Source organism: Elaeis guineensis, chromosome 1 (genome assembly GCF_000442705.2).
Source record: "Elaeis guineensis isolate ETL-2024a chromosome 1, EG11, whole genome shotgun sequence".
Taxonomy (NCBI): Eukaryota; Viridiplantae; Streptophyta; class Magnoliopsida; order Arecales; family Arecaceae; genus Elaeis; species Elaeis guineensis.
In genome coordinates, this window is record NC_025993.2 from 117,344,995 (window position 1) to 117,417,083 (window position 72,089).

A 72,089-nucleotide genomic window follows, 5' to 3' on the forward strand; every position below is an offset into this window, starting at 1 on the left:
CTCCCCCTATCCGATCTTAAAATAATCAGACTTTCATTTTGCTCATGTTAGGACGAGGTTCTCCTCCTATTCCTAACATGACCTTGTTTTAATTGTTTGAATGGGTTATCCCCAATCGTAACAAATCCATGCCGAAAGGGAAAGATATGCAAAGTCGAAAGGAATTTTGATTCAAAGCAAAGTCGTGAGTAGTACATTTACAGGTTTCTCGAGTTCCATGGTCGTGGAAGGTCTGCTCATCCTTGAGGCCCTCCGGTGATGGAGTCGATGGTCCCGATTGGAGGTCGATCTCCGGGCTACTCCTCCCTCCTTGACGGTTCAGGTTGCGGCAGGGCCCTTGGCCGATCTTCTCTACCCTCAGGCCGGCGTCGAATGAACCTATCGAGTCGACCTCGCCGGATGAGCTCCTCGATCTCATCTCGGAGCTGGATGCATTCCTCCGTGTCGTGACCGTGGTCACGATGGTAGAGACAGAACTTGTTGGGGTTGCGCTTTCCGGGGTGTGTGCGCATCCTCTCTGGCCTAGGGAGCTGCTCTCTGACCTCCATCAGTACCTGGGTCTTCGAGGCATTGAGGGGGGTGTAGTTGCAGAATCTTTCCGGTGGAGAACCCCACCGAACTTCGCGGTTCGGACTTCTCTGCCTATGTACTCGGGGAGGAGTATGGACACGCTTGTGCCCGGGAGGAGTTCGAAAATGTGGCCGAGTTTCTCTCGCCCCTTTCTCGACTGCAAGCTTACTCGAGTCTTCCGCCTGCCGTTCTCTCGCAGTCTCCTCATCCTTCATTTTGAAGGCTTCTTCCGTTCGGACGTACCCTTCGGCCCAAGCCAACAGATCAGCAAAGTCCCTGGGGTACTTCTTCTCCAGGGAGAACAAAAGGTCATTCTTCTGAAGGCCGCCCTTCAGGGCGGCCATTGCTATCGATTGGTCCAAATTCTGGACCTCCAGCACTGCGACATTGAAATGGTTGATGTAGGCCCGAATGGACTCCCCCTCACTCTGCTTGATATTGATGAGGGACTCCGAACCTTCCGGGGGCGCCGGCTGCTGACAAAATGGGCCACAAATTGGTGGCTCATCTGATCGAAAAAAAAGATGGTACCCGACTTCAGCGCCGAGTACCAATTTCTCGCCGCTCCCTTCAAGGTGGATGAGAAGGCTCAGCATAGAATGGCGTCGGTGCGCCATGAAGCAGCATCATCGTTCGGAAGGCTTCCAGATGATCAACCGGGTCCGAAGTCCCGTCGTAGCTTTCAAACTGGAGGAGTTTGAAGTTTGGCGGGATCGGTTCCTGCATGATCATTTGAGAAAAGGGAGGGTCAGTACAAATATCCTCACCATAAGCTGGAGGAGCGTGGCGGAGTTCCTCGATCCGTCGGTTCATCTTCTGGAGCCTCCGGTCTAGAAAATCCTCGCGACTACGGGTCTCGAGGGTCCTCTGGCAGAATGGGGGTAGAGATCTTCTAGGGGTGGAGTCGTGGTTGGATTGGGGGCTTTCCACCCTTGGATTCGTCTTTCCGGGAAAGACTGGGCGGCTGGCCCAAGTGGCCCGTCCCGCCGCCGAATTTTGGAATTCTGGCGACGCTCTTTCCGGCCGCACCGATGCCTGCGGCTGCTGCTGCTGTTGCATGGCCTGCACAGCTTCAGTGAGGCCTCTGACCTACTGCACCAGTAGGTCAAATTGCTCCGTGCCAACCGCCATTGTCGGAGGAGGAGGTAGAGGCTGGGAGACTGGAGGTGAGGTCGGAGCCTGAGATCTGGCCGCGGAGGCCGTGGATCGCCGTGTGGATGCCTTGCGGGGAGGTATCAGGCGAATATCAAGTGGGGGAAGGAGTGGACGTCGGAGAAGATGACCAGCGGCGGTCCCGTTGAGCGCTCCTTCAAGAACAAGGGTACTGCGAAGGTTCGCGGCCCTCCTTCTAGCGCAAATCCTGTTGGTGCAAAAATCCGCTTGCGTCGGAGAAGCTGGAGTCGAGGGAGTCGCGGTCGCCGTCGGGACCTGCAAAAGAAGTCTAAATCGGAGGTGGGGTTGCTCCGGCAAGATCCTCCGACGCTCAAATCAGTTCTCTGCCTCAACAAGAATGGCGTGCTCGAACAAAAATTTTAGCAGAGTTTTGGGATAGAAAATAGAGCTTGGAGAATAACGTATCTGGGGTCCCCCTTTTATAGACGGAGGGGGCAACAAACTAATAGCGATGTCTGTAACTGTCTGGCAGTGGGCCACCCTGAGTCAGGAGGAGTTTGTTGCAGAGAGTAGTGGAGTGGACCCGTGGCTATCACCGGGGCGTGCCACGTGGAGTCTGCTACGGGGAGCGGAGCGGCGTCCGTTGTCGCGACTTGCCAGAGAATGGAAGAATCATGCGGTATCCGTCGAAGGAAGTGGAGCAGGATCGTGGCCATTATTATGGCCTTCCAGGGAGTGATAGAGCCGCATGAAATTCGTCGCAGGAGGTGGAGCAGAGTCGTGGCTGTTGCTGCGGCCTGCCAGGGAGTGATGGAGCCGCGTGGAATCCGTCGCAGGAGGTGGAGCAGAGTCGTGGCTGTTACTGCGGCCTGCCAGGAGGTCCAGGTCTATCGACCGGAGTTCGGCTGGAGTGTTTGGTGGAGAGAGGTGGCTAGCCACCCGCCTGAGAGGAGCTTGGAGTCCGGCTCTCGCGGGAGTCCGGATGGAGTCTTCCTTCAGTTGAAGTCGGGGACGTGGTCCGGCTCCCGAAGGAGTCCGGACTGAGTCTACCTGTAATCAAAGTCAGGGATGAAGTCCGGCTCCCTTAGGAGTCCGGACAAAGTTTACCTGTAAGCGAAGTCGTGGGTGGAGCCCGGCTCCCGTAGGAGTCCGGGCGAAGCCTTTCCGCAGTCGAGGTCGGAGACGAGATCCGGCTCCCGTAGGAGTCCGGGCCGAGTCAACCTGCAATCAAAGTCAGGAATGAAGTCCGGCTCCCTTAGGAGTCCGGATGAAGTTTACCAGCAATCGGGGTCGAGGGCGGAGCCCGGCTCTCATAGGGGTCCGGGTGAATCCTTCCCGCAGTCGAGGTCGGGGATGAGATCCGGCTCCGTAGGAGTCCGGACTGAGTCAACCTGCAATCAAAGTCAGGGATGAAGTCTGGCTCCCGTAGGAGTCCGGACGAAGTTTACCAGCAATCGAGGTCGAGGACGGAGCCTGGCTCCCATAGGAGTCCAGGCGAAGCCTTTCCGCAGTCGAGGTCGGGGATGAGATCCGGCTCCCGTAGGAGTCCGGGCTAAGTCAACCTGCAATCAAAGTCAGGGATGAAGTCTGGCTCCCTTAGGAGTCTGGACGAAGTTTACCAGCAATCGGGGTCGAGGGCGGAGTCCGGCTCCCATAGGAGTCTGGGGGAAACCTTTCCGTAGTCGAGGTCGGGGATGAGATCCGGCTCCCGTAGGGGTCCGGGCTGAGATCTGGTAGTTGTAGGAATCTACCGTTGGAGAAGTTCAGCCGTTGGCGGAGTCCGGAGTAGTTCGGATTGGAGTTGAACCTGACTGGAAGAAGTCTGGAAGGGATTCGGGGAGCAGCTAATAGTCGTAGAAAGTTGGCTGTCGGTGGAGCTTAGTGAGCGCTCGGGGCGGTTTAATAGATAACTGGGGGAACTCATATTGAAGGAGCTCGGGTGGTGTAGTGGGAGTTCGTCCGTCAGGGGAATTCGGTCAGCACTGCGGGAATCCGGCTGTTGGAGAAGTCCGGGGAGATACCATCTGCGGTCGAAAGCCGGAGGAGTCTCGGGAGGGTCAATCCTTTTAAGAACTTCGACTGAGGGTATTTTATACCCAACATGTAACAATTCAAATACTTTCTTTATTGGCATGATCATGCAAATCAAGAATCATGAAGAATCAAGCTAACTAAGAGATTCTTTCATTTTGTACAATAATTCAAAATATTTTCTTTCAATATGAATATATATCTTTTTTTTAAGTATTTTCTTCAATAATGATTGCTCCATGTATTATAAATTTATAAATCAATAAATGAATTATGGATGGCATTTTTTCTCAAATATCCTATCTCATTAATTTTTTTATGGTATTAAAGCCATGGTAAGGAACTAAATTCACAAGATTACTTAGCTTATCAGTGATATGAGTATTAGCGCCAGTGTCGAGGTGCCACTCATTGTCCTAAGGTGATACCAGTATTTTAATGTCACCACTTTGATAACTATTATCAAAGCCATGGTATGTCACCACTTTGATAACTATTGTCAAAGCAATACCAGCATTTTAATATATCATGTTCTTTTTTCTTACAAATCTGGCAAATAAGAGGCTCAGCATGTATGTTTGGGTTCAATGTGGAGTTGGTTGAACCGGATTGTGGGGTAGTGTAGCTATTGCCCAAAAAATGTTTGCTATTCTAATTCATCTGAGCAAAGCCATAGCCTTTTGAGTTAAAGGTGGGTGCTCCACCTCTACCCCTATAATTGTTCCTATTGCCACCATTATTTCGTTGTGAGATAAAGGTCATGGAGGTGTTTGAGGTAGTGCTCAGATTTTGCTTATTACACAACTTGTAGCTTTGAAGTTATAGGACCACTTCTGCATATGAAAATGACTCATATATGTCATTAAGGCCTTCAAGCAATCTAAAAACCTTGTTAGCATCCGACATACATTTACCAATGGCATACAGGTGATTGTAAATAGATTTAAATTTGCGAAGATAAACAGCTAAAGAATTATTTTCTTTCCTAATGTGTTGGAGTTGAGCAAAGTAGTCGAACTCTCGGGCGATCGAGCTTTGCATGAAATAATTAGTTAGGGTTTTCCATACCTCCACTATCATTCAAAGTCCGATGGCATGTCCGAGAACTTCTAAGAGTGTATCTACGATCCATGATTTTACGAGGTGATCGATATGAACCCATGATGTATAGTCTGGATTGGTGGTCTTGACTCAATTTTTTAGAGTCAGAGTTTGTGGTGGTGCTACTATCTCTCTTGTGAGAAAGCCAAATAGATCCTGACTTTCAATCAGAGATAGTACCTATGTCTTCCAGAGCAAAAAATTATTATCATTGAGTTTCAATGTGACAAAGTTTGCCATATCGATAGTTGAAGGGAATGGAAACTTTGGGTTGAGGAGGTAAATGACATGATTGTATTTTTTTGGTGAAAGGCCTTTATGCCCTAATATAGCTCTGGTACCATAAAGAAATTAATGAGATAGGATATTTGAGGGAAATGCCACCCATAATTCATTCATTGATTTGTAAATTTGTAGTACATGGAGCAATCAATATTGAAGGAAATGCTTTGCAAAAAATGGTATACATTCATATTGAAAGAAAATATTTTGAATTATTGTAATAAATGAAAAAATCTCTTAATTGACTTGATTCTCCATGATTCTTGATTTGCACGATCTTGCCAATAAGAAAAATTTTTGAATTATTGCATAATATACGAGATTCTTTTAATCAATATAATCATCCATGATTCTCTTCAATAAAGGAAGGGCTTTGAATTGTTGCACTATATAAAAAGATCTCTTAGTTGGTTTGATCTCCATGATCCTTGGTTGTATGATCTTATCGATAAAAAAAATTTTAAATTATTGTACAATATATGAGATACTCTATGATTCTTGCCACCGGTTGTTTTCATGATTTCATTTTTTGACTTCAATAAGCCGATCATTGTTTAGCGATCCATGATCCAAAAAAGACCCATTTGAGATAAGATGATCTCAAGAGGGATTTTAGGAGCGAGTAGCCATTGCAGTGCAAAGATTGATGCCAACTCTCTAATAATTATGGATTATGCTTTAATCTTCAGAGACATTCGCTATTGTCACACTATCCACTTTAAAAAAGATAGATAGAGTTGGATGAGGTATAGTCGAGGTTTCGATAAACATAAAGTAGAGTTCTACTGATAAAATAAAAGTAAAATAAGAACAATTAAAAATAAGCTGGATTCATTGATATGTCAAAAAATTCTTTTTTTTCAGAGTAGATGCACTGATTTATACTAGAGGATAAATTGAATGTAATAATAGCTCACTCTTAGCATTAATACTCCATGTCAAACCTCCACTTCTAGTAGTTTTGGTAACTAACATCAATTGTCCTCCCACTACTCATGCTAGTTCGAATAGCTAGATCTTATACCATCCATTAGACCAATAATCATTCTTGATTGGCTTCAATTAGTTATTAGCCTTTATTTGGCATGTTCAATAATAGTTTGCTTTGACCGTCTCTCTCTAATCAGTTTATAACATGATTCTTTGCATTTTGAGATATCGTTAGACCGGTTCAGTTGGCTCCTCTTGTACTGCACTTGTTCCCTTTGGTCCACCGGACATTCTTTTCACCAATCATCTGAGCGACCATACTAACTCTAGATCTTAGCTCAAGGCTTGAGGTTTGTATCTAGTCCTACTTTAAACAATATCGTAGACCCAAATTTAAGCTAAAAAAGATTGAGCCAAGGCTGGTGCGACTAGAGGCGTTTGTGATAGTTAAGAACTAATTAAGAATACGAGGAAAGCCCAACACCTCTCACTTGTGATGTGCATGTGTGGATTCACAGTCTTGGAGAACAATATTTGTCAAATATTAAGCTAAAGATTTCTTACTATATAACCGCTATCTTCTTCCTTTTTCCCCAGCAAAAGACTAGGAAAAATTGATGGATATTACACTCAGACGGTTGCAGAGATATTTCAGAGATCTTTTATTTATATTTGTTTCAATAAACAAGTTTTATTTTTTCATGTCATGTATGTCCTCTTTGCTTATATTCAGTAACCTAGTAAGTTTATGCAAGGCTGATCTCATCATCATCGTTGCCGTCGTCATGATCATCATCATCTTCTTCTCCTTCTCTTTCTACTTGGAAAAAAATCTAGTTTCTACCATTCAATAATCTAAACCTTAAAATTAATTGTCTTGGCCAACAAATGACCTTTAATTTTTGACAACTTGCAGGTTTAGTGATTTTTTTGAGTTCAGTTGATCAGTTGCCTCAATGCCTTCTTAGGCAGAAACTTGTATCAGGTATGCCATGGATTCCTATAGGTTCCAATCCGTGAGTCCAAAGTTAAAGTCTTATTTCGTTGAGTTATACGAAGAAAAGAAATGTAATACCCTGTAAAAGGAAAAAATAAAGCACCAGAAATTTTTGTACCCAAAGGAAAAAAAAAAAACACACACACACACAAGAAATCTTGGAGCCTAGAAGCTGTGCCGTAAAATTCTTGCCAGATATTTGACTGAAGAAATGACCCAATAGAGAACATTCTTCCTGGACCACTGCCCATTATTTTTGACAGCACAATAAAAAAAAAATTAAAGCAAGGATTTGGATTGATTTTTTTAGTTCAGACTAGGAAAGGAGCATTAGTGACAATATAAACTATAGTTGCATTCAATGAGCGGATAAGTATTGAGGAATATCTATTTCACAAGATAAATCTTTTCCGGGTGTTAGTTTGAAAAAGGAAGTGTAGGGACTAAATGAGTACAGTATGGTTTGGATTTTAACATTAACAAAATTACCCTTACTTATTGGAGTGCATTCCATTCGCAATCGAAATTAAAATCAGAATAAATTGGAATAAGAATTGGAATGGTCATATCCTTAGACATGTTTGGTTTGAGAATGAAATTGGAATTATCATGTTATTTGTCTTAGGAACTGGAACGAGAATGAGATTTTATCCAAATAATTGAAATGGAGTTGCTTATTTCAATGTCCCCCACCCTTATCTTTGTCTGTTTAAAAAGTTGATTGAGAGCAAAAAAAATAATTAGAGAGGTAAGGCTTTTTATTCCTTATTCGATCTTATTTTTTGCACTTATCTCAATAGATTTATTTCAACATATTTTGAGGAATTTTGGCAGGATATCTCTATTTAAAATTCGAGTTGGTCCTTGCCTCATTTTTGGGTGCATGTCAAGTTTCTCTTGCTGCCTATGATGTTTTTTATTCTAGGTGGACAAACTAACCCCGATTACCCTATATGGGGATAAATGGTTGTAACGGCCATTAACCGAGCACGTTCCATTTTGTGCCCACTTCCAGATTACCCGGTCTGCATTGCTTCTTGTCTTTGTCGCTTGGAGGAGATTGACGAGTTGAGCGAGCCTTGTTTCCCCATAGCTGTTTAAAGTGTCTATGAAGATTGATCTACTATTGTCAAGGCCGAAGAATTGTGCAACTGAGATATTTGGCTTCAGAGATAACAGATCGAAGTCTGGGAAAGCCTTATTCGGAGGCATTGATCCTTCCAGAAAGAAATTGATGTACCATTTCCCTGTTGAAAATTGCAGCTTTGGCTGAAAAATTTTTGACACTTCCAAACAACAGATGCATGTGTGATGGTGGTTGAATTCAGACTGCTTGGAGGGCAATTATTATAGTACAGCTTGGGCGCTAGATTGGAACTGCCTTACCTTTTAGGGTGCCTTGGGGTTGTGATCGCTTTAGGAATCAAAATAGATTGAACAGAAATTAGAGTGGTCATATTCTAAAAAATATTTAATTTATAATCAGAATCAGAATCAACATGCTTGTTTCTCTTTCAAATCTAAATAAAAATAAAATTCACTTCAACCAAACTACTGAGATGAGAGTTACTTAGTTCTATTTTTATTCCAGAGTCCCCCCAACAAACCTTTACGTATTTAAAAAGTTGATGAGAGAAGAATAATAATTAGAGAGGATAAGGTTTTCCTTATTCTTTTTCGATCTTACTTTTTGCACATATCCAAATAGATTTACTCAAGGATATTTGAGATTTTTGGCAAGATATTTTCATTTGAACAGATATCTTTCACTAATCACCTTTACTATACGCAATCGAAAATAAAATTATCAAGAATATCTCAACATGCACTATACTTTGATCGGCAAAGGTCACAATAGTCAAAATTTTAAAATTAAAAGAAGTTAGACACCAAGTGATATTTTTGTATGCTTTTTGTTTAACTAGTAATATTGGATGGTTGATGAATATAGTCTGCATTAATTGTTGACCTTTTGATTGATGTGGATGTACCTTAAGTTGATTGGATGACTTACCCAATAATAATAAGTCCCAAACCAAGTCTATTCCAATGCAAGGCCTATTTGGCAAATCTTTTAGGAGACGAACAGTGTCATAGATTGTATTGTATTTTTTGTTGTTGAGCATATCAGAGATGGATATGGCATCAAGATGATGATTGCCTTCGAATCTTGTAAGATATTTTGTATTTGATTTTTTGGGTTGTACTCATATTAGAATGTATGATTGTCCGTTTGCATAAAAAAAAAAAAAATTAATTTCAAAAATTCAGTTGTCCTTGTTCAGTTTTGGATGCATGTGAAGTTTCTCGTGCTGCCTATGATGTTTTTTATTCTAGGCCTACATTGAACCTGGGCTCCATGGATTCCTGCATACTCTCCAATAATTCACCAAGTAATAGTCTAGCGTTCACATCCTGGCCAAAATGTCAAGGCACAAGATGGAGTTCCCTTCAAGAGGCCACTAATTTACAAAGAGGGAACTGGACCTGGTCCTTGTTCAGAGGCTAGTGGTCCACATTAAACCTTTTTATCTACACCTTCGCAGGGTCATGAATATGAACACATACGAAGAGGTTATTAACCAAGAAATAGGTCTTGAAAGTTGGGTTTTTACCACAAAGATAGCCTCTAAAGAAGTTGCTGGTAAAGTCATGGGAGCCCATCATTGTTTAGTAGTCAGTGATCCAGGAAAGGGCCATTTGAGGTCAGATGATCTTGAGGGGGATCCTAGGAGCAAGTAGCTATTGGTACCATGCCTGATGCTAACTCTCTTGTCAGCCGCCCTATAATAATTGTGGACTCTTGACCAATTCCAAGTTAAAAAGGTGCCATTTGTGAATAATGACCTACCATCCTTCACGGTGGGAAATATCTCTGGTCATTTTACTTTGTGAGAGGTTCAATGTCTATGCTATATGGAGTCCAAATCAAGGTTTCCCAGTAGTCTAGTAGCTAAACATGGTATGTCACAATCACAAATTTTTTAAAGAATTGGTGCCATCTATTCTTAAGCAAAAGCTTTGTAAGGATAGATTGCGAGCTCATTTCTCAATAGGATTTCCTAGTGACCCAGGTTCATTTGCACTTAGATCATGTTTGGTGTTGCTTCTGCTTTTTTGAAGAAAAATCTTTTCAATAAAAAATATCAAAAGCTTAGTTTTCTAGCTCGTCCTTGAAACACTTTTTCATATTTTTCTTCCTACAAAAACACTTCTCAAATATTACTAATTTTTCTAAGGAACACTATTTGCTTTGCAAATTATAAAGGCACTTGTTTCTGTTTATTAGAGTTCGCAAGTTGGCAAATGAACAACATGCATGATTTCCATATGCTTGGCTTAAATTCTAACTACAAACATGTTCGGCTATGATGCATGCGGGTATTAGCAATATCGTTGGATTTCAAATCAAGCATGACAATCAAGTGTATGAATCAATTATTCCTTTTGGTACTAGATTATCATGCTATGATCTGTAAGTTAAAACTAACATGTGGCTAGTCTTGGCCTATTTTTAATGGTGAATACGGAGCTGGGCTGTCACGTAAGTTGACAAGAGGTGGGCCTTTCTAAATGCCCGTTAGTTAGCATGGTAGGCCTCGAGAAATTTTTTATGCACCATACGTGGTGCATAAATGCATGCACCGTACGTGATGATTGGCTCACGTATGAGGCCGAACAGTTGTGCGAGAAATTTTTTTTTTTTTTTTCTGGCCTCATGCGTGAGCCAATTACCGTGCGCGGTGCGTGCATTCTGCACCAAGCACGGTGGATAAAGAATTTCTCTTCAATTAAAAGTAGATTTGGCTGGCCGGCACTCCTAGTGGACTCTTATTGATAGCCTGCTAGGGTTTGGCATAGGCCAGCATATTAGTCTCAGAATGATCAACTTTCGGTGCCTCCATGAATGTGTTGGGTTCATGTATTTTCTTTTAACTTGACTCAAGTGTCCAGTCTACTGCTTTCTTTGCTAGTAGAGAGATAGGTAGATTAGCAAAGAGTTTAGATCCTCTATGTTGCATATTTTCCATCGTTGAAGATAGTATTTTTTTTAATCACTATCATGTCATTTGAGTGCTAGATCGATGATTGTCAAATATGGTGCATCGAGATGCATGCTAAATATGGTGCATCGCTATTGGATGCCAAGCAGCTGTCCATCTCCATGACACGATAAAGTGCAGCAATCAAAGATGTACATCCTCCACTATGCAAACATGCATCATAGAGGATTCCAACTAAATTGGCAAAAAGATAAAAGGGCTAGGAGTTTAAACAAAGAGAGCCAAGCTTAATATAACAGTTGGGCTTGGCTCTTGATAAGGTTATTCAAGCTTAAATAAGCTTGGCAAGATATATTCAAGTTTAGGTGATAGATATTTTCAAAATAAAAAGCTATCATCAAGCTAAACTAAGCTTCTATTTATTTCTACAAAACCAATATCTCATTTATGAGTCTATCTGTTTTAAGTTTGAGCATGGGTCTTTTTCTAATTGAAAAATCTGATTGTACTTATTATCAAGTCAATGTCTATGTACCATCTTATTCTCAAACAACATTTAAAATATTTTAAAATTTTTATTAATTTTTTCTAATTTAGACGAGCTCTCCACGTGTATTAAAAGAGACCTAAACCTATACAAATTATATCCTACACTATGTGCATCAATGTGGTCATGCACTATGCCAATCATCTCATTTGTATTTGGTAGGCCAATTACTAAGATGAATACGTGATAAATATGGCTCATGAGACAAGATGATTGATGTAGTCAATGGTTAGTTGGTTACATACTGCATACCATATGGGATATAATTTTTTTTAAACTTATATTGTTTTCTGATTTTCTAGGGTATACTCACACTTAAGTAGTGTGAGCATCCGTTTGTACCAAAAAAAAAATTTATATTATTATATTGAAACTTCAATGAGAAAAATAATGAGTTACAATCAATTTTTAACTTGTAGAATTTGAAAAATCATTCTCCGAAAATGGAGAGCCAATCAATAGGTTGATTGGCTTTCCTATATAAATCAGAGACTTAATATAAAGGTAAATTGCCAAAGAAGAAGCATGCATGTTCTTCGCCGTTTTACATTGCATATGCTTTATGGCTCAATAAGTCTGCCTTAAATGGGCTGAGGTTGTATTGGGCTAGCTTTGTCTCCTATGCCCAGGGCATGATATGATTGGGCGAGATAAAGTTCTTTGCTTAGCCAACCAGGTTGGAGATGGGCCAAACTTTGTGCTGAATAGCTATCTAAGCCTAAACCACTTTCCTAACCCGAGCTGGTTATTGAGCTATTAACCGAAGAACTTGGGATGATTTAAGGTTCATCCTAACCCAATTCTAACCTATTAATTTGGTGAATTGAATTAATTCAAGTTTTACAAGTTTGACCCACATATTTGAATCAAGCTTTTGTCAATTCTAATTGTATCAACAATATTCATCCCTGGTGAAGGTTGGTCCTAACATGCTACCTCACTTAACAATTGGTTCCAAGTTCAAATTTGTACTTTGCTCCAAAACTCCGAAGAGTTCTTGGTTTGTTAAGCCTAATATATTACATTAGAGGTGAAAATGGACCGGAAAAAAATTGTCTGAAATCTGGATCAGTGTCTATATTTGAATCTATCCAGATACAAACGCAAAAGTTTATATTGTTAAAATCTAATAAAAAATGACAGTGATATCATCTTTATCTTCAAATAAATCACCCCTTTTATTATTATTTGCTTTTAGGGTTTTTAAAAAACTAAAATAAACAAATGGCATTTTTGGCCAATTCCGATTTCCCAGCACCCATTTCCCTTTTTCCCTCTCCTCTCTCACAAACAAAAACGAGCAGCGCTACTTACCCCCTTCTTCCCATTCTTATCACTTATCAGCGGCGGCAGCCGAACAAAAATCCACCAACCCTCTTCTCCTTCATCGTCGCTTCTCCTGCTCAACTCCTCCTCCTCCTCCTCCATTAATGGCGTCTTCTCTAACCAGCCTCGTACGACCTCCTGAACCCCTCTCACTTTCTCCATCCCTCCCTCTCTGACGTCTTTTCGTTCTCTCTCTTTCTCTCAGGCGAGCGTGCGTCTGGCGGTGGCCGGGCCAGGGAGCCTCCGCCGCTCCCACCTCCGGACCTCCTCGTCGGGTTTCTTGGGTCTCCGAGTGAGCTCCTTGCCGGCGTCAAAGATCTCCTCCGCCGCCGCTCTCTCCGGCGGCCATGGACTTTCCTGCCTCTCTGTGTCGTCCTCCCGGAGGAGTGCCCGCTACGCCACCTCGGCTCGTGCTGAGTTGAAGGTCAGTAGACGGGCACTAGGGCTTTACGGCTGTTCTTTTTCTTGCCCATTTTCGCTTAGGATTTCCAGTAGGATTTCTAGTGATGTATTGCTTAGTGTGGAATGTGCAAATTTCTTTGTGTAGTAATAGGGATTGGATGGTTGATTTCTGTTATATTTGATTGCTTGGGTACTTGGAGAAGCTTATGAATACATCACTGCATTGGGATACTGTACCTGTAATGGATTATGAATACATCGCTGCATCATTCTTTGAGAGCTTTGTATGGCCTTTAACGGAATTCTATCTGAGTGTAGTTTGTTTAATTTGTTCTTCTTTCTCTTTAAGTGGTGGAACTTGGATTCTTATTTGGTGTTATGTTTTAACTTTGTATTCTTGTGGGATCCCTTATTCTTGAAAACTTAGTCGAAGAAAACAAGCTTTTCTTTCTCTGGTTCCATAAAAATATTTCAGTCCTTCAAGATGAGAATCCCATTAGTTTTATTGGATGGAATTTGTATTGATATCTGATATTTGTAATGGAATCTTAATATTATGTTCCAGCATATTTTGAGAAATTTATTCGGTTGCAAGAGAACAGGGTTTATTGGTGATATTGCCACTAATATGAGGTTTTGATTTGGTGAGATTTTTAAATATAACAATGTTTGGGTAGAGTTTTTTGAGTTCTGATAATGGTTCTGTTGTTTGGTGTAACTTCAGGAAGCTGAATTGCAGTCTAAGGTCACCAACAAAGTGTTCTTTGACATAAGCATTGGGAACCCAGTGGGAAATCTTGTTGGAAGGATTGTGATAGGGCTGTATGGGGATGATGTACCCCAAACAGCTGAAAACTTTCGTGCTCTTTGTACAGGTTGAGAGTTAGCTTTTATTTTTTTTTTTTGATACTCTTCTTATATGTTCATTGTTTTCTGGTCTCTTGGTTTATCATGAAGAAAATGTTGATGCATTTCTTGATTCATGGTGTTTTGTTCAGGGGAGAAAGGCTTTGGCTACAAGGGATCCGCGTTTCATCGTGTCATCAAAGATTCATGATCCAAGGGGGAGACTTTGATAAGGGAAATGTATGTTCTCTTATTCCTTGTTTTCTGATTTTAGCCCACTTGCTTCTATAGAAAGTTTAAACATGGTAACATTTTTTTATTTTTGTCAGTGCAATGCATTGAAAAGTTGGCATTTTCACTGTTTTGTTAGAGGCACAGCAGATGCTGCCAGATTATAGGCTACCATACATTTCATAATATCAACCTAATATGTCATGTCCATCTTCTAATACCCTGTTTTCAACTGAAAATAATAAACTCGACATCTACGAGTTGTTGAATTGGTCTTCAGAGAAGATTTACTTTTATTGTTTAATCATTCATGAAAAATTAATGCCTAACGCCATGACAATGCAACTCATATATTCAGTATAAATCATAAAAAGCAAAACAATTAATCATAAATGTTTCATTTCCATAATCATCTTCTTATAACTTTTAGTTCATGAAAAATGTAAACTGAATAACCAGATATGACAGCTTTAGACTTAAAGTAATAATTTGAAAGAGTCATCCTACACGATTAGAACAACATGATTTCTACTTATGAATGCTGAATTCCTTGTCTAAGATGCATTAAATGTGGGAGGATTTTCAATTTAATGATTTATTAAAATAAAAAAAAGGATTATTCATGGAATTTTGTGGGGGCTTTGTTGATGTAAACGACATGAATGATGCATGTTAGATAGGAGAGGACTGGCAAAATATGCGTTCATTGAAACAAATGGATTTATTCTTCTTCCAAGTTACAATCCATAATTTTTTCATAAAAATCGAACAAAAGGATGTATGATGTAGCTCTGTATGCCATGTCAAATAAGAAAAGTGTCACTGCTCTAAATTATATCAAGCTAAAATGAGATTATCACTAAGCCTTATAGAATGATTCCTTTCCTCCTTGTTTTCTGCTGCCTTATACCAAATGGAGTTTCTGGCTAGCTGAAATAAAGTTTTGAACTTCTAGAAGAGATGCATGTTGGAATTTAAGCTTTGGGCTTGTTTGGATTTGACTTGTATTTGAGAGCTGTGATTTATCTAATCTTGACTACATGGCATTTGGCCAGGCTGTGGAATTTTAAAAAGGATTTGAAGTTTGGCTTTCTTACTCTTATTTTTTTGGAATGGATATGTATGTTTGCATGAGGATTTGTCGAGGTAATGAGACTAGCAAGGGGTGAGCAATGTCTTGTCCCTGGGAAAAGTTGTAAAGTGACAAAATTGTAGGAGGTTGAGAGGGGTTTGACTAAAATGGAAAGTTGGTGGTGACATTTACTCCTGAATAATCAATTGTAGTCTTGCTGCTTGTGGGTGCATGTTGCTTACTAAAGGGGATGGTTATTGAGGATAAAAGGGGGAAATGTTGGAAGAATAAAGGAAAAAGGATGCTAAGGTGTAGCTTTGGGATGGTTGTTTCTCTTTTCTAGATAGGGGTTAAGGACAAGATTCCTTGAGTTGCTTTTATTAACTCGATTAATTTGTGAGATTGCCAAATAAAATGCTGTAATTTTGCTTATTTAATGATTTGAATTGCATTTGCTTGCTTAGAAACTTCAGAGTACTGATAATTAATGATTTTAAGAAATTAGGAACATCAGTACCATGTTGCAAATTCATGTTTTGAGTAAGATTAGCTGTAATATATGGAGTTTTCATTTGGTTATAAAGAGTGGGGTGAGAGAGTTATTATGTGCTTTAGAGTAATTTACAGATCTTATCATTAAGGCTTTGGAAAAGCCTGACTTTTGTAATCAGATGATCAATTATTTAGTAGAATATTGTCTGGGAAGTTATTCCATTCTATCTGTGTTTATTCTTATATTCTATCATTACGCTTTTCTTGTCTCTCTTATCTATTAAAGTGGGATACACTATTCATCTCTCTTTCCTTCTTTATATTATGTGTTAAAGTAGCACTTATGATGCTTGTGTGAACCATTGTTAGGATGGTTTACATATCCATGTAGCAAAACACTTCAGCACATGTTGGAACCAAGGTTAGAAATTGGCTAGGTTTGGCTGGGCTATGCCAAGTTTATGATCAACAAACCCATTTTAATACAAGCCTAGGTATAGTCCAAGTGCGGAAATACAACTTAAAGGCAGTCTCAAGCTTAAATTTGAATTTAGGCTGGACTATCTCAATTGCACCTTGTATGTGTCTGTGGGGAGGAAGGAGGGCTGGATGGGGTGGTTGCAATTGAGAGAGGACAAAAAGGGTGGTGGGACTCTGTGGATAAGCTAATGTTGTTGGGGTTGCTAAGCTTATTGTGCAACTAGAGTTGCTAGGAATGTGGGAGATTTTGGGGTTGTTGGATGCATGAATTGTGTGGGTCATTGGAGGTTCGAGGATTGTGGGTGATGCTTGGGTTGCTAGATGTTAGTGTGGAAGAGAAGGATATGAGAAGCTAGGAGGAGAGAGAGAGAGAGAGAGTGGAGGAAAGGAGGAAGAGGTAAGCAAAAGAGATGAGAGAGGACAAATGCGGAGTATTTGAAGGAGGGGAAAGGGACTGGTATTTCAATGGCATCAGGATAATAGAATGGGATTTTAATCAGGGGAATCCATTTGAACTATATGGATGGTTAGGCTGGTTATTCCCTATGTAATCACACACATTCATATATAGGCAATGTTTTATACGTATACTTAAAAAGTGCCTCTAAAGTTAACATCTAATGGCATAGTTTTGTGTAATTTGGTATGACTAATGTGTTAGTAGGTATAACAAAGTAATTAACAAATTGCCATGTATTTTTGTCAATTCAACAACTAAGTCATTGTGATACACTTTGTATATTTCTTCCCTCGCTCCTATCACAACCCACAACATCACTGCTGCCTCTTCCTTTCCATGGCTTCGCCTAGGCTTCTTCATTCCATGCTTCAATGTCTTGACACTTTGCCTCTAATTCCCCCATTTGCATTCCTCCTTTTAACACCTCCTGACCTACTCTGTTACCAATTTCTTCATGGCAAGCTTCTTCCATGGTCATTCATGAGGTTGTTCTCTTTTCAGACACCTGTTAACCAATCTGCAACTGAAGCTGACATTCTCATCGCTTGGCTCAATACAATAAGACATGGTGACATGGATGAGAAACATAGTGTGGAGCAGCGTAGCCAACAATTAATGAGAGAAGACTCATAAAAAAGTTATAATTGGACTAACAAGTTCATCTAAAAGTTACATGATAGTGAAAATTACTAAGCCCGATATTCTTCTTTGTGATCTAAATATTTATGCAAATATTTACATTTCTTTGACACGATAGCCATTTTAATATTTGTAGTTGTCAAAATTTATGAAACATAATTGTAAGTCAATGCTTGAATTAATTTTATGTGAACTCTAAGTAATTATAGAATATATCTAATTTTAGAAATTCAGCCACTACGATGACATTAGAAACATGACATTATTGAAAGCAACTTAGAGGTAACAAATTACTTGAGAGAGAGCAGATTGAGGTTGGTGGAAGAGATGGAATGAGATTTGGTGAACTTTTGGACAAACAAGGGTAACATAGGAATTTTTGTGATTAGTGGTAGAGTGGAATAAGGGGCATGCGATGCATGTCAAATTGGAAATTCATAGCTGAGCCATTAGAGGAAAATGAGAGAGCGGAAGGTTTTGTATTTCATCATGAGAAGAAGGGAGAAGAGAGTGGAGGAAGAAAAGAGGGATGGAGAGTCTAATCGATGGTGCTAAAATAAGATTGTAAATTTTCATAAAAAATGTTGATTTTTTTTTTCAAAATCTTGTTGAGGTACCTTCTTCAAGATGTCACCAGAATTGGCTGTTAAATATTTGCTTCAAGTAGGGATATACAATTGGGCTGAGTAGGGTTCGCCGAATCGTCCTGAATTGGCGGTTCAAGGCATTCCTAGCCGTATCGGCGGCCATCGGGATGTTTTGGTTGAGCAAATCGGAACACCAGAGGAGATAGAGCTAAAGAGAGGAAGAGAGAGAGAGGAGGGGAGGGAAAGAAGGGACGTCGCCGTCGAAGGCTGGTGGTGGCTTGCTGAGGCCGTCAGAGGGCCATGGAGGTCTTCGTGGTTCAATGTTGTCTGAAATGGCATTTAATCAAGAGAGAAAGAGAGAAAGGGGGATCGACAGTACCAGAGAGGCATAGCTGGCGGAGAGACTATCAAAGGGCGTGGGTGGCCTCTGTGGCCATTGGGCGGCGAAAAACATGCGGGCGGAGCCGTGGTCATGAAATAGTCGTATTTTTTTTAAAAATGATGATGAATAGTGAAGCTGGCAATGGGTTTGCCAGCTTCATTGTTTAAGGATTTTTTTAAAAAAAAAAATTTAGAAGCAGTGAAGCTGGTAATGGGTGTGTTGGGTTTGCCGGCTTCACTGTAGTCGGAGTTTTTTTGAAAAAAATCTCGTGAAACAGGGAAAATCGCCCTGTTTCATGTCTGCGATGCCGTAGGCCGTGTTTGCACCATCCGGTGACCTCTCTGGTGGCTTCTACTCTCTCTTTTCTTTCCCTCCCCCTCTCTATCTCTCTCTCTCTCAGTTAAGAATTGGCGGAGGGAGCGGATGCCTCAGTGGCCGTCTGTGGCCACCACTGACATTTCTTCCGACCTCCTTCTCCCTCCCTCCCCCTTTTTTGTCCCTCCCCTTTTTCTCTTTTTTCCTCCCCGATTCCCTTCTCCTTCGTATTGGTTCGCATCGGTCCTTCTGATATGATATGGATTCGTACTAACTCGTATTGTTGGCCGGTTGGCATAGGTCTTGGTTCCGGTTTCGCTTTTCTTGGGGTCGAGGATCAGGGACTTGAGCTTGTCTCAGTCTGTGCATAAGCTTCTTGAACTTGTATTGGGTTCACTGAGCTTGACTTCACTGTTGTCATTCTACATAGGGACAACCAATATGCTTTTTCTTTGCTCACAATGAAGCCTTGCCCTACATACCTTGTCAACATACATATGTGTATATAATATATACATATATATGTATGTATGCACACATGCGGCCCATTTGGTATAATTTGCTTTTCTTTGTTTATGTGTGAGCATAAGTTGCAGCCCAAAAATCTATCCTTTTCACTTCTTTAGAGTCTTATCAGTGACAATTGCAATTTACATCTCAAAAAATATGACTTGTAGTTAATGAAAGAAGTAAAATGGCATTATTGGTTTGACGGGTTTTTTCTGCAGTATAATGCTGTTTCCTTCATCTTGCAATGCCATGCGACTCATCTTACTAGATGTGTCTTGTGTCTGAAAACATTTTAAGCATCATGGGCAAGAACTCCTTCCTTTCATTCTCTTCATGTCCATTTTATTTTTCCTCTAGGAAAGACTTTTTTCACCATCCATCTGATTTAGTACAATGATTGTGATGCCTCTTTTAATTGGAAGGTTGATTAAACCATGCAGTGGGCTAGGGACTGTACTATTAAATCATCACATAAAACCCATCTCCCTAAAGCTTGTATGTAGTTCTCTAGGTCCCATCTGAAATCTAGGGAATCTTAGTTGATGACATTCCACCTCCCTAATTCACTTCGTCATCTTGGCTTGATTATATTCATTTCAACCTTATGATCTATATTCTATTATGTTCTTCATATTTGACTAAGAATGATTTCAAAATATCCTCCCATGTTCACTCTCTTCACCTCATGCTAGCATATGCCATAGCTTGTGTGCCATTTAAATTGTGTACAATTTTGTTTTTTATGTAAGTTAAAAGTAAGAAATTTCAATTCTATCCAACATAATCTTAGATTTACTGAACCTCAATTCTGGAGTACTTGGAGTGTCTTATGACTGCTTGTATTTTTGCCTTTTGTATTTTTTTCCCTTAATCTGCAAACCTTGTGAATATTCATATGTCTCATCACTTCATATTCTTATATAAGATCGAACGTTGCTCTTCAACATACTTTTTTGATTTGCATTATGTCACATGAATTTAGGAATCATTGTTATACAATCATGCATAATTTCAGTAAAGAACCTTTTGCATATTTTCTGATTTTTAAACTCTGTAACCAAATAGATAAATCCTCCAAGATTGTGAATTCATGTGAAGAGAATATGCTTTTTAACATCGTATTTTAGGAGGTTCTTGCATTTTTTAGACTTTGCTGTTTGCACATGATACACATGGAACTAATATTTTTCCTCTTTATTTGTAGATATGGTACCAAATTATGGTGTTGTATATAACACCTGGCTATTTATTTGGCTTATTTAAGAAAGTAATGATAATTTTTTCTAAGGTCTATTTCATGTAACATTCAGAATTTGGTGAACTTCAATTTTTGTTGTATTAGAAATGTCTTAAGGTTGATACTGTATTAACTTTTTCTTTGATTGAATCGACTCGTTTTTCATTTTTATTTTTATTTTTTCAAATTTTCGTTCCTATCATCACCTGTACTTATTGATACAGAAGATGACTTCCCCCTTTACTATGTTGATTTGCTTTAAGGTTGTAGAAGAATTAAAGGGCGTAGTTTTTTCATTTGCCAAGAATTGTAGTCATGTATGGCTTCACATGAAAGAAGTTATTAGCTAAATATTCTGATTTTGTGGAGTTCTAGCCAAATAAATATAGCTAAAGTTAGTCCCAAACTTATAAAATTCTCCTCAAGAATGTATTTTTCATTTCTTGTTGGCCACTTACAAAATATATACTATGCATCTGCTTCTGTTTATCTATAACATATCATGCTGTATTATTTTTTAAAATCATTTATCAACACAAATTAAGTATTTAACTTAGTAAGACAACAGACAGCAAATTTCTATAAGATTCTTACTATAATCAAAGAAGCAATGTGCCATATGCACTAAGACGATCTAGAAAAAATATTAGAGTTGTTGCTTTATGTCTGTGACAAGAACTCAAATCTGACAGTCTTATGGCAAGATATGATTGATAACAATGCAACATTTGTCACTGATCAAGAAGGAAATCCATAAAGATCTTGAAATTTTGTCAAATTGCTTGGGAATCGAGAGGGCTCGATCTTTGTAGAAGTAATTTCATTAGCTAGCTTGTTATTATAAATTTTGGTGGATGAGATCATGATATGGTAGGATGTCTAAAATATATCAAATTAGTTTTTTGTGTCTCCCATTCTCCATGATATGAGCATGGACCCTTGTTGCTGCCTTGCAGTGGGGGGTTACCCCCCGTGACAGGCACCCCATTTGTGCTCTCACGGCCACCATGTGCTGCATCCTCGCTCACACTGTGCACTGGCCAGTGCTCCCACTACCCTGCTGATGCAGTGTGCAGCCTGGCATGCGGCCCAATCAGATGGACATCAGGGAGGGTAACACCCTTCTTGCAACATATACCTCCTTGACATTGATGTTTCAATGTTACGTCGCTACAGAAGAAATGTGGGCTATGCCTCTGGATAATTTTTTACCCATTCTTCTTTTCAAACATGTGTTGTTGGAGAGAAAACAAGAACTTATCCATGGCAAAAGTTTCAAAGTAATCACATGTTTCTTTCGAGTACAAGAATGTCAAGGTGCTATCAACATTTGTACTAGGAACAGGTCTATGCTTTCTTGACATTTCCTGTTCTCCGGGCCATGGTTCGTTGAATCAGGCAGTTCGGGGTGTTTTGCGTCATACCGGATGTAAATCAGGATGGTTCGGCCTTTCAAATCGGAACACTAGAAAAGAGAGGGAGAGGGAAAGAGAGGAAGAGAGAGAGGAGAGGGAAAGAGGGGACGATGCCGTTGGTGGCCTGTTGAGGCTGTGGAGGGCTGTGGAAGCTTCCGCAGCTCCGTATTATCTGATAGGACATTTAATCCAGGGAGATAGAGAAAGAGAGAGGGGAAGTGAGGGTACCGTAGGGAGGCGTAGCTGGTAGAGAGGCCGCCATGGCCATTGGGTTGCAGAAAAGGCGCGGGTGGAGCCGCGGCTGCAGAATAGGGGTGACTGTCTCTGTTCATCGTGTTTTTTTTTCTAAAACAATGATGAATAGTGAAGCAGACAATAAGTTTGCCGACTTCATTATTTCATGAAGTTTTTTTAAAAAATAGAGGCGATTATCCCTGTTTCACCTTACACGTCTGTAGAGCGTGGGCCTGATTTCGTCGTTCGACTGCTACAGCGGCCAGCCGAAGGCTCTTTGGCGACCTCTCTGTCGGCTTCCCCTCCCCCCTCTCTCTTGGCCGCGATTTGGCCGAGGAAGCAGAGGCCTTGGTGGCCCTTCGAGTATGCCTGCGGCCCACTTGTGTCTCCTCCCTCCCTCCCCCTGCCTCCCCCTCCTCTCTCTCTCTTTTCCTCTTCGGTTCCTTTCTTCATTTATGTGTCGGTTCGCCCAATCCAGTCCGGTATGGATCCGTACCGATTCGTATCACCGGCTGGCCGCATGGGTCCCGATATCGATTCTGCGGACCTTGCTCTGGACATAAAATAACTATTTAGATCATACTTTTTTGATCATCTTAATGGAAGTCAAACCTAGAACTGATTTAACTAAAAGAAGAGCAAACAGAATGAACAGATGCATAGTTACACTTCTGGATTCTTGTCTTTGACTTCTTCCTATGACCTCCACAGTTGGGTTGGTCATACATAGGCAAACAATTGTATTGGATGAGTCATTCAAAGAATTTGTACATTAGTGTGAAAAAGTTGTCTTTCAGTCATCCAAACACTTAACTTTGAATTGCAGGGAACTGGAGGTAAAAGCATATATGGCCGTACATTTAAAGATGAGAACTTCAAGTGTAAGTAGAATTCTGCATCCTATATGTCTTTATTTGATATCAGTCACTCACATGGCTATTAATCTTTAGCTATTTAAAAAATTTGCAGTGTCTCATCTGGGACCTGGAGTAGTTAGCATGGCAAATGCAGGACCCAACACCAATGGAAGCCAGTTCTTCATTTGCACTGTCAAAGTAACAGAAAATATTATTACTCATATGAAATTATTTTCCAAAATTTCATGCTCAACTTCCTAGTCTTGGTTCTGGTTTCCTGCAACTTTTGGATGCATCATGTTGTTTATCATAATATGGAATTTATCTTGACTGAAATTTATATCATTTAATGGCTTAAGCTATATCATTTAATGGCTTGGTAAAGTGTGGACGAATATTCTTATCTTGATTTCTTCATTGTTGCTGTTTTCTTCCACAAGGTTCTCACAAAGAGATTTTGGAGGTTGGCCTATTCTTGTTGAACACTTGAGACTCCTTGATCCGATCTTCAAACATCAAAATTAGGCCTCTTGTTCCACATGGTTCTTCATTTTCTACGAGGTTCCTGCTATGAGATCTTGGGGGTTAGCCTATTATTGTCAAACACTCAAGACACTCTGATCATCAAACATCAAGAAACTCAAACCTTATTTCCCCTGTTATTAAATATCTTGAGAACATAAGCCTTGAAATTATTTAGACAGCTGGAACACTTGTGCTTTTGATTCTTGAGAAAAAAAAAAAAAAGAGAGGAGAATCTTGAAATCCGAATCACTGGTTTTGGAGAGCCCTTTGAATAAAAAATATCGGCATACATTCATTGCACAGGCACATTGATCACCTTTTTAGGGGCATGTACTAGCACCAGTGAAAGAGGAATACAGTTTTTGACTTCCCTTCAAATTTCAAATCATCTTGACTGCGGGAAAACCTTTTTTTTTTTTTTTTCTTTTTTTCCTGTCATTTGTTTAAGCCTCCGTCATGTTGGTCGTGTTGCTATGAGAAACTGTGCTTGCTCTGGTAGAATAATGTGCAAGCATGTGCTTGTGCTGAATACAAGCACATGGTGGCTACTGATGAACCTGAAAATGTGTCTTCTGTGTACTATTTTGGTGCAGACGCCATGGTTGGACCAGAGGCACGTTGTGTTTGGGCAGATACTCGAGGGGATGGATGTGGTGAAGCTGATTGAGTCCCAAGAGACTGACCGGGGGGACCGGCCAAAAAAGAAAGTGGTCATCAGTGACTGTGGCGAGCTTCCAGTGGTCTGAGCCGTGGTCTGAGAAAGAGATCCTCCCTGTTTTCTTTATTCAAGCGAGGCACCATCAGGATCCTAGAATTTTTCTAGATTTAATCTCATCGGCTAAGCATGTCATGTAATAATATTCAGTGGCCTCATGCAAATGCTGTTGATTTTAAGTTTGAATTGATGATCCATTAGCTCCCTGCTGTTGGAATGTAATGCTTTAAAATTTTAAATATTGAAAGTATGGATGGCCACTTTATATATTGGTGGAGGGCATTTTAGAGAACATCTAAGCAATAATTGGGAAACTATTTCATTAGTCTTCTGAATTTCAAGTATGAAGTTGGATTTTCTTATTGCTCTGCTGTGTACTGATGGGAGTTCCACATGAGTAAATGCGAGGACAAGCTGGTGAGCTTGGTTCATTCAGCATCAGAACCCAAAGCGACAATAGCTTTTTGCCTTCCAGATTCTTGAACTGAAGCTGATGAGGGGATTTGGATGCATGTAGAAGTGTTTCTTGCTGTCGGAGGTCTATTTTGATTTGAAGTCTGATGGAGCCTAAACATATTGTAGCAGTAAGCTAGCCAATTGTTCCTGATATATGGGACTGGTTTTTACTTCCCAGTTTGGACCATGCAGGACCATCAATATCCAAATAAAAGAAAGATTTAGAGAAAAAAAAACTATGCAGGGCTATCCTACTCAACGTCGTTTGATTGCTCAAAAATTCCACAAACTGCCTTACTGGAAGGTACACAAAACTATCAGATACACTATTCAATTAAGACAGGAGAAGAAGATGGCTGGAAGGTTTCACCTTGGAGGGTTCATTCGAATCACCAGCTTCACATATTATCAATGTCCAGAAGAGACCCATAATCATCATGATGAGCAGCACTGCTGCTACAATTAGTAGCAGAACGAGGACTATATAGGATGAGAGAAGACCAGCAGCATGTGAAGCAAAAAGTCTCTTCCCTTAGCGTTCTCGTTTTTGCCTTCTCCTGTTCTGTCTCACTCCTCCCCTCTTAAAAGGCTATAGCAGCATGTGATCCATTGGCCTTTGATGGTAATAGGATGATGTACTTATCCATTGGGCTTATCCATATGGTGGGGAAGGAGCTGTCTATTCATCCAAACTCGGTCCGAATCGAATATTTCTAATGGAGATTGGGGCTCTATAGTCACGTCCAAAAAGATAGATGCGTCGGGTTGCCCCTCCAACTCTCATTTTTTTTAGCAAAAAAAAAAAAAAAAATCATGGTTTCTGAGACTTTTTAAATTGTTGTGTGCTTGTGAGTGCTGGTGGCCCTTCAGTTTGCTGGCGCAGGTGGGGTTGAGATGGATGGTGTTGTTGCAATGCTCCGGACTGAGGAATAGCTTGGTTGGCAGCGGTCTGAGGATTAGCTTGGTGGTCGGCAGCGATTCGAAGATGATTAGATAATTTTAGGAACTACAAAAAAATTCAATCATCGGAGATTTTTTGATGGAGGATCCTGTGATACTTAAGTCAATTGGAGCTTTCGAAACAATGAGGAAAAAGCTTTAGCAAGTTAATGGATTCAAAGTGCAACCAAAACTTACTAAACCATCCTTTATAGTCCTCTTTTATAGAGAGGAGAAGAGAGATAAGCTACCTTAATAATCGATAACTGTAATGGAGAATCATGGCCCATGATGTGTTGCGGGTAATAGGCAAATTAATAGCATTAAGTTGTACACCATATTTTTTGTAATCGTTGAGAATTTGTTGAAACCATTTGACATTTAAGGGCGTGAGGTTGGCTCATGTTCTCCTTGTAATAGCTTAATGTCCGAGGTTTTTTGAAATCGTTGGCTCAATCTGATCAAGGTGTTGGAAGAAGTATGATGTGGTCATTGATGGTTGGCCGAAGATTTGTTTGGGGATTAAGTCTGATGGCATTGCTCGCTTCTTCCTGGTTATAAGAATTTGAGTCAGGGATATAGCGATGAGGCTCTCTATAGAAGGAATAGGACATACAGATGATGTGCATAGCCAAGGTCCACATTGGTGTAGAAAGAGTAGGACATGTAGATGATATTTGATACTGTGATTCACCTCGAGATTTAGTCATTGGTTGATGAGTATACCCAACGAGAAGCTTTGAGGATAAAGGCGAGTGGTATAATCCCATAAGAGATAGTGAGTTGGAACTATGCCCAAAATGCTCCTGTTACGGTCTTTATCATTTTCATTCATTCAACTCTTATGAATTGTGGGATTTTATTGGTTAGTTTTCCTTTTGGTTTTGTTTGGCATGTTGCATTCCTTTCTATTTCTTGTTTGTGATATTTGTCTATCAACTTTACGGTCTGAATCTTTCTCTGGCTATTATATTAGATCCTTGATGTATTTGCATATATAAAGAAAATATATACTTTTGTAGAAACTTAAAAACTAATTTGGTGACCTTTTATTTTCTCTTTCTTTGCTCTTAAGCCTTGTTTAGCATTAATATAGGTAACAGAGCTTTTGCTAGTGGAGCTTTAGTAAAAAATGTTTGTTATTCAGTAGATATATTTTTGAAGTGTCATGGAACTTTAATATTCATATTTAGTATCACGAAACGATAATAAAGATATTACATAATACATCTAATTATTTAACTATTTGTGCTATCAAGAATCATTATTATACAATAAGCTTAATTTATAAATTAATTATTTAATATTTAATCTAAATAATATAATAAATAATAAAATTTTAAATTTATTATACAAATTAAAAAATAATTATTATATTATCATGATATAATTATTGTACTATTATAACAATGATGATGATGATAGTATAATATTATTATAATATAACATAATTTTATAATATTATTATATTATGATAATTTTGCACTATGAAAACTAATATTATAGAGTATTATTAACTTACACATTATTTTTAAATTATTGTTTTAAGAAAAATTTCGTACACATCTCAAGCAGAGCGTTTGCCTCAAAACTCGAAATTGATTTTTTTTTTTTTTTTTTTTTTTTGTAGTAGAACTTTTTTAGCTTTTAAAGGTGTTACAAAGTTGTTTTAGAATTTTTATTGAAAACTTCAAAATCACCCAAAAGAACTTATGTCCCTGCAAGAAGTGCTCTTTAGCCCTCTAAAAGCAAACGGCAGAAGGGACTGGCCTTTCGTATCGGGATGGGATTCACTTATTTTAACTCGTGACAAAAAATTTTCAAATTATCCGCTGCCCACTGCTCGATTTTTTTTTTTTTTCCCCCAAAAGTAAAATTACATTCTCAAATTCTGCCATGCATGCATCACAACCAGCTCCTTATTTCCCATCATAAACCCCAATCCTATAGAAGTATGCTCCTGTGGCCTCCAAAAATTTCCCACTGTGAGCTCAAACATGTGGTCCACTCATCTGTCACCGTGGCAATTACACCCAACTTAATAGTGATATTTTTGAAGAGCCAACTAGAAAAAAGCGTATTTTAAATTTAAAGGTGCACGTGATATGGAGAAAGTCATAATCTATACTTCACTGCGTTTGTTCTAGCATTTGGCTGAGAATGATACATTTTGCTTAATGTGATAAGATTGGGTTGAGTCATTAAGATTGAGCTTGGTATTTATTATTGATATTTATGTCACCTCAAGGACATTGAGAAGCAAAATCCAACAACAGCCAAACTACCTTGCATGGATCAATTGTCCCATCTTATCAAGTTTAAAAAAAAAAAAAAAAAAAAAAAAATCTCATGGTAGAATATCGGTACGCTTCAAGTTACCTCATCTGAGGTCCACAGTCTAAGTAGCTCTGTTTCAATTTGATGCTCGTTGTTCACAGTTGGAGTTTCTGACCGTCCCCAGCATTGTGGTGGACGAGATGGAACACTAAAAAGACACAAAGAAAGCAACCATGCATAACTTTGCCAAATAGAATTTACAAATATGCTCGACTTCATGAAAAATATTAAGCATACTCTTGAAAATAAGATCAATGATGTCAGTGGATCTAATTCTTTCTTGAGGTGCTTGCTTTCCCGCAAACTTTCCTTTGGGAAGTGATGCTTTTAATATCTGGCATGTGGTGAATGAATGAGATTGAGAAGATTCCTGATGTAGGTTCCATAAGTTGGAAAAAATAACAGAGTTGACCTCCACATTCAGTATTTGTTAGAATTAGACAAGCCCGATTATAGCATACATGTAAATCAAAATCTAGGACAATATGGTATAAATTAGTTTTTCCCCATCTCTGTAAAAAAGAGAAGAATTTACAACCATGAAATCTGAAAATTTTTTCATACTAATTTTAAGCATAATGTGATGAAGATGTCTCCTCTCCAAAATTGTATCTATGCGAACAATTCTTCGTATGCAGAAAACTAATGGCTAATGAACTAAAAACAAAATATATGGAGTCTTCAAAATCTTTTCCCAAATGGTCTTCTTCAATGTCAAAACTGATACAAGCTACGCTGCTAGATTGCTACTGAACGGACACTTTGATGTAGGAACCACAAGTATAAACCACAACGATCTTTCAGTCACCAAGATCTTCTCTTCGCTGGACATCTGAGGCACGGATAATTGCAGATTCAGCCAAAGGTCCAAGTACTGGTAGCAAGTTTAGATGCAGGTTGGCTTCTCTCTTCAGTGAAAAAATTTGATAAATTTTTATGGAGCCGCATTGCAGATCGACAGGAATAATTGGCACCTGATATACATGTAATAGTATAAACATGGTTTCATCATTAATTTCATGAGATCCAAGAAGACAATGCCATTCCACAGGCTATGCAAGAGCACTGAAGGAAGTAGTTCTGGGATCTTGCAAGCACAACTCTCATTACCACCCCGAGAAACACAAGCAGCAACAACCTCCGTGCATTGAAGTGGGTTAGTGCAAAAGCAACCGCACGCACAACAATAGCCCACCAGAGGGGCATGTACCTGTCAGTGAGGGGAGAAGAAAGTCACACACTGAGACCACCACCACACACAGAGCCATGGCCACAGGATCATGAGCCACAATCGACTGCTCCACAGATGGAGATCCCCACAGGTGGGTTAGGGAGAACTGGAACCAGGCTGATATTGATCTGAGATAGGAGATTGACCAATGGAAAAAGCAGGCAACCCAGCCCTACATCAAAGTGGTAGTTCCCTTTGAGGCTGAAAGGAAACCAACCAGATGAAAGGGGATGGAATCTAGCGAGGCATCAGTGAACGATCGCAATCCAGTCCCAGCACGTTGGTAAGGAGGCTGTATAGGGCCTGACCTCTCTGAGCAAAATATTCCTTTCTGAAAGCAGTGGCATGAGCCAAAAATGGAATTATCCAAGATCCAAAAAACCAATAGGATGCACTGCATAGGAGCACGACCTGCACAGTCATTACATATATGGTTCAATTTCGTTTTTAGAACATATCTGTAATACCAAGAGTTTGGTTATAAAAACATTCTTTAGGCAAAAGATGACTGATATCAACCAGCCGAAATAGAGACATATTTAAGGGGGAAGGGAAACATGGCTTCAAGAAGACAGAACACAATTTGAAAAAGGTAACTAGAGCCCTGACTAGACAATTCAGGCATTATAAATTCCCAAGACCCATTCGATATTGTACATGGCCATGTTCACTGGTTGGATGGAAGAACAGGAACAAGAGTTGGAGGGAGGGAGTGTCATGCCTCAAATCTGGACATAACATGATCAAGTTATTGAGGAGTATTTTATCGATAACATGAAGTCTAACGATTATGATCAGCTAAAAGTATCATAAATAATATATAAAAAAGATTCAATTCTATTATCATCGAATAATAGAACTAAGATTAGTTCAAGCATCTAAATCCAAAATCAAATACTTAATTCATATTTCAAAATTCATAAATAGTCAAATACAAATCTATGATTACTCAATAGACGAAGTTCAGCTACAAAATTTTCAAACTTCCTACGCAGATCCCTAACTTGGATCCTTCGTCGGTCCTAATCTAATTTCTTTGTAAAAGAAAAAAAAAAAAGATATAAGCTACATTAGCTTAATAAGTAGAACTACGCTTTTTACTGGATCAAGCATAAATTTTTTCATGATAATATAATATTTAAAAAATAATAGATATCACAAAAATTAAGTATTTCATAGAGCATATATTAAAATAAGTCATAAAGATAATTATACATGCATAAATTCATGAACATTTTGTAAATATGATTCATAAATTATTCTTATCAGGTATTCATATCATGTTTTAAAATAGTACTTACAGATATTCGTGCTATGGTCATTTTGTACCTGTGACAGAGTCATATTTTTTAATCGATAGAATTCTTATTCTGTATGCCAATTTTATACCCATTGGTGGGGCCATATTTCTTGTGGATGCTAGCTCTAGATGTTGATCTTTCCAATTTTAGGGATTCATTCATAGCTATCTAAAAGCTTTTGAAATCTTTATATCTTTTTTTAAAAACATACATATATATAGATGAAAAATAATAAAATTTATAATTCATAAATGTGCTATTTTCATAAAATATATTATGAAATAAAAAATCATAATAAAACATACTTTTTCATATCTCATATCCTGATCCATATTTTATAAAAAAATATATTTTATCGATAATGGATTATATGCAAGAAAAATATAATAATTTAAAAATAAATGAGAGCATAAGATCTAGTTACCTCGTTCGTCCTAGATCTTCAGTTTGTTAGGAGAATCAGCTAATCCTATTAAAATATTAAAAATATAATTAATTTTTTATTTGATAAATTTATAGAATTAAATCATAAGAAAAGAGGATTGTTGATCAGAAAGTCGGTCCAACAAGATGTCTAGGCACCGAGATAATTCAGAGTCTCTTAGCTGAGGATCAGATCTAGGTGACTCGATCAAGGAATCATAAAGTATGGATTGGATCAAAGCCAAGATCGATCAACATAGTTCATCAAAAGTAGATTTCAAAGATACTAGACATGTCCTGCATGATTTTGATATATGACATGAATATTAAAGTAGTTTTAGATCATTTTGCTGGAGTCAACATAGATCCCTAAAAGAGAAAGATATAGCCTGATCTGTAATTCTAGATCTCCTTAGAGAGAAATTGAATGAAGAGAGAGAAAGGAGAGAGCGAAAGTGAAGAGAAATCTTCGTATCCCTCACAAGAGAAATTCATGATCAATATCTTTTGGGGTCATGTCAGGTTGATTCAATGGGGATTAAGAGTGATCGAATCCTATGAACATCTGGCAAAGGCTAGGCAAGGATCCGATCTACTGCATAGATATCAAAGCAATTCTGGATCTTTTTGAAAAGATTATCTTTGGTTCATACCAGGGTCCGTGGATCAGATAGATAGAGAAAGAGAGTGTAGAGAGAGAAATCTTAGAGACAAGAGAGAGAACAAGAGAGAGAATTTTTCTATCTCTCTCTTTCTATTTTTTCTTTTCTTTCTTTCCTATTCTTTTTCCTTTTCTTTTCTTTCTTTTTTTTTTTTCTTTCTTTTTCTTCTTCTTCTCTTTCTTTTGTTTTCTTCTTTCTTCTCTGAAATAGGAGAAAGGACGATGGCTTAGGCTGAGAGTCCGACCGGGACACAGGTAGCAGTGGTGGTGGAGCAAGGGATGGCCACTGGCAAGTGGCCGATCAACAAAAAAAATAATAAAAATCTTAGAAAAATAGGGGACCCATCCCTTTTCTTTTATTTTTTTGATCATCGATCGATCACCGACAGCCAAAATCTTTGAGGAAGGTAGCAAGTAGGTGGGTGTTATGACCCAGAGGTGTGGCACCATGGGTAGCAGCATCAGTGGCCAAAAAAAAAGAAGAAAGAGCTCGACCAGATGAAAAAAAATAGGATCTTCTCTTAAATGACTTTTTTGGCGAGTCTGACGGCCGGTGGCCATGCACGATGACTTGGGAAGAAGGGGAAGAAAGAGAGGAAGAGGATCAGGCTTACCTCAGGCTCTGATGACTTCTCCAGTGAGGATTTTAGGTGAGCATGATGAGGGTATTTTGCGACTTCAATGGGAGAAATTAAGGAGAAAGAAGAGGAAGGAAGATCGGTTTCACCGTGGCTTGCTTAGGAGGGGCCAAGGAGAGGAAGTTTTATTTGCAACTTCAATGGGAGAAATTAAGGAGAAAGAAGAGGAAGGAAGATCGGTTTCACCGTGGCTTGCTTAGGAGGGGCCAGGGAGAGGAAGTTTTATAGAGTAGAGGGGAGGCTGAATCCTCTTCGAAATCGGCTTCCTATCCGATGTATTCATGTGAAAGAAGACTCCTAGCGGGAGTCTTCAACATTTTATTTTATTTTTTGTTTGTTTTCTTTTTCATGCCCTACGATTTATGCTAGAGGAAAAATTTTAGGTCGGGTATCATAGGGAGGGGGTGGGGGTAATAATCTCCCAATCACCTAACCACTAGTACAAGTGTGGATCTAGCATTAAAGTAGTAATCCTAACTCATTGATCCTCAAAATAGAATACGATTTAATGACCATGTATTAAGTGATTGATGGACGAGGTATATTTATATTCCTTATGCGGTAATTAAGAAGTTTTCCTTTTATCTCATGTTAAAGATGTATTTTAGATCAGTCAGGCTTAAAATTTGTTCTCCAGGTTAATGCAGTACTTTGTATTAAGCCTTCTCTCTGCCCTCTTCTTCAAGGAAGGATTGGAGGCTTGCTCCTTGGATATGCGACCCCAAATAAGTAATGAAGGCAATAATTCTTCCTACCATCATTTACCCTTTTTTGCCTTATAGCAGATTTTTATCTCATCTAAAATGACTTGGCCGGAAATTTCACACTATTTGAAAGAGCTGATATCAAGTTAACTACAACCTATAAAAAATTCTTAAATTTTAATGTAGTTCATAAAGCTGACCCATACAATTGAAGAGAAAAGGGAGACAGCAAAGAATTACCCCCCTAATTTATTTTATAATAAGAAACAGATACAGATTACGTAATATATACAAGAGGATAATGATAAAAAAGAAAGGATTAGATTTTGGAAGATGATGCCAAGCTTTCAAGTTTCTTCTAAAGGCTCTGTACCTCAGAATTAGTCTTAGATGGACAGAGAATACTCCAGCTTCTTAAAGATTGGAGGATGTTTTACAAAATAGAGTAAGTAGATCCTTTCTTGGTTAAGAAGATACATACATTTTTGTCCCTCCATATCTCCTAACAAACTACAACCATAAGCATATCCCCTACCTTATTCTCTAAATAACTTCTATTCTTCTTCCTCCAACTCGTTCAAAGGTCAAGAAATAAAGACGACCTTCCTTTTAGTCTCAAATGCAGCTTAAGAGTAGTCTATAAATTATGAGTGAATGTGTGTCTAAAGAAAAGATGAAAGATATTTCATATTTGACCCATATAGAGCACAACCATTGCTAATATTCCAACCCTTCTTAGTGAGCACCTCACATGTGTGTAGCTTATTCCTTGTTGCTAACCACAAAAAGATCTCGACCTTTTCAGGAGCACGGATCCTCCAAAGCACTTTAGCAAATGGACAGTTCAGGCCACCACAATTGAAGAATTTATAGAAAGAGCCAATGGAAACAATTCATTTTGAGTTAGTTTCCATACTGGCACATCTGCAATATGAGAAGGTCTGAGAGGGGCAAGAGAGACAGGCAAAGAAGGTAGTTGATTAGCTTGAAGTTCAGTCAATGTCCTTGCACTCTAATGCACCAATCTAACTTTCTCCAACTCCAAAATGATGCAATGGGCATATTCATCTTCATCACTTGGGAGTAAAAAGCATCAAAGTGAGAAGAAAGAGGAATCACATCCATCATACATCCTCCCGAAAGCTAATAGAATCTCCATTTCTAGCTTTGAATGCTACATAATTCCAGAAAGCTAAATTTTTTGAACACACATCCTTCCAAATGGAAGAAAATTCGATATATCTTTTTTTGACCTCATACCGAATCTCCTCCTCGAGTAGTAAGTGCATAAATCTGTTGCCACTAGGGTTGGGGACCCTTGTAGAAACTTCTAAGGCCATTTTGCCAAGAGAGATTGGTTCATCTAAGTCAGGTTCATCACTCCCAAACCTCCTCGTTCCTTAGATTTATAGATAGTGTCCCAATTTGCGAGACAATAAAATCTACCCATAGTATCAGAGTCTCTCCAAAGAAATGCTTTGTGCCTCTTATCCAGCCTATTGATAACCCACCTTGGTAATTTAAAAATAGACATGTAATTGGAAGGAAGCATAGATAGTACTGAGTTGAGTAGAATTAGTCTTCCATCCCATAAAAGCAACCTTCCTTTCCAAGAAGCTAGTCTTAAGCTCATCTTATCAATCAAAGACATCCAACAATATTTAGGCAATTTCTTAAGATGAAGAGACAAGCCCAGGTATTGAAAGGGGAGAGAATCCTGCTTACAGTTCATCCAAGATGCAAATTGAGTAGACTCATTCTCTGTCATATTTAAATAGATGACCAAACTTTTATGAAAGTTTATCCTTAGACCAAATGCACCTTCAAATGCTAATAAAATTGATTTGGAAGCCAATACATTATCTTCTTGCCAACATAAAATAATAGAATATCATCAGCAAACTGTATGCTCAAAATATCACTAAACTTCTTCTGATGCTCAATACCTTTGACCAAACCTAAAGTGCCAGCTCGCTTGAGAAGCTGTGAGAGAACGTCCACTACCAATATGAACAAAGAGGGAGCCAGAGGATCTCCTTACCTCAAACCCTGTTACACTTCACCCATTACTAGCTGCCCATTTAGCAAGATAGCTATTGAAGCTAAAGAAAGCAAGCTATGAATCCATCCAAACCATTTGCAAGGAAATCTTCTAGCACGGAGTATCTCAAACAAAAAATCCCAATTCAATCTACAAATACCTTTTCAAAATCCAATTTACAAAGCTGACCCATACAAATGGGATGAAATTTTTGTTTAAACCTAAGACTATGACTTGAATCCCTAATACGCTAATGGTTGTCCAACAATATTTAGGCAATTTGCGATAGACTTGTACTATCATACAAGCCTCAGGACATATTCTTAGAGTTTCTTGAAACTCATTAGACCTTTTTAAGGGAAAATGAAGCTTCCCCCTAGTTTGTCCAAGTCACACTTTGACCCCTCTGCTTTATAAAGTCTTAGATTTGCTAAATTATGTTATTGTCCTAAATTGGCCCTTCCTTCCATTCTAAGCACCAAGCATCAATCGAGTTTGAGTAAAAAGCTCACATGGCCATCATGCAAGTGTCTAAAATCTCTAAAATATCTAAAATGCCTCTTTGAAATTCTTAACATCTCTACAATTAACAAATCTTCACTTGGTACATGCCCCTGATCCTCTTCTCTTATTTGATGAGAAGAAAGACACTTTCTTTATCATCACCATCTCCGCCACCATTATTGTCATCCTCATTACTACCATACTCAGCACCACTTAACTCTTCTACAAGATCAAGAATGTTGACCTAATCAAGCGTTGGAAGCTGAAGTCAGTTCCCACTGCTTCTTCTACAAGGAATTAAAGATCACCTCCAAGGGGTTCCAGGACTACAAGCTCCTTAGTTTTGGTAACTTTACCAAGGCTACAAGGGACCCTCTTGAAATCCCTATCCAAGATAGCAATGAAGCGAGTCTCCCATAAGTCGAGGTGGGGGATTCGAGAATTTATGGTGGAGATCATTAGCTTTGGGCAGCTCCACCATTAAAATCTAGTGCAGCTCCAAGGCAAAGCTTAAAGAGCAACTCCTTCATCCAAATCATCTGCCGCCATTACTATGATGTGGGCCTTGAAACACCAGGAACCCTCCACCACAACCACCCTCCTTGTACCACTTCCACCCCATTGTCATGAAGGCTGAGCTTATGTCTAAGATTATAGAGAAGAAGATCAAGGCCATGGTGATGGTGACTTCTCATTTTTGCTCCTCTGATAAGGACAAAGGTGAAGAGGTTAGGCTAAAAGATGACAATCACCATGAGGATGGAGATCCCTATATCCATGATCGCTCCCTACCAAGATTATTAGCCCCTCAAAACCTTTTTCAGGAAATCCTCTCTACTTCTCTATGTTAACATCTGCTTTCCCTTTTCTTGCTTCCTGATTCTCATGTTTTTGCTGTTGTTCTTGCATTTTTCCCTCACTTTTTTGATTGGTTTTGGTGTTTTTTACATATATCATGATGATGGTGGTCACGATGTGATGACGAGAGTGATGATGGTGGTCACGGTGGTGGCGACAATGGTGGTGGTCATGATGTAAATTTTGATGAGGGTTGCCGAAGAGTGTGAAGCAAGGGCTAGATGAGGAGATGAACATTAGCAATTGCAAGTGACATGGTGGTGAATATTGGGCTCATCCTCAAAAATTGAGAAGAAGGAAATGTATGTTGAAGCTTTTTGGAAAAATAATTAGGGAATTTTGGTCACTTGAGTATGGCTGTCAATGTTGTTGGTAGTTAAATAGATGGAAGGCTCGATGTAATACCCTAGTCCCATGGCACAAATTTTAAAGAAGGCCAAAAAAAAAAAAAAGAAAAAGCCAGCACATGCAACACACTTACTGAAATATGTTGGGAGTTGGGAAATTGGTGGAAGAACTCCCGAAGGAGTTCTTCCTCGATTGGAAGTCCTAATCCCTCAAAATTATGTGGAAATGAACTCTAAAAGCTCCCCTCAAAGATCTATTTAAAGGCCTCAACCCCATCGAGCCCCATCAGTAATTATCATTGGAGAAGCCATCATTTCTTCTTCTTCTTCTTCGGATGCTGTTCATCATGTGCCACCGAATTCCCACCCAAATGTCACTAGAAAAGCTAGGTAAGGGCCAGCAATCCTTGATTGACCCTTCTCCCTTTCTTCTTTGGTTATTAAGTCATGGATTCCGGCTAGCTATCATCAGATTATCTTTGAGAAACAAACTTATGAATTTTCCTATGTTTGTTTTTATTTTTTTCGCCATTGTTGTCATCATCGGTCACTAGACCAAGGCCTTTGGTCGCACCTCCATGGTCTACCCTTCCGACCATGGGCACCATCAATCGGGAGACTCCTTTGTGTCGGGAACTAAGGGAATAAAGGATCCCTGTTCTGTGAAAGAAAGAAAAAAAAGAGAAAAATAAAAGAAAAAAAAAAAGGAAAAAAAAAAAAAAAAAGAAAAAAGAAAAGAAAAGAGAATTTCTCTCTCTTCCTTCTCTCCCTCACATGCATCCCACTATTTTCTCTCTCTAAAAGTTTTACTTTTCTCTCTACTTTCTCTCTCTATATTGATCTCTCTGTCAAGAATTTTCTCTCTTAAGATTGATCAAGTAAAGGCTTTCTTTCAATGATTCTGATCTGATCTTAGCAAAGAGGATCCTGATATGCAGTCACGGGACAGTATGCTGGTACCTACTTTGGCAAGATTCGGATATCATTAGATTTGATTATTTATGATTTTTATTTAACCATTCGTACATTAATCCAATTGTGATTAGCTTAATTTTTTTGATTAGATCAATCAGATTGTTCGATAGTGTCATCTAATTAGTGCTGTTCTATCTTTTAATTTTTCTCTCCTTTGATGTTCTCTCTCTATATGATTTATGATCCCAATGAATTCGACCTATTGTTTCGAATCAAAGTTGATTCTAGTAGGAGTTTTAAACTATTTTATCAGTCAGACAATATATCCACATCATCAAATCTTTGTTGAGCATCATGAGATCTGATCCTTATTGATTCTATTAAATCATTATATTTTTAAGTGATCCTGATTTGATGAAGCTACTTGCTCAAATTGATTCTGATTGAAATTGGTATGCCGACATCCACTTTGACTCTTATCGGGTACTAATAGATTTGATCATCATTGATCTTTTTTGAATTATCTGTATCCTAGTCTAATCATGATTTGATAAAATTATCTTGATTGGACCAATCAGGATGTTGAATGCTACTGCTTTGGCCAGCCTTGTAAGAATATTGGAACTTAGGATTTTTATTAGTGGCTTAAGACTGATATAAGAAATATTTTAAATAATAGATTCTGAAGGATATTCTTAGGATTGATTGAATCCATTCATTCAGTATTCTGTAGAAGTAATGAACCATCTTTTCGAGATATTTAATAATTTATTTTGAAAGTAAATAATTAATCTTTGAATTATGTAAGATCTATGAAACTTTTTTTTGAATGAAAAATGATTTATGAATACTATAGTTTATTAATTTTTATGGAATATGCATATATTCAGTGAAATTATGATATCCATATGTTATGTTGCAAAAGTACTTTGATACGGACTGAATTTTATGCTCTCAACCTATGTTCTGAACCCTGTCAATGGGGGTTATGTGTTGGTTTTGATCCTACCAATGGAGGTTTTGCATTGGTTTTTGACCCTAAGAATGGGGGTTATTATTGATTTTTGATCCTATCAATGGGGTGGTGCATTGATTATTGACCTTGCCAATGGAGTTATATGTTGGCACTCTGATTAAGCTCATATTTTTGTTCTAACTTTACTATAGAGATAAGTGCGGTCATAGTAAAGTTTGTTGAGTTATATATATTTTTTTTAAATTAGATTTATATTGTATATGTATATGAGTATTTAAAAATATTTGATATGCATAATTTAGTATGGAAATGTTCTAATATTTATTTTTGATATTTATTTTCAAACATCATATCTTATAAATATATCTACAATGTTAGTCAAATATTTATTACTTATAGGTTATCGAGTTTATTATCTCTCCTTTCTTTTCAGATTTTATATTCTTAATTATAGATGTGGATACGAGAGTGAGTTAGAAGTGAGAGTTGACACCATAGATTTAAAATTATATTTTACAGGATTATTATTAGAGTTTAATTGATGTAGATTTTTAAATATTATTGAGATTTTGTGAGAGATTAAAGATGATTTTAATTAGTTAAATTTAGTTTAATTTATTATGAATTTTACTGTGATGTATTGATATCATTTTTATAATGACTTGCATGCAGGTGGAGAGAGTTCTTCGTAAGTATGCGACGGTTGCCGCGATTTGGACTCATATTTGGGGTTGGAGGCATAACAATTAATATGGTATCAAAATATAAATGGATAAAGTATGACACATAGAATCAGATATAAGATGAGTATAGGTAGGTAGATACTAGAGACATTGGAATATAGATCTATGAAGATTGCAGTATAAGTTATCTTTATAATTTTTTTTGATTAAATCTTATGAATATATATGAAAAGATTTTAAAAGAATTATGATTCATAAAATTTGATATATGATGGATAATTTATGATTATGTTATGATTAATTGGATTTTGATCTAAAGTGATTGCAAAAGATTGATCATGAAATTTTATTGTGCATTGTGATTATTAATTTGGTCATCAATAGTTTGAGTGAATTGCAAGCTCAAATTAATATGAGAGAATACTATGATATTACTCTTGATTTTAAAATTAATTATTTAGTAGTAAGATAAAGATTCATTCACAAAATATTGTTTAAGATTGAACTAAGAAGATTTTTTATGATATTTGATTGGAATATTCTTTGAGATTTGTATTGAAATGTGGGTCATGTATGAAACTTGTATGTAGAAACAAACATACAGTTGTGGATATTGCAAAGAAGTTTATTTATTATTGAAAAATTGATTATAAGATTGTAGAATATTTATCTGGTGAAATCTTTAATTATCATTTTTAGATCCAAATGATAGATCTTATTTATGTCTATTGAAGACTATATGGTATATATATGAAACTTCAATTCAAAAATTATGTATCAAAGTTGATGGAGGGATCTTCTACCATTATTGTTAAGGTTGCTAACGAAATCCTGATTGCTATTTTGGGTGATCAAGATAAAAGTATTCTATTTGTATCTATTCGAGAATTTAGGACACATATGAAGTTATAATTTAAAACTTTCGATTTATGAATTGTCTAGATTCTTTTGCCCTTGTTATTGAGGTCCTTGATAAAATCTAATATTATATGGAGATTTAATTTTGAGAGGCTTGTATGATTGTTATAGAAAATTTTGATAGATGTCAAAGATCTCGATGGAAGAAGCTCCAGAAGATATGATGGAGTTGGTTCTATTTATATGTTTTGATTTAAATCCTAACTTGACGGAGTATTGAAGATTTTTTTTTTATTGACTTTGTTTATAGAATTTTGATATAAATTATCTAATTAAATGGATACGAGAATTAAGATTTGATTCATATTAGATTATAGTAAACCTATATGATGATTTTGAACGTGATATTGGACTCAAGGGTTAATCAAGATGGTTGTACTCCAAGCAAAATTAGGGGTGAGAATCAAACATTCATCTTTGGTTTTAATTAGAATTTAAAATTTTAGATTTTTTTCAACTATAGTATAGAGTAATGTTTTGGTCAAAATTATGTTGTAAATCTAAATTTTTTTGATGGTTTAGATCAAAGTGCATAGCGAAAGTATGATGATCTAGATTACTTTGAGCTAGTCAGTGATATTGATTCTTTAGTCAAAATTTATAATAGATGATATGGTTTGATATTTTTTATAGAAAAAAATTATTAATAATGAAAAAGATAATATTTTTAATTCTAGATTAGTTTGGATATTGATATGTGATTTTTACAAGTGGGTCTAGTATCTACCATGTTAAAGAAAGTTTTTAGCATCTTGAGTCTAGGATTAGTGGACCATCGATTTTTGATCTTGGATTTGAAAATTTAATGATAGATCTCTTTTCTCTTAGATTTAAAGTATATGTTTCTCTATTAGTTAGAAAGAATGTGAGACTGTTGTCGATTTGAGATTTCACACTTGAATGTTCATCTGCTGAGTGTTTAGTAAAATTTGTTCATGATCTTATGATAGATCAATTAAGTCAAGAGCATTAATGATTTTCGTAAGAAATTGATATCCTTATCTAGAATTGAGATACTGATTTCAATTATAAAAAATAAATGCTTTTGATCCAAATCTACTCTTGAGTATTGATCTTTTCCTTATGAAATGATTTAATGATAAAATTACATCGAGAATTAAAATAACAAAAAGTTCATGGATGAGATTTGAACTATGAATTTCAAGTAAAAAATTTTGAAGACTTGAGCAAAAAAAATTTTGAGGATGAAATTTCTTTTTAGAAGGAGAGAATATAATACCCTAGTCCCATGGCACAAATTTTAAAGAAGGCTAAAAAAAGAATAAGCTAGCACATGCATTGCACGTGCTAGAAATACGTTGGGAGTTTGGAAATTGGTAAAAGAACTCCTGAAGGAGTTCTTTGGTCGGAAGTCCAATCCACTCGAAAATCAAGTGAAAATTAAACTCTAAAACCTCTTCTTAAGAATCTATTTAAAAGGCCTCAACTCCATCGAGCCCCGTCAGTAATCATTTCCAGAGAAGCCATCATTTCTTGTTCTTCTTCTTCGGATGTCCTTCACCATGTGCCATCGGATTCCAGCCCAATGTCATTGGAAAAGCTAGGTAAGGGCCAGCAATCCTCGATTGGCCCTTCACCCTTTCTTCCTTGGTCATTGAGTCATGGATTTTGGCTGGCTATCGACGTCGAATTTTTTTGGATGAACAAACTTCTGAATTTCTCCTATTTTTTCCATGTTTGTTTTTATTTTTTCACCGCCATCATCATCGTCGATCATCGAACCATGGGCCTTGGGTCATGCCATCGTGATTTGCCCTTTCAACCATCGGTGCCACCAGCCGGGGCACTCCCTTGTGTCGGGAACTAAGGGGATCAAAGGATCCCCTGCTCCATGGAAGAAGAAGGAGAAAAAAAAAGAGAGAAAAAAAGAAAATAAAAAAAAAATGAAGAGAGAGTTTCTCTTTCTTCCCTCTCTCCCTTCTCTCACTTCACGTGCATCCCCATTATTTTCTCTCTCTTTATTTTCTCTCTTTATGATGTTCCCTCTCTAGAATTATTTCTCTCTCTATGAAGTTTTTCTCTTTAAGATTGATCGAGCAAAGAACTTTCTTTCAATGATTTTGATCTGATCTTAGCAAAGAGGATCCTAATCCGTGGTCATCGAACATCGTGCTAGCACCCACTTTAGCTAGATCCGGATATCATTAGATTTGATTATCTGTAATTTTTATTGAACCATCTATACATTAATTCAATCATGATTAGCTTAAATTTTTTTGATTAGATCGATTGGATTGTCTGACAGTGTCACCTAATTAGCACTGTTTCATCTTATTAATTTCTCTCTCCTTTGATATTTTCTCGTTATATGATTTATGATCTCAATAAATCCAACCTATTATTTTGAATCAAAGTTGATTTTAGTAGAGAGTTTTGAACTGCTTTGTCAATTGGATAGCATATCCACATCATACAAGCCTTTGTTGAGCATTGCGAGATCTGGTTCTTGTTGATTCTATTAAATCATTATATTTTTAAGTGGCCTTTATTTGATGAAGCTACTTGCTCAAATTGATCCCTCACTACAATTGGTGTGCCGATTTCTACTTTGACTCTTGTCGGGCACTAATAAATTTGATTACTGTTGATCTCTGTTGAATCATTTATACTTAGTCTAATTGTGATCTGATAAAATTGCTTTGATTGGACTAATCGAGATGTTGGATGCTATTACTTTTGTCAATCTTGTGAGAGTGTCAGAACTTAAGATTTTTATTAGTGGCTTAAGACTGATATAAGAATATTTTTTGAATAATAGGTTCTGAAGGATATTCTCAGGATTGATTGAATTCACTCATTTAGTATTCTGCAGAGATAAGTAATGAACTATCTTCTCGAGATATTTCATAATTTATTTTGAAAATAAATAATTAGTCTTTGAATTATGTAAGATTTATAAAATTATGTTTTGAACATAAAGTAATTTTTAGAATACTGTGATTTATTGATTTATTATGAAATATGCATATGTTCAATGAAATTATGATATCTATATATTATATTGCAAAAGTATTTTGATGCGGATCAGATTTTATGCTCTCAGCCTAACTATGTTTTGAACCCTGCTAATGAGGGTTATACGTTGATTTTTTATCCTGCCAACGGGGTTATGCATTAGTTTTTTACCCTACCAATGGGGGTGGTGCATTAATTTTAGAACTGCCAATTGGGGTTGTAAGTTGGCACTCTGATTAAGCTCACTATTTTTGTTCTAACTATACGACAGGGATAAGTATGGTTATAGTCAAAGTCTATTAAGTTATATATGTTTTGTTTCAAATTAGATTTATGATTATATATATATATGAGTATTTGAAAGGATTTGATATGCATAATTTAGCATGAAATATGTTCTTATGTTTATTTTTGATATTTATTTTCGAACATCATATCCTATCAATATATCTAGAATATTTAGTTGAGATATTTATTACTTAATGGGCTATCGAGCTCTTTATCTCTCTTTTCTTCTTAGATTTTAGATTTTTAATTATAGATGTGGGTATCACTTTGGAAGTGAGTTAGAAACGAGAGTCGACAATATAGATTTATCATTATGTTTTATAGAATTATTTTTAGAGGTTTAATTGATGTAAGATTTTTAAAATATTACTAAAATTTTATGAGAGATTAAAGTTGATTTTAGTTAATTAAATTTGAACTTAATTTATTATGAATTCTGCTATGATGCATTGATATCATTTTTAAAATGTCTTATATGCTTGTGGAGAGAGTTTTTCATAAGTATGCGGTGCTTACCGTGATCATTGGATTCACGATCTCGGATCGGAGGCGTGACACTTGATTTGGGATAGAACATCATGGGCCACTCTGAAACTTTTTAAAGTCCCTTCTGGGGGTGGGGGAGATGGGTAGGTATAACTCGAGATAAGTATAGGGTGGCAAATTGTATTTTTTCCTTTTCCAAATAAAAACTACCCAGAGTTTTAATTAGAAGACACAGCACAAATTGGAATTAAATTTTAAAATGGTATAATGGCCCAACTAATCTAAAATAGCAAGTAATTTAGATGTATTGAGACTAAAAATACAAAGATCAAATTGTTCTTACACAATCGAACCAATTAGCAACCAGCTAATTAAGATCTACTTTCTTTTTTTTGGTTAATCTTTCTTTTTTCTGGCAATCCTTTGATTGCAACAAAACATGACCCAAGAATATGATATCCTTTAATCTTTCTTTTTTCTTTATTTTCTCTCTTTATGATGTTCCCTCTCTTGAATTATTCCTCTCTCTATGAAGTTTTTCTCTTTAAGATTGATCGAGCAAAGAACTTTCTTTCAATGATTTTGATCTGATCTTAGCAAAGAGGATCCTAATCCGTGGTCATCGAACATCGTGCTGGCACCCACTTTAGCTAGATCTGGATATCATTAGATTTAATTATCTGTAATTTTTATTGAACCATCTATACATTAATTCAATCATGATTAGCTTAAATTTTTTTGATTAGATCGATTGGATTGTCTGACGGTGTCACCTAATTAGCACTGTTTCATCTTATTAATTTCTCTCTCCTTTGATATTTTCTCATTATATGATTTATGATCTCAATAAATCCAACCTATTATTTTGAATCAAAGTTGATTTTAGTAGAGGGTTTTAAACTGCTTTGTCAACTGGATAGCATATCCACATCATCCAAGCCTTTGTTGAGCATCACGAGATCTGGTTCTTGTTGATTCTATTAAATCATTATATTTTTAAGTGGCCTTTATTTGATGAAGCTACTTGCTCAAATTGATCCCTCACTACAATTGGTGTGCCGATCTCTACTTTGACTCTTGTCGGGCATTAATAAATTTGATTACTGTTGATCTCTGTTGAATCATTTATACTTAGTCTAATTGTGATCTGATAAAATTGCTTTGATTGGACCAATTGAGATGTTGGATGCTATTACTTTTGCCAACCTTGTGAGAGTGTCGGAACTTAAGATTTTTATTAGTGGCTTAAGACTGATATAAGAGTATTTTTTGAATAATAGGTTCTGAAGGATATTCTCAGGATTGATTGAATTCACTCATTTAGTATTCTGCAGAGATAAGTAATGAATTATCTTCTCGAGATATTTCATAATTTATTTTGAAAGTAAATAATTAGTCTTTGAATTATGTAAGATTTATAAAATTATGTTTTGAACATAAAGTGATTTTTAGAATACTATGATTTATTGATTTATTATGAAATATGCATATATTCAATAAAATTATGATATCTATATATTATATTGTAAAAGTATTTTGATGCAGATCAGATTTTATGCTCTTAGCCTAACTATGTTTGAAACCCTGCTAATGAGGGTTATACATTGATTTTTGATCCAACGGGGGTTATGCATTAGTTTTTTACCCTACCAATGGGGGTGGTGCATTAATTTTAGAACTGCCAATTGGGGTTGTAAGTTGGCACTCTGATTAAGCTCACTATTTTTGTTCTAACTATATGACAGGGATAAGTATGGTTATAGTCAAAGTCTATTAAGTTATATATGTTTTGTTTCAAATTAGATTTATGATTATATATATATATATAAGTATTTAAAAGGATTTGATATGCATAATTTAGCATGAAATATGTTCTTATGTTTATTTTTGATATTTATTTTTGAACATCATATCCTATCAATATATCTAGAATATCTAGTTGAGATATTTATTACTTAATGGGCTATCGAGCTCTTTATCTCTCTTTTCTTCTTAGATTTTAGATTTTTAATTATGGATGTGGGTATCACTTTGGAAGTGAGTTAGAAGCGAGAGTCGACAATATAGACTTATCATTATGTTTTATAGAATTATTTTTAGAGGTTTAATTGATGTAAGATTTTTAAAATATTACTAAAATTTTATGAGAGATTAAAGTTGATTTTAGTTAATTAAATTTGAACTTAATTTATTATGAATTCTGCTATAATGCATTGATATCATTTTTAAAATATCTTATATGCTTGTGGAGAGAGTTTTTTATAAGTATGCGGTGCTTGCCACGATCATTGGATTCACGATCTCAGATCGGAGGTGTGACACTTGATTTGGGATAGAACATCATGGGCCACTCTGAAACTTTTTAAAGTCCCTTCTGGGGGTGGGGGAGATGGGTAGGTATGACTCGAGATAAGTATAGGGTGGCAAATTGTATTTTTCCCTTTTCCAAATAAAAACTACCCAGAGTCTTAATTAGAAGACACTGCACAAATTGGAATTAAATTTTAAAATGGTATAATGGCCCAACTAATCTAAAATAGCAAGTAATTTAGATGTATTGAGACTAAAAATACAAAGATCAAATTGTTCTTACACAATCGAACCAATTAGCAACCAGCTAATTAAGATCTACTTTCTTTTTTTTGGTTAATCTTTCTTTTTTCTGGCAATCCTTTGATTGCAACAAAACATGACCCAAGAATATGATATTAGAAACGACTTACCTAGGCAATGGTTTCTGCTGTCCATGTTACCGCACAAGGATCACCATCTAACATGAAGATTCTATGTACTAGCTGGAATAAAAATTTGGCATGTTTGTTGACCTGTGTGCATAGTAACAACAATTATAGAAACCATAACTAAATCATTTTTCAAACTAGCCCTAATTAAACCGATCTTCATGGGAATTAGTTCAATCACTAATTAATGGAACAGGTTTTCTGAGGCCAAAATATGGATTTCATGGTTGAAAAATGACCAAACTGACTAACTCAGCAGATATTCTAAGCCTTGAAGCTAACAGACTCATTTATATTAACAAAAAGTATACAATTCCTTTCATGAGTTAGTTAACATCTGATGATTCCTTACCAATCATGCAAAAGCAATTAGAGCAATTTTCTTTCAAGAAGTGGTATAGAAAAAAAGAGAAACGGGTATATGTAGAAAAAATAATCTTAACTATATGCATTTATTTTTAAATATTGTACAAAAGAGAAGATATTATTTGTTATGCTCTTTCATTATACATTTTCTCAAACTTATTAATTTGCCGAGGAGTACAAGAAAAGGATACTTTTCTAAGTTATTTCAACATCTATATCCTAATATAATCTCTAAAAAGGAAAGAAAAAGGTTACTTTGGAAGGATCAAAATATCCACCCACCTGTATACAAGTGTCTGACACATGCCCGATTTAGATACATATTTGACACGCATTCTTGGAACTAGACATGAGAGTCCATGTAAAACAATTGCTTGCAAACAAAAGCATGTGTAAGAAAACAACAACCATTTTATAGGTATAAAAATGATTTATGAATATGTCATGACTAATTTTGTTTTCAAATTTATGAAGCATCTGAAAATTTGTGAACTTCTAAATTATTCAAGTCATTGATTACTGTTACGGTGGTTACCGTAAGCACCTCGGATCAGCACTATATCATAAGAAATTTCAAGTTCTCAGATCGTCAATACGATCGCTGACCGACATATGAACTGAGTAGTCCGCCTCCATGCTGAGCTGAGGTATCCCAAGATCTAGCCTGTGTATGAGCTGCTCAACCGACTTATCTCTTCAACGTGTGCAACAGCTGTCTATCCTGAATAGATAAGATTTGGTGCAACCGTCTCTCCTGATTTTGCGGGAGCGATTGAGGGCTGAATTGTCTCATCCAGTTTGGAATGCCTAATGATTCAATAATTTTGGGATCGTGCAATCTCATAGCTAACAACCAGCTGTCCGACATTCTTCTATATAAACGGTCAGAGCTCCGAGAATCAAGGTAAGTCAAATCAAATCTCGCTCAGAGAACTTGTTGCTGCTCCTTTGTTCTCTGCTTTTCTGACTTGAACATCGGAGAGTCTTCACCGGAGTCACAACCTCCGATTTGGAGACTTATTTTGCAGGTCACTCCAGCATCAGCATCTCTGCACGAGGATTAGGTGTCCGTCTTTCGATCTCGACCGATTTTAGCAGCAATAGATAGAGGAAGGCCTACAATTGCATTCATGGCTCCAAGACAGACATCTTTCCAGCTTTCCAATGCCGCTCTTTTCCGACAGGCGGCCAGCCAAGCCGACAATCAAGTTCAGCCACTGGCATCGAAAATCCTCTGCTAGTTCAATCGATCATCCTTCCATCGATTCAACCGGTCCAATCGACACCGGTCACGACCGACCAATTCGGTCAGCTCTTCTAACAAGTTGAACATCTGACGACTGCGATCCAAATGGTTCAAACCTTTCTCACGCCCTTCCAGGTGGCGCCATAGCCTTCTCAGACTATCCTTGCATCCTCTACAGCGGTGCGTTATACAATTTTCTCGATGGTGCTATCTGTACCTTCCACAGCGGTGCCTCCACAGAATCCTGCCTTGACTGTGGCTCTATAGCCACCATCTCAACTAGAGCTGTAGGCATCTCCTCGAAGTTTGGAGAGGAGGTTGACTCATCAAAGTTGCCTCAGGACCCAACAGTCGGCTAGGTGGTGATCTTCGAGCCCACAATCGGGCCATGACTCAACCTTGGATGTTGATCTCCTCTACGTTTCGAGGCTGGTACTGTCCATGAAGTTGATTTTGAAAGGCAATTCTAGGAGCTTGACCAGCGGTTGGGCCAGAAAATAAAAAAGGCGATCAGCAATAATGGCTCCTCGGTGCTGCCCTATGAAGGGTATAACAACCAGCTGCCCTTTGTTCTGAGAATTATGCAAGAACCACTCCCTCTGCACTTCAAACTGCCTCAGCTGGAGGTCTATGATGGGACAACAGACCCCATCGATCATGTGGAGATCTTCAAGGCTGCCATGCTCCTTCAGGGAGTATCGGATGTAATCCTCTGTTGAGGGTTCCGTCCAATCCTTAAGGAGGCCGCTCGACAGTGGTATTCAAGTTTGAGACCGACAACTATCTATTCTTTTGAAGACTTATGCCGATCTTTCATCGATCATTTCATCAGCAGTTGGCGATAGTAGAAGCGGTCTGACTATCTCCATACCATCAAGCAAAAAGAGGGCGAATCAATTTGCTCTTTCATGAATAGATTCAACATGGTGACCTTGGAGGTCCAAAACCTGGACCAATCGACCACGATAGTCGCAATGATGAGCGATCTGCTGAAGAATGACTTAAAAAAGTTGTTCATTAAGATTTATCCTCGGGATCTCTCGGATATACTTATCCGTGCGGAGAAGTATGTTCGCATAGAAGAGCCTTTGCTGATGACGCTCCTACTGGTTTAACTGTGGTGGGATCCAGTAAGGAGCACCATCCAAGGTGAGAAGAGAAAAGATGCCAGCACTCTTAGTCTCCACCCCGAGGTGGAATAATGAGGATCAAAATCATCGATCTCAGAGTCCTTCGAGAAGAGTTTGGCAACCATCACCTCTTCGCTGTACGATAGCTACACATCCCTGACGTTCTCGGAGAGAGATGTTGTTACAAGGGGGCATGAGTTACCTGAGCCTCGACTGATGAGAACAAGGTGGAACACCACCGAGACCGAATAAATACTGCTTCTACAATCGTGATCATGATTACGATACTGAAGACTGCCACCAGCTTCACGACGAGATCGAGAGGCTTGTCAGGCAGGGGTGGCTGAATCATTTTGTCTGGAGAGTGGCCCCTCAATGTCGTGCTCTGAGAGTTTTGCAACTGCCCCCTCTGCCTCAATAGCCTCTCCCTTAGCCTCAATCGCAGCAAGCACCAGCGCGACAGGAACGACAGTAGGTCGGAGGGCAAATGGTGGAAGAAGAGTGATCCATCGAGGAGAAATCCATATCACTACTGGGGGTTGTCTGGATCAGGAGAGTCCTATGCTTACAACACCATCTTCGATCATCCTAGCCTCTGGACCAATCGAGGACTTTTTAGATCTCCCGCTGAGGATAGAGAATCTGAGCCGAATGATGAAAATGACTCACTAGGTAACCAAATGCTGACTAATTAATTTTTTACAAGAAAATGTAGATCTTCTCGCCTGATGATCAACTTTGATCTGACAATCTGATGCTACGGCGAGCGAAAATTGCATAGCCTAGCAGGTAGGTGCTAGAAGAAGGCTATCACCCAACTGGAAGATCCTTGCCAAATGGATGAAGTGGTATGTTTAGGAGCTTATAGGCTAAAGCAGCTCGACAGGATTCCAATTCCTAGACCATAGAACTCAGTGAACCTCCGCATATATTGCCAATGATGTAAAATATTTTTCATGAAATAAAATTTACAAGGCCATCAATTTGCGATAGGCACCCAAGTTCTCCAAGAGTTGCCTTCTACTTCTACTTAAGACCTCGAACTATAACTACGATCAACAAATATGAGGGATAACTAATCAGACCCTCAAGAAGACCTTGACGACTTCGAGGCGGGGCTAACTTATCAGACCCTTGCAGAGCCCGAGTCACATGGAAAGCAGGGGGAGATCCTTAGAGAACCTCTAGAGGGATAACTAATCAGATTCTCAGAATGTCACTGAGAGTGTAAGATGCGTACACATAAGCTTACCGCTGGCACACACTTCATCTCGCATGAAGATGAAAATTTCTGATGTGTAGGCACAAGATATCGCAGGCACACAACACCACTCGTGAGGACTAACTTACAAGATCCTCGAGAAGATCTCGGTAACTTCGAGGTGGAGCTAACTTACCAGACCTTTGTAGAGCCCGAGTCACACGAGAAGTGGAGGAGACCCTTGAGAACCTCCAGAGGGATAATGATCAGACCCTTAGAATATTATCGAGAGTGCAAGATGCCGTAGGCACAAGCTCGCTGCTAGCACACATTGCATCTTGTGCGAAGATGAGAAGTGCTAGATGCCATAGGCATAAGATCACCGCAGGCATACAACATCACTTGTAAGGGCTAACTTACAAGACCCTCGAGAAGACTTGATGATCTCGAGGTGGGGCTAACTTATCAGACCCTGTAGAGTCCGAGTTGCACGAGAAGTAGAGGGAGACCCTTAAAAAATTTTCAAAGAGATAACTAATCAGACCCTCAGAATGCCACTGAGACTGCAAGATGCCATAGGCACAAGCTCGTCACTGGCACACACTGCATCTCGTGTGAAGATGAGAAGTGCTAGATGCCCTAGACATAAGATCACCGAAGGCACACAACGTCACTCGTGAGGGCTAACTTACAAGACCCTCGAGAAGATCTCGGTGATTTGAAGGTGTTAGATGTGTGTCCTAGAAGCCGATCTTGACTGACACATATCTTTCTCTAGAGCATTTTTGTACTTGTTGGATAGTGTTTAAAACCAATCATATCTTATGTGTCCATGATTTGTTCTAAAAATTAACAAAAATAATTTTGTATATTCTCAAGATATTGAGAATTTGAGACATACATCATTAGTGATAAATTTTTAAATACTTCCAATCGAAGGATCGTCACGGAGGATCGTGATCAATCCATTCGAGATCAGTGCACGGACACCTTCCTTTGGGGCAGATGAGTCTCAAGTTTGCAGTGTAGAGATACTGGGGTGAGAGTATAGGTGGTTGTTAGAGAATAACTTGCACTGAGCATGACCAACATGAAAAATCACTTGGATATCTACTCTCTCATCAGTGATCTTTCTCGATGCTGCAGTGGTGTGACTGGTCTTTTGACCTGCAGTATGTTGGCTATTCGCAGCAAGGCTACATAGTTTGACTGTACGTTCTCTTGGTTCCTAGCCTTATGGATCCTTACTGTGTATGCTGGCTATGTAGGTTCAGGTTCGCTGTTTGGAGTAGGATGCACCTAGAAGGAATCTATAGATCTTGGTAGAAAAGAGAATTCCTATACGATTCATGAGACTGAGTTCAGAAAATCTCTGATCAAAGTAAGTATGAATATTGAAAAAGAATTTTATAAAATTATAAATAAACTCGAGTCAAGCCGATCTAGCATATGACTAACGATGGAGTTTGACGAGTTCTCCATGACCTCCGTCAAGTCGGGACTCGCGATAGAGGATTGTATCACACGATAACTGTACTAAGAGTTTATTTTCTGTTCTACTGAATTGCCACTATATGTTGCTAGACGTCACTGGCAGATTGTGAGAACTCACTAACATTATTTTCAGATTAACGATCTTTGTTGAGGTGAGTTGGAATCATTTCAGCCCATCGAAAAGAGTTTCGATGATACTGTAAAGAGATCATGATATATCTCACTACCAGACGGAATAGAACTGAGGGGACACACATAAAATGAGTATGACCTGATCAATGGTTTGGATCATATTTGCATTATCAATCGGATTGATAGTTTGAATTTTAGAAACTGCTAATTTGTAAGCGTTACATTTTGACAGCTGTAATTGTTAGTGCAGGAACTTAATTATAAAATTATAATTTTTTTGAGACTAATTAAATTATAAATTAAATTTTAATTAATTTAAATCAAATTTAATTTAATTATATTTAATTAATTTAATATTAATTGGATTCAATTATCCAAATCAGATTTGGATTTCAAGCTTGATTCGATCAAGCTTGATAGTCTTTTCGAATTTGACTCATTTTGGACTTGATTTGAACTCGATTGAGGCTCTATTTGAACCAGATGAATCATGACTCAGAGAGTCTAGATTCTCTGAGACTCTTTCTCCAAAATTCATGTCAAAAAGAGAAGGGCACACATTGAATCTCGCTATTTTTTCTTTTGCGTGTGTGATAAAAAAGGGGGTACCATTCCTTCTAGGATCTTTCTTGATATGATAAAATTTTTGTTTGAACCTAGATTTAAATGGAAACAAATCTTATCTGATTGAGGCATGTAAAGAAAGAGGAATCAAATTATTTTGTGCAACAAAATTTTTTAAAATAAAATATGCATGCGTGAGGATATGGTTGGGCAATTTCTTTCTTGCATCTTTTTTCTTAACACCTCCACATCTCATCCATCCATTTGATGATTTGAAATCCTATCTGATTAGAAAGAAGAGTTCTTCTTCTCTTCATAGTAATCTAGTTCAGATTCTATCTGATCTGCATGAAAGAGTTCGCAGCGATCTCGTTCTTCAAGATTAGAAGAAGAGATCTAGATCAAGATGAGGAGTGAGATTTGCAAGATGCTAGCACATCGGTGATCTTGATGTTCTAATTAGATGGCTCAGTGTGGATACCAGTAAAGGTTGGGCGTATGTGCGGCTACGATCAAAACTCGAAACATCCATAGAATCGAGGTTTGGAGATCGATCTCTGTTTGATTTTTCTAACGTTTATTTTTTCTTTTAGATTTAGATTGTAGTTACTTGTTCGTATCAAGATCTTACTATGATTTTCAGATCTGATTTGGTATATGAATAAATTAAAATTATTTTAATTAATTTACTTTCACTCCCTATATGTTTAGAAAAGTTTTGAACTATACATATGAAATCGTAGCAGATTTTCTAACAGTGGTATCAGAGCCAGATTATGATACGAACATGAAAACTTCCTTAGATCTGATATCTGATTTATAGAAATTAGATCTGAAGGTTAGTTAGATGATCACATCATTCTGAAATAAAGTTATCCTGGCATAACCTCTATTATGCTGAATGGTTATCCTAGAATGATGTAGAACATCGATTAAAGTTAGATGTGATTTTTGTGCATGCTGTAATATGATTATAGAATATTTTAGATCTAAAATTATTTAAATTTAAAATAAATCATAAGTTATTCAGATCTAAAATTATTTTAGATCTAAAAATTTTAATTAGGGTGTAATTTGGATTTAGTGTAGTTGCTGAAATTTTTTTACATGCATAATTATAGTTATTATTCATATATTTGACATGTGAAAGATAATTAGATCTAATTTTTAATTGATTACATATGTTATATATTAAATTAAATTTTTAGTAGCTTAGTAATCGAATTGAGATAGTCACCATAGCCGTCCGGTCATAAGATGATGAAGGAATCAAAGTCCTCTCTTGCCCATTCGATGGGTTCTCTCTTATGACGTGTAGGGATGCCGACTTTGATATTTTTCATGAACATGAATAGTGAATGAAAAATATATATGATGCATATTTTAGATTTAAATCAGATTATGTATGTATTTTTATATGTTTTAGATCGATTAATATTATATTTGATATATTGTTTGATATCCGATCTAAAACTTAATTTCTGCAAAACTGTCGATCCAAAACCCTAGGCTTTATTTTCATGAGAGCATGAGACTGTGACTGTATGCCTATGGAGTTGACTCAATTTTGATTGGATTGACTTGAGTGCTTGGTGAGTTGACTCATTTTTGTTGAAGTCGACTCAAGACCCTGATAGGTAGCTCATTTGCTGATGAGCTGACTTAAGTGTGCAGGCTAGATCTATATGTTTATATTTGTCTCAGTATGTGTCGACTCACTGTGACAAGTCAATTCATGTATCAGAGTGAATTGACTTGATTCTGCAAACACGATATTGTATGAGATACAATATAAATTGTTTAGATTAAAAAATATTTCGAGATTAAATCCAAATCTATGTACATAATGCACTTAATTGAGAATTAAGATTTAAAATTATAAGATCTAAAATTATGAATTTAAGATCTAAATTTTAATGCATAAAATATGGGCTTCGGTATGAGTTGAACAAATTAGATTTAGAGACTAAACTACAACTAGGGTCATTGATTAGATCAAGCTAGAATCTTTTTCGATTTTGAGCAGTTGATCGAACTTAATCAATCGTTGGTTGGGATTAGGTCAAAAGAGCTCAAAATTAAATTTAGTTGTAGTTGGTCAAATTGATTCATATATGATGTAAATTGATTAAGTCAAGATTCGAGCCCGGTCTATAAGTTAACTTAATTAATTCTAATCAACCAATTTGGTGTCTAAGACAAGTATTAGATGGTGATTATTTAATTGGTTTTGTTGTCTAGCCTGGTCAATTCGTTGGTGTTAAGGAAAGCAATGGGGGACCCCCTCTCATCTTTACTTATCTGATCATTTGGGTGATTATGTTTTGTATTAGGTTACTTGTTGATCCGAGTTTACCCATGCCGACTAGGTTGGTAGACATGAAATGTACTGACCCAAATCATATTAGTCATTACATCAGATGTATATGACTAATTAGAAGAGACCTGAACCTAAATCTCCTCAGTAAATATTAAGTCTACTGTCTTCCATCGTTGTAGAGATGCGGATACTTTTCCGACGTTGATCGTTCTCGACTGGTTATAGTGGTTTGATTGCATCAGGAGGCACAACCACTCTATTGTATCAGATACTCCAGGGTAAAGATGGGGTTAGACCAATAACTGTTAGATGAGGACTCAATGATGACTTTGCACCCGTGGTGAACGATGGGTTGGATTAACAGAAATGTGCCAATAACTGTTAGGTGAGGTCATAGGCTTAGAGATCAAGTCGCTGTAATATGCTTGGAGAAGCATCTGGATAAAGAGTTTCCATGTATTAGTATACGTATCATCAATAACTATTAGATAGATACCGTACATCGATGGGACCGTAGCACCACTAGAACCTCTTATTGCATTAGGTTTTTATTTCTCTACCGAAGAGTGTGAGAGACTCAAAAAATTAGTAGAGTTTTTGTTTTTTTTAAATTCCTAGAAAAACTATTATAAGTACAATCATCTAATTAAATCTTTACTCTATGATCATTCTTCAGCTTCCAATCTCTAGCTCGAATCCTAGATATCAACCACTTAACCGAAATCAATTATATATTCTGACTCAGAAATCTAAAATATTCTTAGCTTTTAGAAATAAATCATATTTTGATCAGGTTAACCCAATGTCATCAGCTTGTCCAATTCATGGTCAATAAGCTATACTTGACAAATGTTGACATTGATAATTAGGTTAGGTGCTATAAATTAACTTCATAGTTGATAAAATTCAATGTATGCATAAGGATATGTAGACTGCCAATGACATGCTAATTCATTTGCAATAGTTGATCAGAGTCACACAGTGCATAAGATGCTGATGGGTAGTTTGTCCATGATTGATGATCAAGGATATTGAAGAGCTTGAAAGGCTCGACATGACCATGCATAAGAAATTGCTAATGAATTTGATCCTGTAATTTCTGATTCATATGGATAGTTTGTGAAACTATTATATGAATAAATATTATAGCATCTTAACTAAATTAAACTGGTAACTAGAGAATTTTGAAAAGTTCAGAGGTACATATTGGAGAACCTAAAAAATATTTACATGCCTTTGGAAGGTATGTCGAATTGCTCAAAATTATCCTATAATTTTTTCTTTTTCATTAGACTCTAGTGCATATTACGCACTTTAATATAAGGTCTAAGAAAGAAGAGGACTGAAGGAAGGTGAAATGACTCTTTTGAGTGGCAACGATGTAAAAGTTGCACTGGCGTGGGCACCTAACTTCGTGATTACCTTTGGATTTAGTTCATTATCATTTGCATGGTGATACATTTTGAACTTATTTAAGTAAATAGTGAATGCCATTAGGTCTGAGAGATCCAGAATCAAATAACCTGAAGTATATAAATGTTCTTTTGGTTAGATCATATATGAGAAGAAATGATTTACTGACTAGAGAACATAAACTTTGGACTCATTGACTGTTAAGTCATATCTAGTTATGAATCATCTATTTGAGGATTAAGGATCAAGCTGTCTTTATGGGTTAAAAGAATAGGACCACTGAAATACTTATCGTAGTATATATACGATGTGTATGGCCATTTGATGAGCCAGACTAGGAGGTTATCACTACTTCATCACCTTTATCGATGGGCATCATGGTATAGGTATGTATATGAGATACAAATATGAAAGACTTTAAAGTCAAAGAATTAGATATAAGTAGAAAAGATAAATCAAAAAAATTTAAAGGTACTTCGATTAGATCGAGGATGCAATACCAAATAAAAATTTATCAATTATCTAAAGAAAATGATATAGTTTCATGATAAATTTCTTTGTATACCTCAGCTCAATGGTGTATCTATGAGAAGCGATGGCACTATATGAGATATGGTCCAGTCCATCATGAATATCACTAGTTCAATTATTGTCTCTTTAGGAACAATATTTAATTTTTAAAATCTAAATTAAGTTTCCTCTAAAGTTAGTTTCACCACACCATATGAGATATGATATGGTGGACAAGTTAGAGGATAGGTCTGTGAGAGCTCGTTTATGGGGTTTTCCAAAAGATTTGGGATATCACTTCCTCTTCCAGTGGTTACATTGTGATTGTGAGCAATCATATTATTTTCTTGAAAACAGTGGAGGATGAACTCAAAGAAAAAAATCTCTGAAGAACAACGGTCACAAGACCTGTACAACCTATTTAAGATGAGCCAGTATATGTGTACTTTTTTCACCTTGTAGATCTAGTAGAATCTTCCATCCTTTAGAAAGATACTTGGTATTCTTATAAAGGATTCAGAGAAAGTATTTCTCGAGGAAGATTGGAACATAAGGATGATCCCAAAATCTACAATGATGTGATATGAGGAATCATGTAGTTATATGAAGGTCAGTGGGAGGGTCCAATACTAATATCGGTTATGATGCGGTTACATATAGAATTTTTTTTTCAAAGATCTAGGTCAAATATTTTAAAATAAAGATCTATCGAGATAGATCCTAAAAAGATATTTGGTTTTCAAATAGGTACATAGAAGAGGTGCTGAAAGGTTCAGCATTGAAACCTTCAAGAGGGATCCATTATCCTCTTAGGCATAGGTGAATACCATGCTATGTACTCGACTTGGTATATCTTGCTGTGAAAGTCAAATAGATATTAGTTGAATCCAGACGGGAGCATTGGATTTTTGTAAAAATGTCCCTATGTACTTGAGAAGCACTAAGAGATTATTTCTTATCTTTGAAAAAGGGTTAGAGCTAAGAGTGGGAGGATACACTCTGATGGTGAATATCTACATCAGCATGTATTCTTGAGTTATGTTGGTTTGATTTGTTGAAAGGGTTCCAAACAATCGATCAATGGAAGGTGAATATACTGTAGATGTGTAGGATATTTCTGGTTCTTATGATAGTTGTGGAACTAGATATCATACTATTAGATGCTATGAAATTGTACTAAAAAATAATGATCCATAGCCTTTGCTAAGGAGCCAAAATCTCTCCAGAAGTCCATACATATAGAGCAGAGATATACACAATTATCTCAAGTAGAAATATATAGAGGTACAGAGAGTAAACTCACATAAATGTGATAGGCCCAAGTCACTTAGCCAGCTGAACACCGAAGCCTGTCTTTAGAAGATGGGACTCTGGTATATGGCAGATTAGCTTTGCTGCAAGTGAGAGTTTGTTAGATGTGTGTCTTAAAGCAAACTTGATTGACACATACCTTTCTCTCGGGCATATTTTGTACTTATTGGGTAGTGTTTAAAATCAATCATATCTTATGTGTCCATGATTTATCTTAAAAATTAACAAAGATGATTTTATATATTTTCAAGGTGTTGAGAATTTGAGACATACATCACTAGTGGTTAATTTCTAAATACTCCCGATCGAAGGATCGTCACAGAGGACAGTGATCAATTATTCGAAATCGATGCACGGATCACCTCCCTTTGAGTAGATGAGTCTCAGTCTATGGTGTAGAGACACTAGGGTAAGAGTACAGGTGGTTGTTAGAGAATAACTTACACTGAGTGTGACCAACACGAGAAACTACTTGGATATCTACTCACTCATCAGTGGTCTTTTCGATGCTGTATGGTGTGACTGGCCTTTGACCTGTGGTGTATTGGCTATTCACAGCGAGACTACATAGTTTGACTGTACGTTCCTTGGTCTCTAGCCATATGGTTCTTGCTGTGTATGTCGGCTATATAGATTCAGGTTCGCTGTTTGGAGTAGGATGCACCTAGAAGAATCTATCGACTTGATAGAAAAGGAGAAGTCCTATGCGATTCTAAGACTGAGTTCAAAAATCTCTGGTCAGAGTAAGTGTGAATATTAAAAAAATTTTATAAGATTCACAAATAACTCGAGTCGAGCCAATCTAGCATATGACTGATGATGGGGTTTGACGAGTTCTCCATGACCTCCGTCAAGTCGGGACTCACGATAGAGAGATTGTATCACACAATAATTACACCTAGGGTTTACTTTTTTATTCGACTGGACTTCACTATATGTTGCTGACATCACTGGGGATGTGAGAACTCACTAAGATATTTTTGGATCAACGATCTTTATTGAGGTGAGTTGGAATTTTTAGGCATCAAAAAAGTTTCGATGATACTGTGATAGAGATCATGGTATGTCTCACTACCAGACAGAATAGAACCTGAGGGGTCACATATAATAGAGCATGACCTGATCAATGCCTGGATCATATTCGAATTATCAATCAGATTGATAGTTTGAATTTTAGAAACTGCTAATTTGTAAGCATTACAGTTTTGGCAGCTGTTAATTGTTAGTGCAGGGACTTAATTATAAATATTATAATTTTTTTGAAGCTGATTAAATATAAATTAATTTTAATTATTTTAAATTTAATTAATTAATTAAATTTAATATTAATTGAGTTCAATTATCCAAATCAGATTTGGAATTTCAGACTTGATTGGATCAGGCTTGACAGCCTTTTCAATTTGGCTCGTTTTGAACTCGATTTGAACCTGATTGAGATCATATTTGAATCAGATAAACTATGACTAGAGAGTCAGGTCCTTAGGACTCTCTCTCCAAAATTTATGCCAAGAAGAGAAGGGCTCACGTTGAATCTCGCTATTTTTTCTCTTGCGTGCGTGATGAAAAAGGGGGCATCAATAGTAGGTGCGCCATCCTTCTAAGACTCTTTCTTGATATGATAAAATTTCCATTTGAACCTAGATTTGAATGGAAACAAATCTTATCTGATTGAGGCATGGAAAGAAAGGGAATCAAATTGTTTTGTGCGACAAAATTTTCTAAAACAAAAGGTGCGTGCATGAGGATTGGTTGGGCGATTTCTTTCTTGCATCTTTTTTGTTAACGCCTCCACATCTCATCCATCCATTTGATGATTTGAAATCCTATTGATTGAGAAAGAAGGGTTCTTCTTCTCTTCATAGTGATCTATTTAGATCCCATCAGATCTGCCGAAAGAGTTCGCACAGCGATTTTTTCTTCAAGATCTAGAAGAAGAGATCTAGATCCAAGGATGAGAAACGAGATCTGCAAGTGCTAGATATCGGTGATCTCATGTTCTGATCAAATGGCTTTGTGTAGATATCAATAGAGGTGGGTGCATACGCGGCTACGATCAGAACCGGGACATCCGCAGGATCCAAAATATGGAGATCCGATCTCCGTTTGATTTTTCTAATGATTTATTTTTTCTTTTCAGATTTTAAGTCATGATTACTTGTTTATTTCAAGATTTTTACTATAATTTTTAGATCTGATCTGGTACATAAATAAATTAAAATTATTTTAATTAATTTACTTTCGCTCCCTATATATTTAGAAAAGTTTTGAACTATACGTACGAAATCATAGGGATTTTCTAACAGGAGATGGGGCTAATTACCAAACCCCTATAGAGCTCGAGTCGCACGAGAAGCAGAGAGAGACCTTTAGGAAACCTTTGAGGGATAACTAATCAGATCCTCAGAATATCGATGAGAGTGTAAGATGTCGTAGGCACAAGCTCGCCATTGGTGCATACTGCATCTCATGCAAAGGGAGAAGTGCTAGATGCCGTAGGCACAAGATCACCGCAGGCACATAATGCCACTCGTGAGGACTAATTACAAGATCCTCAAGAAGATCTCGATGACTTCAAAGCGGGGCTAATTTTTCAGACCCCTACAGAGCTCGAGTGCACGAGAAGTGAAGAAAATCCTTAAAAACTCCGAGGGAAAACTAATCAGACCCTTAGAATGCCACAGAGAGTGTAAGATGCCATAGGCACAATTCACCACTGGCAACATTGCATCTCATGAAGATGAGAAGTGCTAGATCCACAGGCACAAGATTGCCGCAGGCACGCAATGCCTCTCATGAGGGCTAACTTACAAGACCTCGAGAAGACCTTGATGACTTCGAGGTAGAACTAACTTACCAGACCCCTGAGAGTCTGAGTCGCATGAGAAGCGAGAGAATCCCTTAAAAAATTTTGGAGAAATAACTAATCAGACCCTCAGAACACTACTGAAGAGCCCTTGATGCCATAGGCACAAGCTCATTGCCGGCACACACAGCCTCTTCAAAACAAGGATAAAAATACGAACAACATACGACCAGAGGCATTACCTCAAGAGTACTTCTTTGTTTGAGGTATTGTCTCAGACTCAGGATAGGGGGATAGTGTTGAGATAATTATTATGATTCATGAATGGTTGGATTATATTCAAGTTGTTCTAAATTACTCTACTATGTTCCTTCAATTGAAGTTGTCCTATGCATATCTATGCTAAAGCTGAGCAACCCAGAACCTTACTCATCCTGAGCTGAGCACTGAGTATTTTCTCATATTGATCTGAGCGCCTATTTATGCTGTTTTCTACAAGCCGAGCAAGACTCACAAAGTCCACAGATACAAATTAAAACTGAAAACAAAGCTTTCCCTTTTTTTCATTAAAGCCTTGCAAAGAAAAATCTAGTGCTCCAAGCACTTTACAAAAAAAAAGTGGTGTTTCAAACACTTTAGAAAATAGTTGCTCCAGGCATCGTCTTACGAACAAGAGAAGAAAATAAAGATGGTAAGAGGAAGAAAGGCGGATAGCAGAAGAAGAAGAGGAGGATGGCAGAAGAAGGAGAGGAAAATAAGAGGAGAAGGTGAGAAGGGACGTGTCGCTGCAATTGATGGAGCATCGGATCGGTCAGGTGAGCTGGTTCGATCTTCGTCCATCGAGGACTTCACCTCCTCACCATTCGATGAGTTGATTCAATCTTCATCCATCGAGATCTCTATCTCTTTATTGGTACCACCAGTCTGTATGTCATGAAGTTCTAGATACGACATTATCTTCAGCGGACGGGTCTTACAATCATCGAAGCCCTGGATGAAGGCGGTGGCCACAACGTCGAGATTTTCCTCCTAAATCAGTAGAATCTCGAAACTCTATAATGCAGTGCTCCTGAACTGCAGGCGGATATGCTCAAGTTGAGGGGGAAGCCTGATCATAGGAGGCAAAGGAGGGGAAGCCCCATAAGAAATGGATGCGCTGGCCCATCCAGCTCTCTCCTTTTCATGGGCTGAGTACCTCCGACAGGCATCCCTTGTAATGGCATTTCGCTCTCTCACCTGTCTCTTAATCAACTCCAAGGGTGGCAGATTCGAAGGTGACGACATGGCAACAAGCAGAGAATGAGACTTGCCACAGAAGAACGGATAGAGATCCTTTGCTCTCTGGTTCACTATTTATAAGCACTAGTAGCCACATCAATCATCAATCAATGCTTTCCAGTAGTTAATGGCCAAGCAGTTAATGACACACCTTCTTGGAGTGAGAATAAATTCTATGATGCTTCACAAAATAAATTATGGTCACATGGTGCATCTCTATAGACCTCGTGTCGTTTCCCAGGCATGGCCTTATGGGAGAGTCATCGACCGTCATTCTCCATGGTCATCCACATTTAAGAGAATAAATAAAATTACTATCGAATTAAATTACCTCGGATTGGCATGAGTAAGCTTACATAGTAGAAGTATGGTAAAAAATTTACTCATTTTATTCCTTTCAAATTGTTTTAAATGACCCTAAGATACGAAAAAGAAAAATACAAAATTACAGGATAGCGTTGGAGCTGAGGTACCGGCTGAGACATCCGCCATAGTAGGATCTAGATTTCATCCAAGAAATTCAGATCCAGACTAGATATTTGGCAGTGACTCAGATTTACATAGACTGCCTTCCGACATCATAGATATTGACGGAATACTCAGCCCTTTCTTCCTCGTATTCTTCTAAGGCTCAAAATCTTCCATGGCCTTAGCAGCAATCTCGACTATTTGCTTCTCCTCCATCCTCAGTCGGGCCTTTAGTTCTTTTATTTCTTTTTGCATACGAGAGTTCTCCTCACTAGCGGTTGGTTCCTCTTTGCCTGAGCCTCAACTCTGCTGCTTGCCCAGCAGTCATGAATTCTCCTCTACTGCCTTCCTCAATGCGCTCAAATCTTCAGCTCTCCTCTTGATAGCCTCACTTTCATGAAAACTTATCCAACCTTCTTCTCGGCTCTTTCTTTTGCTTTTTTGAGCATCTCGACTTTGAGCCCAGACTTCTTGCCCTTTAGCCAGCTTGTGGGGCTTTCGATGTATCCGTTCAAGTAATGAGCAAGCTGTTTAGTGAAAAAAAATTCATAAGCAATAACTAAGCATACAGTAAGTGCTAAATGGAAAAGCTCCAACATATCGAATGAGGCAATCTACAGCTCCTCTCCTCATCTTCCTCTGAAGAATCCCAGTAGCTTATTCGCATTGACAGGAAGAGCAGTCCAGAAAGTAGCTCGCTCGTCAGCATGGAATCCCTCAGCACTGAGGCCTCAAGCTTCACTCGACTAGTATAGTTTCAGACATGCCGACAATCTCGCTGGTGCCTCATTCAAGAAGATCTGACAGCAGGTTAAACTGGTCGGATCGATAAATGGGAGGAGCAGGTAGGCTCAGAATCACATCCTCCAGACCTTAGTCTATATGGCTCACCTAGTTGCCTCAGTAGCTGAGGTGGTAGGCGAGCCGCTTCTCACTCACATAATCTCATGGCCTTTTAGATGAGAAAGTTTAGATTCTCTGGCCTCCAAAGTCGGTTGTGCAGAATCTCCGACTTGGCCCAGAGGCTCTATCTGATGGCAGGCTTGGCACCTCTTTTCTATAAAATTTTTCTCTTCTATTTTGGTGGGCTCGAGCTCTTCCTAGCATCCAGCTCTGCGATCATGGTGATCAAATTATAAGATGAACAGAGTCAAAAGATTTAAAGCCAAGATAGCTGACTCATGTACCTTGAGGAGCACTTGACTGATACCGATATTGAATAGCGCCTGAGCCGATAGCAGCTCTTTCAACTCTGAAATCTTGAAGCTTATATAGCTACTATTTTCTACTCCAGGATCTCGCTCATCGAAGATTCCTTCAGCATAACTTCTCGGGGTTCTCCCCAGGTCATAAAATTCCAATCTTCACTTGACATCTGCAAGACAAGAGAAACCTTGGTTGGAACCGTGCATGACGGAAGGCATACTCGAAAATATCAGGTAGAAGCCATCTTCTTCTTTCACAGAGACATGTACCACCATCCATGCGAGTCTGGATGCCGCTTGAGGCTGAAGAGAGAATGAAAGAATACGACATTGGGCATAATCTCGATCAGCAGCATACCACGGTGAAGCCGCAAATATATCGCCACGCATTCAGCACAATCATATATGATGATATTTCAAAATACTGAAGGAGTACCAAAAAAAAAGATGGAGAAGAAGCCTCAGTCCAGCTTAGAAGCACTCCTCGTAAAGCCCATATGCCTTGAAGATGGATGATAGACTCGATCGTCTGGTCCCAGGGCTTCAAATTGAAATGCAGAGGTATTTGATATTGCTCATGTAGCATGATTATATCCCACTCTGTCAACTCTGATCTGAAGCCCAGTGGAGCGAAGTCAGATTCCATAGTGGCCATCTCTTTCTCTCTCTCTCGTGTGGGAAAGCCCGAAAGGGTGAAGAATAGAAGAACTCACAGCAAAGGAGAAGGTAATCAAAACTTGGTGAGGTCTGCATCATTTCTATCTAGGGATTTTAAATAATCTCAGATTAAAATGGGACCTCAAAAAGCCACCTCCCATCGATGCATTAATTGCAGGAGATGTGTACGATAGAAGCTAACGTACGCACGACACATGGAGACTGTTAATGTACGCATGACACATGGACGTGATTGCTGCCGTCGATATGGTAGTGAATATCGATGACAGATGAATCACACTTTACGTCACTTTCGGAGGAACATATGCAGACGTGCGCAGATTCCTCCCATGCGGATGCAATTCAAATTTTGATCTTTTCAAAATTGTATGACAGGTATGAAAATTCACCCCAGATTAAAATGGGATTATTATCTCTACTACATTTACAATTTTAATTACGGCTGGGGCTGACTTAGATTTTCATCCTAGCTTCAGCTCGGCTCGTGCCTTGCTTGAAGCATGACACAGGCTAAGTATTCACCTAGGCTATTACTCTAATCAAATTTTGTAGTTATAGTTAGAAATCGAGCCTATGTTAAATTTTTTTTTTGATCCTCATATTTAAAAATATAATTTATGTTCATCAAAAGAAGAGATACATCTGTTCCTATGGAGATTCTATTACAAGACTAGGAGCCTCGGATCATAGAAAATAAAAAAGAAGAGAACATAAATCATTCCTCAGGAGGATTGTCGAGACGGTCACCTACGGGATTGTATTCCTCGATGTTGTCGATGCTTTTGGTCTGGACGACTAAGTCGATCTTATCTACCTCATCGAAAAGTGGGACGCATTATAAATCTCAACCAATTATCCGACGACACCACCTGTAAATCTTCATCCAGATAATTGATTTGAAGATGCTAGATGAAGTTAGGAGGAAGGTGCACTGGGCAATGGACTTGCACTTCTCGAAGCTCGTAAAGAATGTCGTCTTGCAAGCTTAGGCTATGATCTTAGCCCCTTTCTTCTCAGCTGCCTTCTTCTACTTTCAACATATTTGTGTAAAATCTTTTGATTTATAAATTTGCCCCAAAGAATCTTATGATTTATCTTTCCTCTTCCAACCTCTTCTTCATGTGCTCCACCTCCGATCCATTCTCTTGGACTCTTGAGAGTAGCTCTGGGGAGGCCTGAACTCTCTTGATAGCAGAGCATCCATCTCCTTGAGGAGCTCTCTCTCTACAGCTCATCCCTTCAGAGATTCTGACCCTCTTGGATGGACCACCACTGGGAATCCTTTGAAAGCAAGTTTCAAGGCAAGAAGAACCTCTTCTTACTTCAAGTATCCTCTTCAGATGCTCCAGGTCATCACGGATCCGATGATAGTCTCTCTCAACCTCTGACATTTGCTTCTCGAGGGTTCCAATCCATCCTTTGAGATCTTCAATTCTCCTATCGGCCATGATTTCTGTTGTTCGAGAGCCTCAATCCGCCTTTCGATCTATTGTAGTTCTTCGTCCCAATGGAGAATCGACTCATGGGCCTTCTGAAAATCCTCTTCGTAAAGCTGAGCTCCTTGGCCAGCTCGTATTATCTTTTTCTAGATGATCTCCTCTTTCTCCATCATTGGAACACTAAGGTTGGAACTGGCGAGGCTCGTCGACATTGACCCCATGTACAAGGGATCTCAAGGCATCAATAGATCGCCTCTACCCCCTTCGTTCGTTGAGGAACAACCTCTCGACTGGTGGTAGGAGGTTCATCAAGTATTCCACCATGGATTGGAGACTCTCTTCTACAGATAGAGTATGAGGGATTGAATCTGAGGGTCCCGCATGAGAAGTAGATGTCAGATAGTATCCAGCAGGAGTCGCCATCTCCGGAGATCCCCTAATCTCCATCGTTGTCGCCAGATCCATCTTCGGGTTGTTGATCGCCTTCTTCATCTGCACTACATCAGTCGGGTCTTTTTCGGAGCATCCCTCGGTGCTCATTTCTGGCACCATCTCTATCGATACCCCATCGATCGAAACTTCTCCTGGAGAATCCTACATCACTACTTCCAATGGTAGGACCATGGGCTCAACGATAGAAGTGGCATGTTCTTCTTTTCTGATCATGGATTTCATTTAGTAACCAAAACCACGACTGTCTCCTACGAGCCAGAATTTGCTCGGATCTCTTCACATGCTGTGAATCCATCTTGTTTCAAAAATCATGATGAACAATCAACACGAAAAAGATCTGTGGCTACCTATGTCTTCAAAGAATAAATTTAAAAGAGAAAGAAAATAAAAACCACTATAAAGTAATTAAAATCTTGAAGAAACCATCGTCTGAGTGGTCCCATTAGTTATGCCTGTCCGCATTAATCGCGTCAGGCTGACGTCATGTGCTTTAAATGCAGAAGCACATGGAATGAGATTTGAGGTATTTTGAAGTACTCCTTTCATCTAATTCTTAGACTCAGAGCAGGGGGTAGTATTACGGTGGTTACCATAAGCATCTCGGATCATGCTATATCATAAAAATTTCAAGTTCTCAGATCATCAACACGGCGCTGATCGACGTATGAGCTGAGGAGTCCGCCTCCATGTTGAGCTGAGGCATCCTGAGGTCTAGCCTATGTATGAGCTGCTCAACTGACTTATCTTTTCAATGTGTGCAACAGCTGTTTATCCCGAATAGATAAGATTTGGTTCAATCGTCTCCTTTGATCTCGCGGGAGTGATGAGGGCTGAATTATCTCACCTAGTTTGAATGCCCAACGACCTGGCAATCTCAGGATCGTGCAATCTCACAGCTAATAATCCAGCTATCTGCCATTCTTTTATATAAATAGTTAGAGCCCGAGGACTAAGGTAAGCCAAATTAAATTCTCTGGAGGATTGTTGTTGCTCTTTTGTTCTCTACTTTTCTGACTTGAGCGTCATAGGGTCTTCGCCGGAGCCATAACCTCAGTTTGGAGACTTATTTTGTAGGTCGTTCTACCACCAGCATCTCTGCACGAGGATCAGGTGTCCGTCTTCCGATCTCGATCGATTTCAGCAGCAATAATTACTATGCAAGTATATGGGTCAAGCCTAGCTTTCGGGTTTATCATGTTTGTTGTGGCAGTCTACCAATGAGTTTGAAACCATAAACCTACAATATCTAACCAAGTTTTGGACATAATGGGCATAGGCAGGACATGGAAGGACATGAGATTGATGCCACTCTTCAGACCAGCATGATAAGTTCTGGTGGGTATAGGTACAAACAACCCAAATTGAATATCAAAATGCCACCCGATGGAACATTTTCATGGGAAATTAGAAACTCATTATCATAGTAAAATTTCCAGTTGCACAATATCCCAGAATACTAAAAAATGTATGAATTATCTTCATAGGTTTGGCCAAGTCACTCTATCCCAGCAAACAAAGGCAGAGATACCAAAATTTTCAAATTAAAAAAGTAACTATAAGCTAAGGATAACTTGCAGCTCTTTACCTTGCGATCCAAAAAAGTTCTCATCGAAATCTATTAGTTCTTTGAAGTATATCATGATAAAAAACATTAACTGGCTACATTGCATATCCGTAAATCCATTAGAGATAGTATAGAACTCACCATACACTAAGCTATTTTTTATTTTTTTATATTTATTTTTTATTTCAATTTTGGAAATAGGTTAGAATTAGCTTTCCAAGCACTAAGTTAGCTTTGGAGGGGTGATAAAGAGTGTGCCTTATTTCCCTTTCCATCCTTCTCTTTAGTCTTTTCTATGACATCTACTTTGAAAACTATGTAGCAACGTTATTTTATATCGAGGGTAGCCTACCTTAGAATCTCAGCAATTGGATCTACAGAAGAAGGTGATCTATCCCTTGATTTTCCAACAATATTAGCCATGATCTCTCAGCACATTTACTCAACCTCCTCTTTCTATTGCACTATCAATTTAAGATTGGAGAGGTGATATTCTTTATCTCACCAGCCTTACGGAGAGGGTTGTGAGCCCCAATAGTAGCACCAATTGTAATAGGCTCGATGGTGGACAAAAAAGTCTTCAAATCTTTTAGGGTTCATTACGATATGGGAAAGAAAACTCTGGTTGAATGGTTGAATAATGGACTCCTGTTGGGTGCACCTAATGATCAATTATAATGGTCAATGTTAACTTGATAAATGTAAGATATATGGATGGCTAGAAACAAGTATATGTAATCTATGTTTTAATCTTCATGTCATTGGTATTGTAGGCTTTATTGCAACATATTGTTTGAAAAGGGTTATAAAATACAGATGAAACTGTAAAGAAAAGGAAGCCCATATATGCATGCAGGATTTTTAAAGCACTTCTCAAATCCAACACTATAAGGGTATATTTTGAAACATTACATAGTTAATTTTGGGAATAACATAAATTTTGAGATGTTATAAATATTCTATAAACATAAGCTACTTCTAATTGACAATTGGTAGGTCTCTTGGTATTTAGGAGGAAGCTAAAACTTCACAAGCCTCTTTTGGTGTAAAGTAGAAGTTTCATATAAAAGAAATATTGGCATTTGTATACAATTCTTACAATGAAGGGTGTTCCATGAAATTGTCTCATATAAATAAGATGGGACAAAATGACTACCAAATATTCTTATTAAGAAGGCAAAACTTATAGAAACTTTAATATAGTAGAATATTTTTTCAGTACATTAATATAATAGACATCAATGTTATGTAAAACCACTACATTCCCTTGCCCTCCAAGGTAGTAGGATAGAATTGGTGAGATTTAGGAGCGTTTGTGAAGTCATAAGAACAACAACAACCTCCAACTGTCTTGGGACATATTCCTTTGTGAAATCCAAAAATAATGCATTCTTTGTGGCACTTGGTTGAACATAATCCAATGCAAACAAGATCTTCTCTAGCTGCAACAAATAAATAAATAAATAAATTAGCATGCATACTCATAAATATATACAGAATTCAATCATGATTAAGGTGCAAGAATTCAATCTACTTTATAAACGATAATTTAAAAAAAAAAAGGAAGAAGAGGAAGAATGATGTGTTCTAAGGCCTTCAACATTTCTTCAATTTCTTTCTATTTTGTCAACTAAATTACAAAAATAAAATTTTACTGTAAGCCATGGGCAAACTGAGAATGGCAATGGTGATGAAGATTTTAATAATAGTGGAAGAGAAGGTGGGAGACATGTTCTCTAACTTCTTCATTTGGTTGGAGAATATCACTCCAAAGATTCAAGTTTATACTCTTCTAAGATGGGTCACCTCTAACTAGTAATAACTATAGTAGGTAATGGATGTCTTGGAGAAGTTTTTTTTCCCTTAATTGCCATTGGCCACTAACAAAAGTAATATCACTTCCCTTAATTGATAAATTTAGATCATCTCATTGTAGTTTTCATAGTCAGTCACATTAATAGAATGGAAACATAATTCTTCTCCTTCCCTAGTGGCATCTTAATACTAATTGAATATCCTTAAAACATAGCATCAATTTAAGTGATTCTTGAATGCAGAAAAATAGAGGAATGAAGCAACATGGAGAATTTAATGGCATCTAAAGAATATTTCATATATGTATAGTACAATTTAAATTTTAATGGTGTCTTAAATATTGCTAGCATTCTTGCATTGAAGTAATTCATTTGGTTTTCATTGTCATATAACAGCATCAAGATCTATATGACTTGTATTGATGATCTTTTGGAAAACTACCCTCTATTTAGTTTTGATGACCAAGCCTATAGGCTAATTCTCTCTTGAAGTTTGAGATGAAGGAAATTGATCCTCCAAAACTAGAGCAATTTGGTTCTCACCAATATGATTTTGTATGTACTTCCAAAACCTACAAGCTCTTGGAACTTGAGAATGGAAAATGGATGCTATTTATCAATTCACACTTCTTAGTAATATACTAGCCTACCATTTGTATGATGTGAGAATCCATGTTGCAACTATAAATAATAATAAGGAAAAGCACATCTTGGCTGAAAACAGTATCATTAATGGAAGTAGCATGGAGAACTTAGATTTGCATAAATGTAGATTAGAGTCATGGATTATTTTTTTCTTTAATTGCAAACTCTTTATAAGGTTGTTGTGGCATTATCTGGTTAGTTTTAGGGTTTTCAAATTTTGAAATCTTAAGTCTATTTTTTTTGATATAATTGAATCTTTTTTTTATTATACTTTAAAGTGCTTGCATTTTGATATTTAGATGATGTTTGTTTGTTGCATAGAAAGTACCTGAAAATGAGAATGTGAAAGATAAAATTTTTCATCTATAATGCTTGTGATAAATCTTAGCTTATAACGGTCTGTAAATTCAACTCTCATGGTATGTTTATTTAGCACTCCTCATCAAACTGCTCTACTTGCCAAAAAGAAAACATAATTTGATGCAGTGTCAAGTCCCCTAGCAAACTCTGCATCTGTACAATCGATCACTTCCAAGTGATTAATATGTGAGCCTACGATCTTTAGTATCCTAAAGATATTTTATCAATTTGTTGGTAGATTTTCAGAGATCCATGCCTAGATTACTCTGATATCTTGCAAGTATTCTCAAGATGAGTATATATATAAGCATGCAATACAATAGACTACCCACAATAGAAGCATAAGGGATGGCCTTAATCTAATTCTTTTATCACTAAAATAGACCGAATATATCATCCTTAATCATTGAAACATCATCTTTTAAGCTATTAGATATTTTAAACCTTTCTAGATCTCTAGAAATATAGGCCCTCTAATATAGACCAAGTAATCGCTCAGGCTTTTATGATGGAAGCAACACGTAATTATTTCATGTCAAGCTATTCTAAGAGAAAACCTTTAGGTTCATGGGAGAGACTTAAATCACTACTAACAAGAAATATATCTTCCACATATAAATCAAAAATATAAATTTGGTCCCATTAACTTTCTGATATATACGTCGATCAACAATATTTTTATAAATTTGAAGGATATAATGATTTTGTTGAAATTCAGATACTACTAAGATGATGCCTGGTTAAGGCTATATATGTATTTCTTTAATTTTCATTCCTTGTCTTGCATTATAGGTCCCTCAAGCTATTCCATGTACATCTCTCTACTAAATCCCTATTCAAAATGAAGGTTTCACTGCCATCCGGCATATTCTAAATCAAAATGGGCCTCTAACGAGATAATAATTCTAAAAGAATCTATTGATTTAGAAATTAGAGCATATATTTCAATGTAATCAATGCTTTTCATTGAAG

General features: G+C 37.6%; 1 protein-coding gene and 1 pseudogene across 1 annotated transcript; one reads left to right on the plus strand and one right to left on the minus strand.

The window, feature by feature from the left end:
* Positions 1-12,844: 12,844 nt before the first annotated feature.
* On the plus strand, positions 12,845-24,625 carry LOC105038792 (photosynthetic NDH subunit of lumenal location 5, chloroplastic). Its single transcript, XM_010914695.4, is given in 8 exon segments — positions 12,845-13,029; positions 13,107-13,325; positions 14,028-14,178; positions 14,302-14,349; positions 14,352-14,389; positions 23,030-23,084; positions 23,173-23,258; positions 24,179-24,625. Coding segments are annotated over 8 exon segments (774 nt in total). The 5' UTR covers positions 12,845-13,005; the 3' UTR covers positions 24,332-24,625.
* A 3,440-nt stretch (positions 24,626-28,065) lies between these two features.
* Positions 28,066-48,630, minus strand: LOC140856533 (uncharacterized; annotated as a pseudogene).
* Positions 48,631-72,089: the final 23,459 nt, after the last annotated feature.